This window comes from Mus musculus, chromosome 6 (assembly GCF_000001635.26).
Source record: "Mus musculus strain C57BL/6J chromosome 6, GRCm38.p6 C57BL/6J".
Taxonomy (NCBI): domain Eukaryota; kingdom Metazoa; phylum Chordata; class Mammalia; order Rodentia; family Muridae; genus Mus; species Mus musculus.
In genome coordinates this window covers 88442924-88513012 of record NC_000072.6, presented here as the reverse complement: position 1 = coordinate 88513012, position 70089 = coordinate 88442924, and the positions used below count along the sequence as shown (strand labels likewise).

The 70089-nt window shown below is 48.8% G+C and overlaps 4 protein-coding genes across 11 annotated transcripts in view; 2 read left to right on the top strand and 2 right to left on the bottom strand.

Moving 5' to 3' along the window:
* The window catches only part of Sec61a1 (Sec61 alpha 1 subunit (S. cerevisiae)), a 15194-nt gene extending 5788 nt beyond the window's left edge, over positions 1 to 9406 (top strand). The window contains exons 6-12 of the mRNA NM_016906.4: positions 408 to 517; positions 758 to 911; positions 4291 to 4451; positions 5644 to 5841; positions 6081 to 6272; positions 6792 to 6868; positions 7720 to 9406. Of these exons, the coding sequence (NP_058602.1) occupies positions 408 to 517; positions 758 to 911; positions 4291 to 4451; positions 5644 to 5841; positions 6081 to 6272; positions 6792 to 6868; positions 7720 to 7906 (1079 nt within the window). The 3' untranslated portion in view covers positions 7907 to 9406. The remainder of the gene's footprint in view (positions 1 to 407; positions 518 to 757; positions 912 to 4290; positions 4452 to 5643; positions 5842 to 6080; positions 6273 to 6791; positions 6869 to 7719) is intronic.
* A 6040-nt stretch (positions 9407 to 15446) lies between these two features.
* On the bottom strand, positions 15447 to 47604 carry Ruvbl1 (RuvB-like protein 1). The gene is made up of 11 exons (NM_019685.3): positions 47345 to 47604; positions 45361 to 45447; positions 39804 to 39936; positions 33735 to 33886; positions 30806 to 30895; positions 29901 to 30050; positions 28542 to 28605; positions 27102 to 27300; positions 21395 to 21497; positions 16514 to 16605; positions 15447 to 15785 (listed from the first exon to the last, which is right to left on the bottom strand). Exons 1-11 carry the CDS (start codon positions 47483 to 47485, stop codon positions 15626 to 15628), a joined length of 1371 nt encoding a protein of 456 aa, NP_062659.1. The 5' UTR covers positions 47486 to 47604; the 3' UTR covers positions 15447 to 15625.
* Gm46965 (predicted gene, 46965) lies at positions 16612 to 21388 on the bottom strand. Of its 3 annotated transcripts, none has more exons than XM_017321866.1 (2): positions 17903 to 21388; positions 16612 to 17734 (listed from the first exon to the last, which is right to left on the bottom strand). In XM_017321866.1, exons 1-2 carry the CDS (start codon positions 18654 to 18656, stop codon positions 17388 to 17390), a joined length of 1101 nt encoding a protein of 366 aa, XP_017177355.1. In that variant the 5' UTR covers positions 18657 to 21388; the 3' UTR covers positions 16612 to 17387. The 3 variants fall into 3 exon arrangements, with proteins under 3 accessions (XP_017177355.1, XP_017177353.1, XP_017177354.1); XM_017321864.1 differs by having other exon boundaries at positions 16612 to 17870; positions 17963 to 21388; XM_017321865.1 differs by having other exon boundaries at positions 16612 to 18446; positions 18543 to 21388.
* Positions 47605 to 66460: 18856 nt separating the features above from the next.
* The window catches only part of Eefsec (eukaryotic elongation factor, selenocysteine-tRNA-specific), a 189219-nt gene continuing 185590 nt past the window's right edge, over positions 66461 to 70089 (top strand). For 3 of the 6 annotated variants that reach the window (XM_030255538.1, XM_030255537.1, XM_030255536.1), the window contains exon 1: positions 66486 to 66807. Coding sequence is in view for 2 of the 6 variants with exons in the window: in XM_006506465.4 (XP_006506528.1) it covers positions 66534 to 66807 (274 nt within the window). In the remaining 4 variants the exon portion in view is untranslated. Of the gene's footprint in view, positions 66808 to 70089 lie in introns of all 6 variants that reach the window. The other 3 variants (NR_149744.1, NM_023060.3, XM_006506465.4) reach the window with 2 other exon arrangements.

Here is a 70089-nt window from a genome sequence, read left to right as displayed (position 1 = left end):
TGTACGCTCTGGACTGGACCTGAATGGTGAGCTTTCAAGGTAGTCCACCTACGGCTCAGTGTAGAGGTCTTCATATCCCAGGGTCTTGTGCACCTGGGCTTCAGGGACGCCAGCACTGCATTGCGTCTCTGAATTTGCTTGGCATTCCATGCTTTTCCTAAGACCACATTTGCCACATGTCAACTCCTTCTACATTACCAAGAGACTGGAGAGCAGATGTGCTTTTGTTGAGGGCGCCTGTGTTATCTCAGGCTTTGACAGTGTGACTGTTGGGATTCCTCCAGCTCCTCGGCGGCAGTGTCAGCACTATGTTTTTTCTTCTCAATGTTGGGCATTTGGGTGTTCATTAGCCACTTCCTCTTCTTTGTACTGTCCTGCTTTGAGAACACAGCTCTCTTGATCTCTAGTGTTTGGAATGATCATTACTATCGGTCAGTCCATTGTGTATGTGATGACGGGCATGTACGGGGACCCTTCGGAGATGGGTGCTGGAATCTGCCTGCTGATCACCATTCAGGTAACTGTTGTGCTGTGGCCCCCAACCCCCACCCCCAAATACCAAATCTCAGCTGTGCCTTAAAAGAAGCTGGAGGTTGTAGGTTTGCCCTTGTTAAGAGCAGATGAAGGCTGAGGGCACACCCCACTCGGCTTTCTGTTTTTATACTCAAGAACTCTATTATTGAAGAAGAGAGCCACATCCACTGGGAGCAGTAACATGATCTATTTGGGTTTCTTTACTTTTTTCTTTTTTCCACAGCTCTTTGTTGCTGGCTTAATTGTCCTACTTTTGGATGAACTTCTGCAAAAAGGGTACGGCTTGGGCTCTGGCATTTCTCTCTTCATTGCGACTAACATCTGTGAGACCATTGTGTGGAAGGCATTCAGCCCCACCACTGTCAACACTGGCCGAGGTAAGGCCCCAGAGCTCAGGCCGAGGTAGGGCCCCAGAGCTCAGGCCAGAGTTTGGCAAAGGCACAAGCTCCTGGTTTTGCTGTGCATCCACGGCTTTTAAGTACAGGTCAGCTCATGCTCGTGGCATTTTACTGCCCAGATTTTCATATGCCTCGTCATGGTTGGTGTGCCAGATCTGAGTGGGCCTGGGTTCTCAGCACAGTGAGAGCTGCATCACAGGAGGAAGTGCCTTTTGTTTTAGCCTCTGTCTTGTGTGGACTTCAAGGCACAGCCACTTTGTTGACATTGAGCTTGTCCGCGTCCTCTCCTTTATTTTGGCAGTTTACTCTGGATCATTTTTAAAAAAAACAAAAGGAAGCAAACTAGAAAAAACCTGGAACTACTACACCAAAGCATTTGATCCTGCTTGCCCTAGGGCTCAGATCTATTATCCGTATGTGGTGTGAGCACATTCCTCTACTGCTGATCTGGGTCATCATGTAGTGAGGGGTCATGACATATCTCTTTAGTTTCAGCTCTCCAGACCCTGAGGCAGGAGGGTTTTGAATTTGAGGCCATGCTCTCTGAAAACTAAGAACTGAGAATGTAACTCAGTGGTAGAGGTTTGTGCAAGGTTGACACCTGGCACCACAGAATACCATGTGATCCCGTGATGCCTGGTCAGATATTAGCATGCGGTGGCATAGCCATTAAGGGTGCCCCGAGATGGGAATGTTTGTAATCAAAATGTGTAAATACAACGGACGCTGTAAAATAAGACTAGGGAAAGAGACTTTTGTTGCTAAATGTGTTATTAGAAGAGACTTGTGAAAAATATTTGTGTATGTTTTTATAAAATTGATGCTGAGGCAGTTTCTGCCTTCAGAGGCCATACAGCCCCATATATCTAGTGAACAAAAGCTGTCCTCTAGTGAGATGAATGGCATTGAGAGGGACTGGGGCAGCGGAAGGCACAGCTTCTCAGACCTAGGTGGAGAGGCAGCAGGTGACTGCAGTTGGAGTGTACTGTTTAGAAGATGACATGATCTGGAGTGCCAGCACTGGAAATGACAGCAAAGAAGGGAGCTGGGTAGGATGGTCAGTCAAGGCTCAGAACAGAGAATGGTTGCATTCTGGGGCTGATGGAGTATGGAAGGACTGATGCACTCATACTGCAGAGTACACTGCTGGGCAAGTGCCATGGCTGCCTTGAGCATACAGGATGTGAAGCACAGATTGACTGTTAGGGGAGGTGTGGGAGATGGGGCCAAGGTGTAAACTGAGAAATCCCTGGACATGTCTCATGGCCAGGCCTGGTGGGAATGGAGTCTGCAAGGGTGGTTTGATTTACTTGCTGCTGAGACGGGATGAACCACAGCAGGAGGATAGCACTGATGAGGTACAAGGACCAGAAGTGTATAGAGGACACAGGAGACGTGTAGCCAGAATGGCTGCTACAGCTTGGCTGGCTTACCACTGCTGCCTTCCTGGGCAGTGCTAAAGTCCAGGACTGGGAAAGTGTGGACAGTGTGCTTGGGTGTGCCACGGGGATGGTGCTAAGTATGTGGAGATGGCCTTGTTCCCAGAGATTTGACAGATAATTGTAAAAATTAGAAGAGCCAGGACCTAATTGCACCATTGTTGACACTGCTGTGGGTTCTAAGACATTGTTGTCATACAGCATCTTGAGGTCTTGGGTCACTGTGACAGCAATAAGAAAGAAAGGGCCACACGGAAGGTGTTAGAGAGTTGATCCGGGTATCATCTCAGTTGAGCAGTCTTAAAAGACATGAAGGAAGCAACCAGCAGCTCTGTACCCTGAGCTGAGGTTGTCTCCATGAAGCTGGAACAGGGCAGCAGAAGCAGAGTGTTTGATGGGGAGCTTAGAAAGGCTGCAAGGGAGAAAGCAGGAGCCATTCTTTCTTCCCTGGTCTACCTCGGCACACCTCCTTGTTAGATATAAGGCTTGGCCTGGCTGCCACTCCCTTATCCCTGAATAGAAGATAGGCCACAACTGAAAGGTAGGAAGGCTTGCTCTAACCTCCCCTTACCCTGCAGATATTTGGGACACTCTTCTGCTCCCTTCAGCTTTCAGGAGCCCATCAATTTGCCAGGCCTACTAGTAGGCACGACCTATGGGAGGGTGGAAACCATGATCTCAGCCATACACACACACAGTGGCAGCCACAGTTTTCCTTGTAGCATTGGTATTTGGTGTTTGAAGCTGAGAACTCAAGCATTCCCCACTCTCTCCCACTGGGGGCAGGCAGCCCTCTTCAGGGACTGGGATGAATGTTCATACTGCCCGGAACAAGACTTGGCCTTTTCCAGGCAGATTGTGTCACAAATGTGTTTAAATTGGTAATTGTTCTTCCACACATCTGCTGGCCTAAAAAAATAAGCCCAGCCAGCTCATCTCAGAAGAGAAGAGTCCAGTGCTGTAGTTGCTTCTCTGAACTCCTTCATTTTCCTCTCAGTTTTGATCATTAAGAAGCTGAGGGGTGGGGCTGGTGAGATGGCTCAGTGGGTAAGAGCACCCGACTGCTCTTCCGAAGGCCCGGAGTTCAAATCCCAGCAACCACATGGTGGCTCACAACCATCTGTAACGAAATCTGACTCCCTCTTCTGGAGTGTCTGAAGACAGCTACAGTGTACTTATATATAATAAATAAATCTTTAAAAAAAAAAAAAAAGAAACTGAGGGGCAAAATGAGCACTCTTCATCCTCCACTTCTATAAATGTTGCTCTTATTTCCTCAGATGAAGTGATGAAACGAGAGCCTTGCACTAGCCCAAAATGTTTCTGTTTTCATTCTCCCTAGGCCTAGACCTGGAAGCTTCTAGCCTCTATACAGTCTTAACTTCCAAGCTGACTGACTCAATCTGGCTTTTCTCAGCTTCTGACTGAATTGCTCTGTCTGGCCTCATACTAACTTTGACAATCTGCTCTAACCCTCTGGCTCCTTATTTGCTGGCTCATTCTGTCTTCGCTTGTGTCTAGCTTGTTCTCTCTGTAACCTGTCTCTGTAGACCTGTCCCAGTAAAGCTGCCATACACACCCACCACCCATTACTACCACCTTTTCTCTCTGGCAATTCTTAAGTAGCCTTTCTTCCTCTGCTGTTCTTATGAGAGTTGGGCATATCTTATCTCATTCTCATTCTGTCAGATCTTTCTCTGATTTGTCGCTTTGTCTGCACCTCAGTTACACATCACTTTCAACATGGCTGCTTCCTTCTACAAGCTAACCTTGTCTTTATAGTTAAGGATTAAAGGTGTGAACTAAGGGTGTGTCTGTATTCTGGCTGGATCATATCTTTGGATGTGATCCCTTGCAGGAACAGCCATGCTGCTAAATTACAATTTCTCTACACACCACATGTTTTACTCTGCCCATAGGGATGGAATTCGAAGGCGCCATCATAGCGCTATTCCACCTGCTGGCCACCCGCACAGACAAGGTCCGAGCCCTTCGAGAGGCATTCTACCGCCAGAACCTCCCCAACCTCATGAACCTGATTGCCACCATCTTCGTCTTTGCCGTTGTCATCTATTTCCAGGTGTGTCCAAAGGCAGCTGAGAGCAGGTCTGCCTTGAGCAGCAGCCAGGCTCAGCATCGGTGTTGTCCTGCTTCACAGTTCTCAGGTTGTTTCTGAGTAAGACACCTGAACGGAGAGCTGTCTGAATTATACCCACCCTCAGGCTTAGTAGGGTTTTTGTATTTGAAAGTGGATGAGAGGGTGGGTTGGTTGGTTGGTTGGTTGGTTGGTTGGTTGGTTTGAGGCAGGGTCTGTCTAACCTTGGCTGGCCTGAAACTCAGTATGTAGATTAGGCTATCCTAAACTCATACAGATCTACCTTCCTCGGCCTTTCAGGTGTTGAGATTAAAGGTTTATGCCTCTATGCCCGGCATGGTTTGTAGTATTTTGATATTAACTGGAAGAAATTACAGCAGTTGTTCAGGTGTGGTGGCTTGTTTCATTTAGTAGATGGGACATAAGACCAGGAGTTCAGGGATGGCGTAGTGTATGTAGTGAGATTCTGTTTGAAAACAAACAAGGTCGGTGAGATGGCTCAGTATATACAGGTGATCATTGAACCTGCCTAGTGACAGGTTCGATTCCCAGGACCCACATGGAGAGAACTAACTTTCTATGCTGTCCTTTGATCCCTACTTACACTGTCCCATGCATATACGCACACACACATAGTAAAATTTTTAAAAAAGGGATAGCACATGTTTTGTGACGAGCAATATTTTTTTGAGGCCAAGTATTTCAGTAGTGACTCCTGCTGAGTCTCAGCTAGCTGCCTGCTTGCTTAGTAACGAGTCTGTTTTTCGGAGCAAGGCGATGACTGCGGTTGAATCAGTAAGAAGTTTGAGTCTTCTGTCCTGTTGTAGTGTTCTGGGCACTGAGTTTATAACGATAAAGAAGGAAGCAACTCTGGTGTCCAGCGTTTCAGCTGGGTGGGTGGTATTGGTAGGAAGCTTAGGGATTTTTGTTGATGATCACATCACATGTGATCACTGCCTGAGAACTACCAATAGGATCTGGAGGTGCCCATGCAGGCCTTTCTATATAGGAAAGGCCTTTCTATATATGTGCCCTCAGATGCCATCATGGCTGGGAGTCCAGTGGCAGAACTGACCCAGGACTAGCTCTCCTATGGCCAGCCTGACTGTCCCTGACCACACGGGACACCAGGCAGAACAGGACAGTGAAAGGTCGTGTTGTTGTGTTTGTGTTACAGGGCTTCCGAGTGGACCTTCCAATCAAGTCGGCGCGTTACCGAGGCCAGTACAACACCTATCCCATCAAGCTCTTCTACACCTCCAACATCCCCATCATCTTGCAGTCTGCTCTGGTGTCCAACCTGTATGTCATCTCCCAGATGCTGTCAGCACGCTTCAGTGGCAACCTGCTGGTTAGCCTGCTGGGCACCTGGTCGGTAAGTGTCACTGGGTAAGATAGGATTGTACTGATGCAGTAGCTGTGCTTGTGGCAGGGTATCTTAGCTCAGGACCACACATGTCACCCAGAGGTCTTTCTGAATTGCCTCTTAAAAGCAGTTTGGTGAGCTTGCTGTGGGTGTGCGAATGACACCACAAGCATCTCCTGGGAGTACTTTGGCTCTGTGCTGTGTCGTGTTGAAGCAGCCTCCAGAAGACTTCTATATCTTACTCCTAGGATACATCATCTGGGGGCCCAGCCCGAGCTTACCCCGTTGGTGGCCTGTGTTACTACCTGTCTCCTCCGGAATCGTTCGGCTCAGTGCTGGAGGACCCTGTCCATGCGGTCGTGTACATCGTGTTCATGCTGGGCTCCTGTGCATTCTTCTCCAAAACATGGATCGAAGTCTCAGGTTCTTCTGCCAAAGATGTAAGTCTAAGTCCACATCCTGCGTAGAGATGGGCAGCTGCGGCATCCAGGGAGCTCCACTTGTCACCAGTGTATATGTAGTAGTTTGTGATATGAGCCGTCCATTCTACAGTTGGACCACCCATTTGGGAGCAGTGTGGAAGCCCTGAGCACAACGAATGGGCATTAACAGAGTTGGCTCTGACAACCTGAGGCCAGACTAGAAAGATAGACTAGTGTGTGACTGAGTGTATTGCTGTAAGTTAAAGTTCCTCCATGGAGACTGTCTGAGCTATGGGCGAAAAAAATACCTGCCTGGGAGATGATAGCACACACCTTTAATCCTAGCACTTAGGAGGCAGAGTCAGGCAGATCTCTGTGAGGTGGACACCAGCCTGGTCAGCCAGGGCAGCAAGGCTACACAGAGAGACTCTCAAAAAAAAAAATTAAATAAATTAAATAAAATAAATGTAAAATTGTTTAGTTCCACTATGAAGCCCCCCAGCCTCTGGCTCATGTGCTTCTGCCTGGGTCATGTAGGTTGCAAAGCAGCTGAAGGAGCAGCAGATGGTGATGAGGGGCCACAGGGAGACCTCCATGGTGCATGAGCTCAACCGGTAAGTGTGGGCAATCAAGTCCAAATACTAGAAATGCCAGCAGAGCCCCATATAGCCCCTGACCAAAGAAGACAGCACGCAGCCAGGGTGTTGAAATGGTGTAGGACAGAGATGATTGAGCAGTGCTGGTTTGGGCTGGGTGGGTTCTGGCACAGATGAAGCCAAGGTACCAGCAAGAGCTGGCCTGGAACAGGTGGTTAGTGTTCAGAAATAAGACCAAACCAGAGGCCAGAGATTGCCAGCTTCAGCCACGTGAGATGGAGGAATGTAGTAGTCGTCTCTAGTCTCTGTAGTCACCTTGCAGAGAGGAAGATGAGAGCTTTGGGAGCAGCAGGCAACCCTGCACACACCTCCCTGTCACTGTTCTGAAGATGCTGCTTGGTGGGTGGGAAGTGCCTGAGGCTTTCTGTCCAGTGCATCGTCATGGCTGGTTTTTCTTTGGTCACTCAGGGCAGCCAGGTGCTCTGTAGAATGAGCATGTGGTGATGGGAAGCTTGCTGCCCTCGCTGAGGAGGCCACCACAAGGAATACCAGAAATGTCCGTCTCTGAGCCAGGGGCAGCAGGGCTTTCATTTGAGTCCATAACTCTTAAGGCCCCTGACTCGGACTGCCCAGCAGAAATGCACAGCAGCCTCAGGCAGAGACCCTTGCTGTTCACAGTGCACCGGTCTGGGTATGACTGCAGATGGTTTCAGCTTTCCAGTAGCACAAGAGCCAAGATGGTGTCTCAACGCTCTTGTCTTGAGGCTGTTTAGGATCTAGAGTGGCATCATCCATGCTTGGGTTTGTGCTGGTCACATTACCTGTGTGGCTGGCTTAATGGGCTCACAGAGCTGTCTGTCTGTCTGCAGGTACATCCCCACAGCCGCAGCCTTTGGTGGGCTGTGCATTGGGGCCCTCTCTGTCCTGGCTGACTTCCTGGGTGCTATCGGGTCTGGAACTGGGATCCTGCTTGCGGTCACCATCATCTACCAGTACTTTGAGATCTTCGTCAAGGAACAGAGCGAGGTGGGCAGCATGGGAGCCCTTCTCTTCTGAGCCTTGCGTGCCCGTGGACCAGGGTGAGGGCACAGGCTCCAGAACTGCCCAGGAAGGGTGCTCTTACTGCTGGAGCATGCTACTGTGGCATAGGGACTTTAATTTTTTTTTTTAATTTTTTTTAAAATTTCATATCTTTTCATTCCACTGTGTAAAGTGCTAGGAAATTTCCAATTTGAAATTTTGCTTTTTCTGGCATTGGCAAAAAACCAGTAGAAGTGAATTGTTAGCTGATGGCCAGGGGGTGTGATAACAAATTGTCCTCAAGTATCCCATGTAATTTTTATTTAAACCCTTGCACTTCTCAGTGCCTGGCAGCTGCAAGGGTCCCAGCTGCCCCGAGGCAGTCTGTGGCCCTGGTTGAAGGAAGCACAAACTAGATGTCTGCATCTCATCTGGGCGTGCAGACAGGTGAGGATCAGCAGGGTCCACGTGTCTGCTGTTGCCAGCAAAGGGGGTCACTGGCTTTACCTGGAGCCTGGCCAGCTAGGTAGCTGGACGTATATAAAGGGTCCTCGTGCTTGTTCTTTGCCAGTTCCCACTAGAAAAGGCGCTCCTGTGGTGGCCACCTCTGTCTTCCTACTGAGAACTTCCTGTTCCAGGTTTTAGAATTTTCTTATTGTCGTTAGGACCAAATGTAGACTGGCTCAGGACCTGTAAGGAAATCACAGGTTCAGAGATCTCTTAGGGAAGTTGCTCAAAATCCTGTTTGTAGTTAAGGTGTCTGGGGTAACAGATAACATGGGCCTGAGGGAGCCCTCAGGTCTATAGGAAAGGCCCCTCTTAAGACAGAAACGGTTTAACAGCAAGGGTACAAAGGCTGTAGTTTGAGGCCAGAGCAATTAGCGCTTGTCAGCTTACCTTACAACACAGAGGGTCCAGCTGTTCACACAAGGGGGCAGGAGCTCTGGTGGGTGTGCAGCCATGTGGTCACAGCCTGCCAGCAGCAAGACACCTGGGTCCACCACACCTCAGTGGAAGTAGCAGAATGCCTCCCTGACCCGGGGCTCTTAGGGACTCTTGCTGCTATGCTTGCCAGCAAATGGCAATCAAGGGACAATTAGCCACTTGCCCCGACACAGGTCAGCATCAGGGCCAGATCCCTTGCACACAGCCCAGGGCGCACACCATATCACACGTGGCCTTGTCTAGACCCAGTCCTGAGCAGAGGAGCCTGGTGCCCTCCCAGTCCACAGGGTCTTCCCACTGCCCCTCCTCTGCCACTGCCACAGAGCAGCTTCCCACCTACCCTAGGGACTCCACAGCTTCTGGCAAGCAGGTGCAGAGTCCCCAGCTCTGGGCTGTGCTGGGGAGTGTCAGGCCTGGAGTCCACAGCCTCACCTGCTGCTGTAGCTGTCAGCTGGACCTGGTGGCTTGTGGTTGATGGTCACTATTAGTGGGTGAGTGGGGATGACCTGGCTTCCAAGAGGACTGTCACTGTGGACACCAAAATGGCTTAACTGAGATACAGTGAAAACATGACAAATAAACCAACTTTTTACAAGCTGCCTCGTCATCTTTGTAAACGGAGAGCAGAAAGCTTGTTGTGAGTGTTGGAGGTGAACCAGGGCAGTCAGCACCTGTGACAACTCCTGGGACCTACTATGTCAATCTCTGCCTGCCGGCCTCTTCCTGGGACCAGAGGGTGGAGTCCCTGTACACCAGCAGGGAGCAGTATGCACCTGGGTCCTGAAGGGCACTGGAGGTTGCTGCCCAAGCCAGGTAGGTGACCCAGTTGTTAGGAGCTGCTAGGTTTAACTGTTCAGGCTCAGAGCACAGCTGTTAACCAGAGAGTCTGAGGCTGCTCTGGGGCCAGAGCCTGGTGGGGACAGGTGACCTGGGTGGTACACCTAGGATGCCTGCCAGCAACTTTCTGTTTACACACCTCAGCAAGGGACAGGCGACAGAACAGTTCTTGGGCAAGACTAGGACAGTGAACCCAGCAAGCCCCTACACATGCTGTTCTGTACTGCTTTGGAACGTTCTCTGCTGTGTTGAGCCTGACTGTAGAATCCTGGCCTGAGCAGTGGCACTGCCGTAAGCTGCTCGGGCACAGCTGGGCAGCCACATCTTCCCTGCACTCCACTTGCCTGCCCGCCACCTCAGACCAGGGTTGCAGGAGCCTAGCTGGAGGTGGTAGGGCAACAGGCAACAGGTTACCATTTGAGGGAGGGACTGAGCCTCTTGCTGCCTGGAACTTGAAACCATGTCTGTCAGAGCCAGCCCGTCTGAAGGAATCAACAGAGCCCCCTGAGAGCCCAACAGAGCAACAGTTTGGTCTGAGGCTCCCTTTCTCTTGCTTGGTTGCTGGTGTCCTCCAGGCACCTCTGCTGGCACCCGGTTGGAATGACATGGAGCTGGAGAGGATCTAGGCCTGTGAGCTTGACAGGTGGTAATGCCAGTAAAAAAGTAGATGAGATCCACATCTTCATACCTGTGAAGTTTTCTTCGTTAGGTTGAGATAGGAAAACCCGCTCTAAATATGGGCTTCATTATCTCACTGGCTGGGTCCTGGACTGATAAAAGAGAAAGCTAGAATATCAGGGGCGGCCATATGACGATGCAGCTTGACCGACGGCTTCCAACTCGGCTGCCTTGACTTCCTGCCACCACGGACTGAGCCAGAATAAACTCTTAAGCTGCAATGAGACAAATAGTTGATAAGCCAGGTTCCCATGCTCCCTGTAACCCTGTTCCTATATGCTGCTCTCCTTCCCACTGCCTCCCTGCATCCCAGCCTGCCCTAGCTGGATTGGACGACAGCTTCAGGAAAGTAGGGAAGACCAAGGAGTTTAATCTCTGTTCCATGGGTGGATCAGACCCTGGGGAAGAGTGCTGCAAAAACCCAGCCTGGACTTAGGTGTGCCAGTCCCTGATCTGGACTGCTACAGGCGTGCCTTAGCTGGCAGTACCCGCACCCTTCTTGCTGAAACCTGAGATAAGTTCATCTGGTATTGCATTGTACCAGCAAATAGCTTTGTGGGAATGGAAGCAGAATCCACCTTGGGAGTTTATACCCCCAATAAATTTCCACAGTGTTTACCAAGCCCATCACCTGTATTCCCCTCCTGTACATCCTTCAAAGCCCACCTCAGGGAGATTTAAAAACACCCACAACCCATCAGAGGGGTGACAGTTTTGGGCCAGCCCCGGCTACTGTCACTATAGTGGAGAGTATGGGTGTGGACTACATCAGAAAAGTCCCTAAGATACATTGGAGGGAAATACCAAAAGCAATTGTGTCCATTACTGTTCGTGTTCAGAGTAGGCAAGGAGGAGCCTGGTGTGGTGATGTACACTGTTAATCCCGCTGCTCCAGATGGAGAGGCAGGCTGGTCTTAGTTCCAGGTCAGCCCAGACTACACTACACAGTGAGAACCTGTATTCCCCTCCCCCTTATATGTGCATACACACACACAAACAGATTGAGACAGAGCATGACAGACACCGGATGGGGGGCAGTGGGCAAGGACATGACAATGCATTTGGAAAGCTCTAGCAATCCCTTTGGAACTAAATGTTCATGTCCTCTCCTAGTCTTACATGCATGGGAAATGGGAGAGCCCAAGCAAACATGAGCAGTCATGAATAAGTAGATGGTGGATAGCCATACACTGTTCTGAACGAAGTGGGCCAGAAGCAGCTGTTGTCCGAGACTGCCTCCAAGACAAACTGCCTCCATCTTCAGTTGGGCTGGACCCACTTGCCCAGGATCTTCACGGGTGGGATTGTTGACTGGTGACCTTCCTTCTTTCAAGGGGAGGCCAGAGAATGTCATAGGCCCCCTCCCCTGGGTACTCAGCCAACCGACCCAATAAGTTGAATGTCATCCTGCCCTAATTCTACTGACTTGGCATCGGGGCCTCCAAGAGGGGCTAGAAAACAGGTGGGAAGGTATTAGGGAAGAGGCTCCATCTATACAGCCATGAGGAGTCACCATCCCTGCCAGGTGCACATTTCCATTGTGGCTGCTTTAAGGTCACCCATACTCTACCCTTTGCTCTGTAAGACCAAGGAAGTCCCTGGTCTTTAGTGGACTTTAGTTTGTTGCTAGGGCCCAAGGAGGAAGTGAGTAGACGTTATTCCTTCTGCTCAAGGGGTTAGGAAGATTCTCTTTGTCAGCACTCACAGTGGCCTACTTGTGGCTTAGGGATTTTACTCTGTGAATATAAGCTTTAAAAGAGAATACAAGCAAACCAGAACTCTAAGCAAGGATATGCAGGCATTCCTACATCACTCAGGATGAGGGAACAGGGTCAGCCATTATGAAATGCAGAGGCTGAACCTGAGACTGACAGCACCTTCCTCCCCATCTCTAGTCTCCCCTTCCTCCTAATCTCTGCCATCTCTAGCTAGGAAATACACTGAGTGTAAAGTGGCTTGCACAGAGGGACCACGAAGTGGAACACACTATCATGCATACTCCTTTGATTCAGTCCAAATTCTGCACCCTGCTCAGAATTAACACAAAACTATCCACTCAAAACTTTATCCTGCCAAGGGTACACTATAAGCCCAGCACTAGGAAGGAAGAGGCAGGCAGAGGAACCTGTGTTCGAGGCCACCTGGTCTATATAGAGAGTTCAGGTCTACTTGATGATGATGATGATGACGCCAAGCTCAACAACAACAATAATAATAGTAATAATAATAAAGCCAAACTCCATGTGCCTACCCCAATTGTTTTCCCACAAGCATCCTCCACCCCCAGACTGCGTGTCTAGCCACACGGGGGCGCTGCGAGCCACGCCACTCGGGGGTCCGCGGGTATTTGCAAGGGTCTGGGCCGCACCTCCCGCCCGCGTCCCCATTAATCACGCGTGCTGACGGCGCCGACCCGCGCGCGGGCGGCGTGACGGCGCCGGTGACGGCGGGTGACGGAGCGGGCAATCGGCGGGCGCGCATCGGCCCATCTTATCGCGCCAGCCCAGCCTTCGCCCGTCGCACGCCGCCCATTGATCGCGCGGGCCGGGGCCGGGGGTCAGCGCGGACGCTCGGCCTGACAGCCACATCCATCGCGCTGACGGCCGCACGCGCGCTCGGCCCGGCCATTAATCACCGCATGGTGCCGAGTGACGGGGAGGGCGACAGGACCAGCGGGCGATTGCCAGCCCTGCCAGCCCGCGCCTTCCATTGCCGGGCCCTGCCGCAGGTCACCCGCATCCCCAGGTCACTTGCTTCTTGGGATGGGAGGACGGTGTGTACCTCTCAGGGTCCCATGGGAGAGCTGGCTTGTCTGGCTGATACTAGGTAATACCATTACTCCTTTCCAGGGGATAGCAGGACCTGTTTCTGCATGGAGCACAAACAGAACTGCATTCAAACGTGGAGGGCTAGACCTCAGCTTGCGCCTGTTTCACAAACTCTGACCTCTAGCAACAAGAGCCAGGAACTGGTCATTCTGATCTGAACCCTAGTCACATAGTGCCTGTGGCCTCAGAGAGTTTCACATCCCAGCTTGGCTGCTGCTCCTCACTCAAAGACAGGGCCTTTCAGACATGTGGCCAGCGACCCAATCAGGGCTGGCCCAGGGTCAGGGAGATGGATGGCTACAAGGTGTAAGTCCCGCCCTCTGCCTGCAATTCCATTTCTTAGCTACCATACTTAGGCATGTTGACCTACCACCTTCTGGTGTGAGAAAGCAAGCTGTCCCTTCTTAAACCCCGAGTATTCTCTGAGGCAGTCTAGGGTTGGCCAGGGTAAGGGCTAGGGTTGAAGGGGTAAGGTATCTGCAAAGCAGAGGCCAGGAAGTGCCTTGGCTTTGGGAGAAGGCACCGCACCTGGAATGAGCAGCCACCAAAGAGCTCAAGGAGAGGCTCCCAGGAGCCTGGCCCAGAGCTGGGATAGTGGCCACCTCCTGTGACCAGCCCCCATCCTGCCTGACTTTAATATTACAACAATTTTTCAAGCTGGAGCTGAACTAGTGGGAAAAATGGGGCTGCTGTAATTGTTGTTAGATTGTGTGTCAGCCTGATAAGATGTAACAAATACTTCCTCCCCACCAGGGTCTGCTCCCTGCCTGGCAATGGATGGAGAAACTTCTCATAGTCTACAAGGGATGGGCCATAAAAACTTCGCCTGTAAGATTAATGTAATAATCACAGGCCTTGCTGGGGAAAGGGAGGAAAATTAAAATAACCAAACCTGGCTACCTAGCCAGACCATCTCCCTCCCATCAGAGCACTGCTGTCCCCTCCCCTAGTACTGTCACACCCCAGAAGAGGGAGGAGCGGCAGGAGTGGGGGGCCGTGGTTAGAAAACACAAGGCCACAGTCCTAGTGCTCACTAAAAGCTCTGGAGAGCAGGTGCAAGGGACTGCAGGGATGGCAGGGACTGTCCTCAACCCAGCAGCACCTCCACCGCTTCTGTCCTGCTCGGGTGCTGTGAAGGGTGAGGCTTGACCAGTCGGCCCTCTCAGTTTACACAACAGCCTCACCTGCTCAAGGTCAGATTCACAACTATTGCTAGGCAGGGAAATTTCAGTTTCCAGCCAAGGCTCTAGGGAGTCTGATCTCAAATCTGGCTTCTGTCTCCCGCTAGCTGGGCGGGTGCGTTTGGCCTAAAATGCCATGTCTTCATTTGTCTAGTAGGCTTAATTAAATACCCACAGCAATCTCCTAAGATCTTTTGCTATGAGGACAAAAATGGTGTCACCAAGAATGGTGGTGCTTACAATCCCAGCAACTCAGAAGGCAGAGGCAGGAGGATTGCTAAAACTCTTAAGCCAGCCTGGTTTACACAGTAAGACTGCCTCAAGACATGGTGTCCAGTGTACACACCAACCACCCATGAATCCACACTGATGGTTTACTAAACAGGTCAGCAGTGAGACAATCCTTCATGCAGACTTCCCAACCACAGGTAAAGGGGCAGCCCTGGAAGAGACACAGCTTTTAAACCTTAGTTAAACCTTAGGTGTGGTTAGCACAGAACGACTTCACTCAAAAGAGCCCAGCACAGAACATGGAGTGTGAACAAAGTCTCAGAGAGAGCAGCCTTGGCCAGGTGCCGAGGGTCTCAGAGGTGTCTACTCAAAGTACCTGTCAAGATGGGCTGCAGGACACACGGACGGACGGACACACACACACACCAAGGCTAATCACAAGAAAAATACTTAGCAAAACCTACCAGGGGCATGGGTCAGAATGCTCAACAGTCTGTAACTGGCCAGGTCATCAGAACTCAGGATGTCTGGGCATCTCACAGCCAGGAGCCTGAGAGGAGGAAGAGTTGTAACATTGCTTCTGCTCTGACGCTCACTGATGAACTGGCTGCCGCCTGCAGGATGCTGGGTTACGGCAACTCCCTGCTCCGACCCAGTGCACAGTAATTATAAATCTAAACCGGCTCTGCAATTCTTGTGTATGTGTGTAATGTATAAATCACCATGTTTTGTGCTGGGGATAGAACCAAGAACCTTACATAGTAATTCCAGCTCCAGGGGCTCTGACGCTGTCTTCTGACCTCACAGGCACCTGCACACACTCACACAGACACACACCGCACAGACACAAGTAAAATATAAAAACCTACAGAGAAGTATCATCAAAATAACCTATTCAGTTTTATTAGAAAACAAGCTAGGTGGGGAAGGGATCCTTCCAAACCACCATGGAGGTTTGATAATTTACAAAGAAACTGTAACACTGCAAAGCATGCTTGAGGCGAGCCCCTGTGCACGGTGTGGGGTCCGTCTCTGGGTGCGCCTCCATCCCAACGTTACTTCATGTACTTGTCCTGCTGGTCAGCCAAAATCTTGGCAGAGGACTTGGCGTCATAGAAGAGCTCGCTGATCTCTTCCACGTGCTCCTTCTCAATGCTGTCCTTGCCATTGATCTTTGCCAGCAGGTTGGCTGGGGTCAGCAGCTGCACCGAATACCTACAGCAGACAGCACAGCGGTGAACACGGGGCCACTGAAGGGAGCCCCAAGTCAGCAGGCACATGGACACCGCTGGCATGGCTGAGCCGTCTGCTCCAGTGAGCCCAGGGCAAGGGTGGCAGAGGGCTTCCTGCCATAACAGTGGAGAGCGGCCACCCGGGCAAGGGCAGATGACACAGTGCTCCTCTCACATCCACACTTCAGAGGACACACTAACACTCAGAGCACGTACGCCCTGGCAGTGTGCACAGTGCCAGCTCAGATGGGGACTTTTAACATACAGGGAAACAACACAGGCAACCAAAAGCTTATGCGGGTCCAAGACATGAAAATCCAATCACTGAAAGTTCACACAGCTGACCATTCCCCCTTTACTTCAGGAACAAGAGCCTGAAGTAAAGGGATACAGGGAGGGCTAGGGTCTGAAGAACTATTTTCTCCACTCACTGCCTCTGAGCCCAGGGAGAACAGCTGAGAGAACACTGCGCATGCACTGATCCCCTGGGCTGCAGCCACCAGATCCCTGGAGTACACACCCAGTGTGAGGGTGAGGGGCAGGCCCTCCCTGCTCTGCTGGGAACTGGGAGGACAGTGGTATGAGCTCCCGCATGGGGCCTGCAGACGGAATTCTAAAGTTCATCTCTAGATCCTCAGCGCTAGGGACTAGGTGCAAGGAGAAGGCCCTTGCTACAGCAGAAGGGTTCCAGCTGGGCGCCACTTGGCTCACCTCAGAGTGGTCTTGGTGCCAATCTCCCCGAGGTGGTTCAGCGCCTCCTCGCTGATGTTGATGCCTTCCGTCTGGGCTCGGATCTTAATGATCTTTGGAGAAAAAAAAACCATGGTTACATATCGAACACGGCTGAGGGACCCAGGGTCTGAGCTACTGATGGTCCCCAGCACTGGGGACAACCTGTCCTTCTGAATGATGTCACCACAGCCAGGGCTCCAGGGTACCCCCACATCCAGAGCAGCTCACAGCTGCCTTTCGCCCCCTCTTTCACTGTTACAGAGAACTGGAGTTACTCCCAGCCTTGCCGGGGAACCTCAAGGTTCCAACCTCCCCTGGCAGCTCTGGCACCATCGCCTATGAGCACTCAAGCAAGAGAAGAAATTTTTGTTTGCTTGATAAATACAATGGTTAAATAAATCAAAAAGTTACTTTTAAAGATTTACCAGCCCTCCTAATATCACTGAGATATCTAATCTATGGAGAGCCTAATGCTTGTTGCAGTGAGTATCCTGTGAGGCTGGAGGGGCAGCCAGCAGGCGGTGAGACGTGCAGCGGTGGCACGGGGTCCCACGGGCGCAGCGGCACTGAGTGATAAGGGCCAGCGGGATAATGATGTTGTGTGTTGCGGGGCTGAGATAACTCGAGGACTTCGAGCCTCATATAATACAGGAATTTTTCACTCTGGCAGCTTCGTAAACAAGATATCAAGAAGCCGTCGTTTAAATTAAAGCTGTAAAAACAGCCAGAGTAGAGGCATGGGGGCTGGAAGACACTGAGTCCTAGCACCAGGCTCCAGAGAGAGAGGAGAGTGGAAGCCTGAGGTGCTGAGTCTGACAACTCAGGACTCTGCCAGGGGTCAGGAGTCATCCTGTCACTGTAAGCAGCCTGGAGCTAAGGCCAGCAGGCCAGCATGCACTCCTGAGAGGTGGCCAGCAGGCCAGCATGCACTCCTGAGAGGTGTCCAGGCCACAGGCCAGCATGCACTCCTGAGAGGTATCCAGGCCACAGGCCAGCATGCACTCCTGAGAGGTGGCCAGCATGCACTCCTGAGAGGTGGCCAGCATGCACTCCTGAGAGGTGGCCAGCATGCACTCCTGAGAGGTGGCCAGCAGGCCAGCATGCACTCCTGAGAGGTGGCCAGCAGGCCAGCATGCACTCCTGAGAGGTGGCCAGGCCACAGGCCAGCATGCACTCCTGAGAGGTGGCCAGCATGCACTCCTGAGAGGTGGCCAGCATGCACTCCTGAGAGGTGGCCAGCATGCACTCCTGAGAGGTGGCCAGCATGCACTCCTGAGAGGTGGCCAGCAGGCCAGCATGCACTCCTGAGAGGTGGCCAGCAGGCCAGCATGCACTCCTGAGAGGTGGCCAGCAGGCCAGCATGCACTCCTGAGAGGTGGCCAGGCCACAGGCCAGCATGCACTCCTGAGAGGTGGCCAGCATGCACTCCTGAGAGGTGGCCAGGCCACAGGCCAGCATGCACTCCTGAGAGGTGGCCAGCATGCACTCTTGAGAGGTGGCCAGCATGCACTCCTGAGAGGTGGCCAGCATGCACTCCTGAGAGGTGGCCAGCATGCACTCCTGAGAGGTGGCCAGCATGCACTCCTGAGAGGTGGCCAGCAGGCCAGCATGCACTCCTGAGAGGTGGCCAGCAGGCCAGCATGCACTCCTGAGAGGTGGCCAGCATGCACTCCTGAGAGGTGGCCAGGCCACAGGCCAGCATGCACTCCTGAGAGGTGGCCAGCATGCACTCCTGAGAGGTGGCCAGCATGCACTCCTGAGAGGTGGCCAGCATGCACTCCTGAGAGGTGGCCAGCAGGCCAGCATGCACTCCTGAGAGGTGGCCAGCAGGACAGCATGCACTCCTGAGAGGTGGCCAGCAGGCCAGCATGCACTCCTGAGAGGTGGCCAGGCCACAGGCCAGCATGCACTCCTGAGAGGTGGCCAGGCCACAGGCCAGCATGCACTCCTGAGAGGTGGCCAGCATGCACTCCTGAGAGGTGGCCAGGCCACAGGCCAGCATGCACTCCTGAGAGGTGGCCAGGCCACAGGCCAGCACCGCTGGTGCTGCTTCTATCCAGACAGGCTGCCAGCACAGAACTGGGGAAAACCTCTTGACTGGTTCAAGCATGTCCACAAACATATCTGCTGTCTTCCTCAAGGATCACGACAGAAGTGTCTACATGGGCTCAGCCGTCAATCATGTAAACACAGAGGGGCCTAAGGCAGTCACCAGATAGGTGGGAGGGCTGTGGAAGCAAGCCAGAAAGGATGCCCCGTGCTCCATCCGACAGCTACATGGCTCAAGGATCTGTGACCAACAGTTGGACAAGGAAGACCTCAAAGCAACAGTTGAAAATGGCTGTTTAAGAGTCTTTGGGAACTACAAGAGGGACTGGGGTGTATGCAGACCAGTGGCAGAACATGTTCTCAGCATGCATAGGGTTCTAGTTATATCTGCAGTGCTGCCAGCTCCAGAGAGATACAACACTGAAGGCCAGAGCTCGGCAGAGCAGCCGCTGTGCTAGCAGAGCATCACCCCTCTGCTGTGCTGGAGCTGTGGCCTGGCTTCCTTCCATAATGCCAAGCATCTCTGTCTCAATGTCTCTACAATAGGCCAGAGCAGTCATCAGAGCGCTACCTCAGCTGCTTGGAAACAGGCAGCTCATGAATGAGATCTTTAATCATTTAATAAGCCGCAGGGATGTTTATGAGGTGTTGGCACTGGTGGCACCCTACATACACGTTTTCAGTTGAGCTCGTCTGTGTAAAACCTGCCCCAGCTCCAGCAAAAGGCCGAGGGGATCCCTGAAGCCACCAAGGCCAAACCAAGACCCAGACAGGAAGCCACTGAGAACAGCCTGGGATAGTGGCCCAAGTGGGCCTGTCAGTCACAGCACAGGTATGAGGGGAGACAGCGCTCCAGAGGAGCTTCACCTGGGGCTCCAAGGTGAGCTACTCTGGACAGAACCCTAGCTTAGTTTTGAGCTGCAAACTCTGGTTATCACAAAGCTCTTGAGGATGGAGCCCTGTTACTCTCTAGCTCGCAGAATTCATGTGATAATTCCGAAAAGCAGGGAGTCTCCTGTCACCATCTTAATGGATTCTGAGTGGCAATGGCCAAAGCCCAAGGTAGGTCTCTCCTTTACCAGAGAGGGTATTCTAGACTGCTTCTGTTGTGGTGCAACAATGACCAAGGTGACTTGGGAAGGACAGGTTTATTACATCTCACAGGCCACAGACCACCATGCAGGAAAGCCAGGGCAGGAACTCAGCTGGACCTGGAGGCAGGAACTGCAGCAGACACATGGAGGGGTGCTGCTCACTAAGAGGCACCCAGGCTGACGTCTAGCTCGTTTCTTAAACAGTTCAGGGTGACCTAGGGATAGCACTGCCCACAATGGGCTGGGCCAGCCTACATCATTTGTAATCAAGAAAACGTGCCACAGGCCAATCTGAGGGAGACAATTCCCCAACTGAAGTTCTCTCTTCCTGAGGTGTGTCAAGTTGACAACCAAAATCAGCTCCCACAGGTGCCCAGTTGCTTGAGCCACTAGGCCAGCAAAGGGAAGCCACAGAACGGTGGGTGTCACTTCTTGGCAGGACTAAAGCTTTGAGCTCAACAGCAAGCACTTCCTGATCTGCACGGTGGCTTTGCTCCTGCTCCTGCTCAGCGGCCACCTAGCACTGGCCTGGTAGGCAATGGGCCATTTCAAGACATGGGGCCCAGGGGGAGGAAGCTGGCCCAGTGAGTCCCTCTAAGGAGATAATGGGACCCCCGAGTCTTTCCTATCTTTCTTCACCCCAAGCCCATCAAGAGTAAGCTACCTACTCTGTTCTGTCTCCTTCGTGATACACTATAGAGCTCAAAGTTCAAAGGACAGGGCTAGATGACAAGCCAAAGCCAAGAAACCATGTCCACAATAACCCTCTCCTTACTTAAGTTGATTCCCTCAGGTACTGACCGTCACAGGAATGGAGGAGACGTTAGACAGGCCATGGAGCTGACTTCCTAAATAAGGTTCACAAGTGGCACTATGACCTTTAACAGCTGGTCTGGGAGAAGAGAGATTTGCTGGTATGTCACCATGAATCCCTGAGTGCTATTAATGAGAAATACTGGCAAGGCCACACTGCACGGGCCATAGGAGAGCACACAGTTTCAGAGAAGAGCCACAGCCACCACAATGCTCCAGCCACTGTCCTAGCCACTCGCTGGCATTATATATAACACTGAGACATCTGTGTGCTACGCTTAGTATGCTCATCTATCTGGGTTCCTGTTTGTTCTGTTAAAAGTCTAGCCTAGCTTCCACCTCACTGTGTGGCTGAGGAGGACCCTCCACCTCAATTTCTCAAGTGCTGGCCAAGTACAGGAAAGCTTCACCAAGTTGAGTTTATGTGGCACTGGGGACCAAAACCGAGGCTTAGTGCATGCTGGAAAAAAATCAGTCTAGCAACAAGGTACAGGCCCAGAATGTTTGTGTTTGCTTGTTTGTTTCCTTTTGAGACAGGATCTCACTATGCCTAAAACCTGTGATCCTCCTGCCTCAGCCTCCTGAGTGCTGGAACTGCAGGTGTGCATTACCATACCAAGCAACTACATCATACTTCCTTGCTCCTTTCTTCAGGCTGAGGGCATCTGGTGACCACTAAGCCCATGTTTTCTTTCCTCCCTTTCCTCAAGCTCACCAGAAATAGCTGGGCAAGACCATGGGCTCTAATCTAACCATCTAAGAATGTCCACTCAGAAGAACCCATCTGTCAGAGCCTCAAGGACACTGGGATTTGCTCAGAAGAGTGAGCAGAGCAAGGCCTAGGCTAGCCAAGTGGTCAGAAGCGGGTAGAAAGGGGGGGGAGAGCATGAGATTCCGGGCTTACCTGCTTCATCTCCTGTGGCGTGTATAGCATGGTCCTGATGATCATCACCCTGTCTAGCAGATCCAACGGGATGCCGTGTGGAGAAGTGATGTCCTCAGTGCCCCTGCAAGGGCCAAAATCACTCCCATCACCCAAAAAATGCTTACATCTTGGACAACAGACACATGAGTGGAGGCACTCACAGTACAAGTAGGTAGCTAGCATCCCTGAGTATCAGAGCCAGGTGGCCCTGGGCAACAGCTTTATTATCCCAGTTCGGGAAGGGAACACACCGAAACCAAATCCAAAATCAAACAGACCCATCTATTTGCTAAACCTTCAAAGAGTATTTTATAATTATACCGCTAATGTATACATTTTTCTGTTTTGTCTGTTGCTTTAGTCTTAATAGCCAGACCTAATTTCCACTTGACAGCACACATTCATGAATTGCCTCCTCTGAAATGATCACCAGGCTTGAGCATCCCAGAGATCTACTGCGTGGATGACTGTGCCAACCTGCACAGCTACGTGAGGGGCCTGGTCTCAGCACCACAGGCAGCACCGAACATTTTAATTCCTAAATATTTGCTGCTTTAATAATTTAGAAAAAGAAAAGGGAACACCTTGATTGAGTTGCATTTCCTTGCTTACTAATGAGGCACAAATGTTTCCCCTCACATCCATGCTTTTCTTCCTGAGAATTGTCCAATTACATCCTTTGTTTTTCTTTTCAACCTTTAGCCAAGCCCTAGTCAACAGCCAGGAGAGGAAGCCTGCCAACCTGCCAGCCTGTGCCAGCCGCCTGACGGGACATATGCTGGGCAGACGCTGGTGCCCTACAGCCAGCCCAGCCACAGCACGGGACGCTGAGCAACTGTGGGGCTCTGCATCAAGCCATCCTGACCCAGGCGGCCATCAGTCTCCCTAACAGCCATCACAACTGCAAGAAATAACACAACTGATTAGAATAACAGAGAGCGAGGCATGCCATTTCAATTTAGTTGTTAATATCAAAATATTTGGTTTCAGGGCTGGCGACATGGTCCAGCAGGCAAAGGTGCTTAAAGCCCAATAGTCTGAGTTCAATTCAGAGACCCCCACATGTGTGCAGTGCCGTGGGCGTGAGCGTGTGCACACTGACAAAAAAGGGAGAAGAAAAAAGATTCAAGCAAGCAAAAAATAAATAAATAAATAAATAAATAATCAATTTTTAAATTCTTTCCATACAGGTGAGTATCAGTGTATATTTATTATAAAATTAAGTGAAAGTAAATTGTATGGCAGGATAAACTTGAAACACGGTAGTAAACAACCAGACACAGAGGCCAATGGGTATCAGACTGCATGCCAGGAAAACAAAGTGGCCGTGCACAGAAGGTAGTCAGAGGCGATGCAGCCTGAGCAGGGAGGATGGGACTGGATGCTAATCGGGGCCACAGCAGTCTTGGTTTTGAGGTGAGGAAAAGGTTCTGGAAACAGGCGCTGGAGGACAACTCTGTGTCGAGGGCTCTGTGTAAGCTCTGTGTCACTGCTCCTGAAGAGGCCCTGTGATTTGGTTTTCCTAGCACCCACGTGGTGGCTCACAGCTGACCATAACTCCAACTTCAGGGGGTCTAATGCCTTCTTCTGGCCTCCACAGGCTCATGCATGCATGTGGTGCACAGACATGCACACATGTATCTTTATACACATAAGGTATATATATAAAAAAAAGAATATATCCTTTAAAAAGCTTGGAACTATAGATAGCACTGATGGTTGTGTCGTATGTCAATGAGTTTTACAGTTGGAAACGGGTCAAACGGTAAATGTTAGGACTGGGCTGCTCAGCAGAGTGCTTGCCTAACAAGCATGGCACTCTAGGCCTGATCCTCAGCACAGCACGAGACCGGCCATGAAGAACAAGCCTGTGCTACTACCGCGCCTCAGGAGGAGCAGGAGTTCAAGGTTACCATTAAGCTATACAAGAATAATAAGAGAGAATTGTAACATGACAAGTTTTATCAGGATTCAAATCACAGTACTTAGAATAGCTACCATCTTCTTTAAAAAAAAAAAGTTTAAAAATGATGTTTAAATTTTTGTTACTGAATACCCTTTCAACTCTTCTTAAAGTTTATTGTGGGTAGTGGGGAAGGCCAGAATTCTGAGGACATCTTAATATCTGAAATCTGCCATGTTGAAGTAGCCTAAAACCAAAAATAGTCAAATTTCCACAGTCTTTGATTTAAACATGATAAAAAAACACAAGAAATTCACTGGAAATCTATGTGAGAAATGAAGTCCCCAGCCCCAAAAGAACAGAACTTACACAGATGGGGTAACGAGCTTTCTTATAGATGAGTTCATAAAGCTAAAATGTAAACCAACAGCCCACTCAGTTACTAAGGGCTGCCAAGCACGACTTAGTCATCCAGGCTGAGTCTCAAGCATAAAGATGCTTCTGGAAAACACGGTCATGGGCAACAATTTACAGAATCCCATCCGAGATGAGCAAAGCGCAGAGACCCTGCTCAGTGGCAGCTCCCCCTACCCCAACCCCCGACCAAGGAACGGAGGGGCCACACCTTATCACAGATTTGTTAAGGAATGGATTTTGGATAGTGGGCTTCCAGGCAGACAGTCCGGGGTGTGAGCCCACAGGGCAATGCTCCTTGAGCTTAAGTATGGCGCCTCTGCAGAGATAAGGCAGGGCCTCTGGAAACATAGCTTGTGCTTGAGCAAGTGACGCACCCCCTCTTTAACACTCTTCCATTGGAAACTCTGGGCTCTTGTACTGGGCCACTGTTGACTCCTAGACCCCTCATGTTCTGTCAGAGGCTGTCGTATGCACTGTGAGATGCTGTGTGACACCCACAGCATTGAGTCATGAGAAATAAAACCGTCTACAGATATCACCAAATGTTCACAGGTAACAATGCACTTGATGGAGGATCAGTGCCTGCTACTCTCTGTAATCCATAATGACAGAGACAACTAAGAATGTGGTAAACACCTGGGCAATTTAATGGGCAGTTCCCTGACACGTGCCTGAGCCTGGCTGGCCCAGTAGACACAATGAGACATTTCTAAAGGGCAGCCGTATGCTTGGCTGCAATGCAACTTGGTAAGAAAAATGGTCATTCTGGGCTGAGGAGAGGCTCGCTAAGTAAAAGATCCTACTGCTCTTCCAGAGGACCCAAGTTAGGTTTCCAGCACCACTACCAGGGACTCACAACCTCCTGTAACTGTCCCAGGGGATCCAACATCCTCTGACCTCCATGGCACTTGTACACACATATGTGGTGCATACAAATGCATGCAAGGACAGTCATCTCAACAAATGGCTCTATGACAGCTGGACATCTATATCTATGTCTAGATGTAGAATCGGCCCTTCTTTGACCATGCTCAAAATTAATCCCAATTGACTTACAAACCCAGAGCCGAATTATAAATTCTTGGGAGAAAACAAAGGCATGTGCCTGTGGTCTCAGGTTAGACAGTGCTCCTTATGTAAGAACAAAGCACAAAGCAGGCAGACTGCACTTCAAAGTAGCCTGGAATTTGTTCCTGGGGGCAGGGGCTGAAGACCAAGGACTTATACATGCAAGGTAAGTGCTCCACTGAGCTGAACTCCTACCCTAAAGATTAAGAGTTTTGAATAAAAATTTTAAACTGTGTCAAAAGACTGCCAAAAAAATTGATTAAGACTACCCAAAGAATAGTAGAAAATACTCAAATACATTCATGTAATGTTCAAACATTATTGATGTACATAATAATTTACTACTCAAGAGTAAAGGCAAACAAGCAAAACAGAAACTGGGCACATCTGTAACCCCACAAGTTGAAAAGCAGGAAGATTAGACGTCTAAGGTCAACCTAGGGAGCCTAGTGTCCCCTGAGGCCAGCTCTGCACCATGCCATGCAACACTTTATACCTACTCACTGCCCAGCTGGGTTGAGGGCATCATGTGGGCTTTCCAGCAAGCTAAGTGGCAGCCCTTGCGGCTTGCAGTCTACCACCGGGAGACAGCCTCATCTGTCCTTGGGTGGCAGGGTGTCCTGACACCACTCCATAGGGGCTCATACAGACTTTAGAACCCTGACAAGGAGCAAGCCCTCAACATGTCAGATATAATGCTGATGGTGCAAGAGGTTGGCAGCTCCTCCAGGGAGAAGGCTATGACGACTTGTTACAGATTGTCACACTGTGTAGATATTCCTAAAGTTCTGACTTTTAGCATCCTAACCACACTAGTGTACTCTGGAGCTCAGTCTTCACCCAAATCCAAGCCACATGCCTACGTGGTGAGAGCCCAGGCCCTGCTTGCCCAAGTCAATGGGAGCAGCAGTGTGGTGGGTCTCCTGCGGATGATGTCAGCACGACGGAGCTGGTACTCAGCACCAACCCACTCTGTAGAGTTCATGCAGCTGGCTAGAGCTTGGTTCTCACAAGCAGGCTGGGATCAAGGGCTCCTTCCTCTTGAGAAAGCCCTGGCAACGGGGTCCAAGAGCTGCCAGCCTCTGTTGGCACCCGCTGGTTTCAGTTAGCTCTGTTGGCAGAGCTCCCAGCAGGGGGCACCATGTGTCCATACTGAGCCCAGATGAAGCTGTGCAAGAAAGCAAGTGTCCAGCAGAGCCACAGGTGCCAGGCTTCCGGAGCCAGGCCCACATGGAGTCTATAGACGCTGACTGGGGGCCCTGAGTCTCCCCAGCAGCCGGCCTGGACCTGGCACAGCAGCTTCCCCAAGACTACAGGACACACCTGTGATATGTTCCTATCCAGATGGCATCACGGGGTGCCAGAACACACAATGCCACCATCTACACTTGAACCATAAACATATCCCAACTAGAGTGCATAGGGGACACAACTGAGGGTGGCTGCTGTTGTAATGCACTACGCTCACAGCAAATACCAGACTACTTACTCCCCAGGGCCACCAGCACCCGGTGTGGACAATCTCAGTGTGTAGACTAAGTTTCTCCAGCAAGGGCCAGTGGCATTCTATATGGTCCACCATCATGGACAGGCAAGCCAGCAGTCTGGGTGGCTTCGGCTGTCCTGAATACTCGAGGGCCATAGGACCATAGTGTCTCCAGTGACCACTGTCAAGATCACACAGCCCCAGGGCACTGTCTCTTGGAACAGCTGTGGGCTTGAAAAGAAGCCCTTTACATCCCAGCACTGCAGAGACCAGCCCTGACTGTCCCACAGGACCACAGAAAACCTCTAGGGCACTAAAACCGCACATGAGAACCTGACATGGGCCTCAGACAAAAGCTGGTACATTCTCTGCAGCTCAGGCTCAGAGTACTTAGGAAAAAGTGAGTCTGGAAAACCCCTCCACCCCAGCATTGGGGCTGTATTAACACAGGAGAGACTGTACGAAGACCCACTCTCCAGGGCTCTACTGAACCTCTCAAGAAAGGTCTGGGGTGGGAAGAGTTACACCATTCAGTTCCCTCACCTGAAGTGAAGCTAGCAATACCTATCCCTCTGCAGGAGACAGGAAGTTAGCTAGCTCATGACATCCCACTAAAGACCAGCCCCTATGCGACCATTACTTCGCACACTCCATAGCCCAAAAGACCCCTGGGAAGACCTTCCTCATCAGAACAACCCAAGACACATCCTTGCTTCTTCCCCATCTGCCTCATGGCATGCAGGCATGCGAACCAAGGAGAACACTCGTTCAGAAGGAAGGTGGGAAGCCTTGGAGCAGGCGTGAGGCCCTACCTGATGACACAGTTGCCTCGGTTGGATGCAAAGATGACAATGGGGGCGATGGAGGACTCCAGGGCTCGGTGCAGGTAGGTAAAGCACTCGATATCCAGCATGTGGACCTCATCGACAAAAAGCACTCCAGGGACCAGCTCGGCCACACCCTGGTCAATGTATTTGTTCACCACTTTGTTGATCTCCCCTCGAAGTTTATCTAGATGTGGGATGGCAGGGTCAGCACCAGCAAATAGCTCCCGCTCTGAGCTCGGACTTCCACCCAAACCCACCCTACACCTGTTTCCCCAACTGTGAGGCCCCAGCAGGCCCTGGCCCCATTCCAGCTTCAGTTACATCATCTAAAACAGGAACAAACACACCTAAAGGCCACAGAACTGGCAGCTTTCCCTAAAGTTGTTTGGCTAACCCCAAGTGGGTTGTGCACAGGAAGGCCATGACCTCCTCACACGCCCCACCCTGCCTTATTGCTCATCCTCCCAACCCGATGTCCAGCTCCCACTAGAACTCAAGTCTAGCAGATTTGGGAGCCTGGGACGACAGGAGTTTTCATATGCAAATATTCCTATGTTGTGCTCTGTGAATGACCCTGTCTTATGGCCCTGTGTGACGTTGCCTTCAATCACACGCAGTCTCAGTCCTCTCCAAACAGGAAGATGGTTTCAGGCCTTACAAGATGTTATCCATAGTCAAATAGGCCACCACGAGTCACAGCCCAGTCTTAACCGCAGCAGTAGGGTCTGGTCATAAACAGAACTGTAAGATCTGCTGGAGTTGCTACCTCTTCTACCAAATCTACCAGTAAGAATTGCCTGAGAACAAAGAGCAAATTCAGGGCAAAAGACTACAGTGGTTGCTGCTGCATGCAGCACACACACCTGTGACCCCAGAACTAGGAAGGCTGAGGAGGAAATGCAGCATCTCTTAGTCAAGGTGATCCTAGACTAACCAGTGAAACCCTGTCTCATCAGCCACACAAAGCCAGGCAAAATCCAGACACAGCTGCTCTTGGGATCTGGAAGAACCGTCTCAGCTGCTCGTCCAGCTGAGACCTCCAAGATCACAGAGACTTCATGCTTCACACACAGTCACCAACCTACAGGTTGCTAGGAAACGATAACAGAGGTGGGAAGAGTATAAAGGCCACACCAGAGCAGGGCAGAGGGAAGAAGGTGGTGCTGCCATGGCAGCAGAGTTCGCTCCACTTCTCAACATCCCTAGGACCCCAAAGGGACCAGAAACTCTAGGTGCCCAGGACCAGAGAGCACACTACTGTCTAAACAGAGCACAGATGACAAGGTTTAAGCTGTGATCTCAGAGGAGGGAAGACACCATCACCACGCTTATTTTACTTAGAGGAGCACATACAGCCACTGGGTTTGGCACCCAGGGTCCTGATCTACTGTAGGCTCTGGGGGCAGGCAGATCACCAGCTCTTACCTGTGATCTCTGTCTTTTTTGGCTTCATCAACTGGCCCATCATAGACAGAATATCTTGCCCACCCTGGAAAAGAGAAGACTCAGTCAGCCAGAGAAGACTGAATGACCATGCTGTCTAAGGAGGCTACCAAACCTAATTCCCCTGCTTCCTACTGGTCTCCAATGTCAACTCACTTGGAGATGCCAACACAAGCCCCCTGGAAAGTTTATATTTTCATGTATGTGTTTTCATGTATGTACATTTTTTTAGACAGGGTTTCTCTGTGTAGCCCTGGCTGTCCATGAACTTGCACTGTAGACCAGGCAGCCTTGAACTCAAAGCTCCACCTGCCTCTGCCTCCTGCTGGGATTAAGGCATGTGGGTGGCATCATGCCCAGCTTCCTTGATAAGCTTCTAAACACAGAGGAACTTCACAGGCTCCAGACCTCTAGGAATCAAACAAACTCTTTCCATTGGGAGTAGAGTGAACAGGGTGACCTCTTCTCCCACTTTATCTTTTAAAATTTGTTACTCCTGGATTATGCACAAAGGACCAAAGCTATGACTCAAAGCTCTGGCTGTCTGTGCCATCTTCCTGCGAGGCCCCTCCTGTTAGGAAGCTGCTCTGCTGACACTCTGTCCCCACACTCTGCCTAAAGCAGAGGCTTCTGAGGTCAGTTTGGAGACAGACATCTACCTCCTAAAGGCACTTGCTGGTCTAGGACTGATGTCAACAATCTCTTGAACAAAGCCTCGATGGGCCCATTCTCCACTGCTGCTGCAGAGGTGGCCTAGGGAGGATGAAGATAAATGTAACCTGAAAGGCCACCAGTAAGGAATTTGTGTACTTTGGTTCTTTGAATCATGTCCCTCAGAATTGTGGCTATGGAATGACATCCTTTCCTACAGTTATCAGTCAAGGTCTAAATATTTACTGTCCCTCCAGAGTTGCGGGCTTGGGTCCAGCTCAAAGCTAAAGGTGGCAAGGCTCTGCTAAGTGGAGGGAGGTCACAGTTGTGCGAGGCTTTCAGAAACCCTGTGAGGGTTCACACAGCACTCATGCCCTCCTGTCAGCAATACCTAGAGCATCCAGGCACAAGTCACTGCTGGAGAGAAGCCAGGGAGGAAGTTGGCTAGCTCAGGGCGGGAGGCTTGGCTGCAAGAAGAAATAGCCCAGGAAATCATCTGTGACTGGTGCACTAGAATGGGAACAAAGGAGTGCTGCGTAGCTCATGCCCATGTTAATTGCCGAACATCACAGAGAGAAAAGGAGCGCCTGCCTCCAAAGTGGCAGCAAGACCTTGCCGATTCATCCCCAGAGCTTCCAGGCAGAGACAAAAGGCTGCCCGAGAGCTCCTCCCACAGCAGCACAGCAGTACCTGAGGCCGCGCATTAGCCACATCCAGGTCATGCAAGGTCACATCCTGTATGATTTCCTTCTTCTTGTGCACATCTCCCTTTGGCAAAGGGACGTACTCTTCAGCTTCAAGGTCAAACTCTGTGGCATAGGTGTCACACCTGCCTTGCCTCTGTAGACAGAGAGACAGTGAATGCTGTGTGGGTTTTCACTGCCCAGCCCTCAAATGGCAGAGCTCAGTGAGATAGAGGGTCGGGTCCCAACTGCAGCCTAACAACGACAGCCTCCCTGACAATCCCCCCATGTGCCCAACCCAGTGTGCCCACTACCCTCTGCCAAGAGAAGGAAGCTACCGGCGGGTCACAGATACCCGATACTTTCTCCAGAGTCCCCAACACCCGTAACTGTATGCACTTCCCGATAAAGGGCAAATCCAGCAGATTAACTGGAGACAGAGGGAGCTGCTCAGACTCTTTTGTAGGTGGGTGATTTACTGCTTGATATCAAGTATTATGCTCATCCATTAAACAGTGAGCAACACTGTACAGGACACTGGGAATCAGATACGAAAAGAATGCCAGCTAATGCCGCATTCCTTCCCACATGCATATATCTTGGGAAGAAAATACCAGAGAGATAAAGGAAGATTAAATACACTGCACATTTCAATTTGAAAATGACTAAAGTTGTTTTGGTCTCTCACCCTGTTCTCCCCCTCTAAACAGGTCTTAGTATTTCTAACAGACTGTCTCTTTTCACGATGAGAAGGTTAAAGAATGAAGATAAGGAAAAGAAACTTTATAATTCGCAGAGGGACAACTCTGTCCTTCCCATGGCATGGCCCCAGACAGTGCCCACCTCCTCCAGCACCTGGGTCTTCGTGACTCACAAATCAGGCCTAGTGCTTTGTCCCAGGGAGGACATTACCTTCACAGCTCCACTATTTGCTTCAATGTAAATCACATCTCCAGCCTCTACTCGTTCTTTCTGCAAACTTTCAAAAATACTGGGGTCCAGCTGAAAAGAAAACAAGGGTGACTCAGAGAACTGCAAGGCATGTTTGACTTCCTTTTAACATGCTACAAAGTGCCTCTCTATGGTATATCCAGAGGACTAACAAGTGCATAGAGCATCCCCCAGTGGGGAGCATGTCAGATAGGATAAGGGTGAATAGTCCAGGAGAGGAGGGCAAGTGAGCCCACAAGCCAGCCACAGGGTACCAAGATATCTCTCAACTTCCTTAGCTTCATAGGCCATAAAGGAGTGAAAACAGGGTCCCTAAGGGTGGCTCTGGCTGCCCTTATATGGATGACGCTGACCACAGAACCAACAGCCCTATTGTCCCTTTCTGTTCTACCTTCCTATGCTCCTCACCTGCCCTCTAGAAGCCCAGGCCCTTTCTATCATAGAACTTGCCAGTGCCAGCTTACCAGGCTGGATTTCTGATAGGCTCATGATTCTAGAGCCTTGTTTCCTCATCTCCTAAATAGCCCTGAGACACACATCAGGAATATATAAAATTAAATATGAGACACAAGCTAGGACTCTCCTGGGTTCTGAGTAGAAGGCCAGTGCTCAGGGCCTGCCTGTGGGCACAGGCAGACTGGCAAGCACAGGCCTGCTGCTTCCCTGGGCTCCCCAGACCCTTGCCCTTGGCTACTGGCATTCTAGAACAGTATCTTTTAGATACATCTCTCAAGGCTAAACTTCAGAGCTGTTACATTTGTGGTTGTAGTGGGGGAAACTGGAGCTATATTCTAAATAAAATTAAAGAGTTAAGACCCAGCACCAGGTAGAAGCCAAACAGGAAAGCACACCCTATGGCCCCATTTCTGTCAACTAGTAGACCTATAGAGACAGTATATAGCTTAATGCCTGCCTGGGCTAAGGGTGGGGCTGGGAGACACCATCAATGGCTTGAGGTTCCTTCTGGAGGTAATGGAAATATTCTAAATTTAGACTGTGATGATGGCTGTGTGACTGTATATTAAAATCCCTTCAGATGCATACTTAAAAGCAATGTTTTTAAATAAGCAAATATTTTAAATTTGACCTCAATGGAGCCTTGGAACACTTACCACCTCAGCTGCAAAGCCAGGAATCTACCTTGCTGCTGGGTGGAGAGGGGCTACCAGCCAGGTACTGCTGTAGCAGGACAATGCGTGCCAAGTGTGCAAGGCAGGCCTGGGAGATGACTAAGTGCTTGCTTCTTGAACAAACTGAGACATGCCCTTCACACTAGACCACCCACCATGTTTCTGGTTCTTCTAGACAGTATCTACATTTGCTCCAAGTATCTACAAGTAGACACATTTGCAACTTTTTAACTTTCCCCTTATTTTCCTAAATAAACTTGTCAGGGTGGCCTTATGGATAGGTCAAATTAAGTTGCAGGTCTTTGAATATATGATACACTTAAGAATATACTGTGTGTGTGAGTCTCCTCTCAAGTGTTTTTATGCTGGCTAAGTTCCCAAATGAATTGGCTGAAGCTGATTACTGAGAAGGTCACGCCCCCTCCGCTAGGACACCTCCTGAGTACAGAATGGAGCCTGAGCACTTGGCTCGACAGAGAGCTCTGCCGAGGTAAGCTCCTGGGACGGGATGAAGAGCCCCGCTAGGAAAAAGAGAAATGGCTCTTTGAAGAAGTGACATTTTTATGCTCTCCATAAAACAGTGACCAAGAAACAACCTCACAGAATCACAGAACCAGAAACATCAGAGTGGAGTAAAGACAGAAATCACCCATCTGACCTAGCAGCTTCCATGAAGAGCTGAGAGCCCTGATGACTTGTTGGGTTGTACAGCAAGCTGCAAGGCAGACGGCATAATGGCCGAGAGCAGAGCCGGCCTGCCATTGCCCTGGGTGGGCTAATGCAGGCTTCTCTGGCCTCTAGGAGCAGCTGCTCACTTACCTCTAAGAGAGGGGGCTTTGGTGTGTGCACACACATGGACTCACAGTACGGGACGCATCTGCGGAAGCTGTCAGCATAGGACCGACACACTCTCAAGGAGGGTGTGATGACTTTTACCAGTCATCGTGTTAATAACTAGTGCAGAGCTACGACAGATAGAAGTTTTACCCCCAGGACTCTGTGGGATAATTAATTAGTATTCCCAAACAAACAAAGCTGCTCAGAGACCATGCCACTTCATGTACAATTCCCTTTGACTTTGAAGTTTATGCTCTGATCCCAAGCATCCTGGCCTGTGTCCTAAGGAATGATAGAAAGATTCAAGAGTCAGACGCAAAGTCCTACTCAGTACACTGCAACCTTTGAGCGTCAACCATGGAAGCCTATGAGGAGCTGCAGTAAGAGTCTGTGGCCCAGCTAGCCGGGCGTGGTGGCACATGCCTTTAATCCCAGCACTCGGGAGGCAGAGGCAGGCGGATTTCTGAGTTCAAGGCCAGCCTGGTCTACAGAGTGAGTTCCAGGACAGCCAGGGCTATAGAGAAACCCTGTCTTGAAAAACCAAAAAAAAAAAAAAAAAAGTCTGTGGCCCGGGAGCTGTCTGCAAGTCTGACAGATTCCTCTAGGCGCTGCTCTCTGTGTGCATCAGATGGCTAGACCTTGGTTATGGAGTATCATATGGAATACGGGATGGCAGAGGCAGGCTCCTCACGTACCCACCAGCTCATTCTAATGTACACGTGTGGTTTTCTAGAAGGAAGAGAACAGCTAAAGATGCTGAATCTTCAAGGGCTGGGTCCTGCACCCTCTCCTGTTCTGTGACTTAACACCCTACAATGACCTGTGCAGCTCCACAGCCACAGTGCACAGAACTCAGGACACCTTTCGCAGAGCCACACACCACACAGTGCTGGGCAGTTAAGGTAAGAGCTCCACACACTCACCTTCAGCTGTTTGGTTCCTTTAGCAGTCTTGAGCCCTATGATCACATGGCTGATAGTTTTGCCGTACCCACCCATGGGGTTCTCTGTCTCACAGGGAGTGAGCTCTGTCACCTCCCCTTCATAAACCTCCTTAGTCTCCTTTATCCGCAACCCTGAAAGAGATGGTAAATGGGCCATGAGAGTAGAACCATTTCTCGGACACCACCTTTTTCTCACACACCTACATCCCAAAACTCTTAGTCATAAACATCTATGGCAAACCAACCTTAATAATATAAGCAGAAGGATATCACTGTGGACAGAAAACAGTAGAGCCACAAGTGCAAACTGGAGAGCAGGAGATCTGACTGCTCAACCTTAAGGATTTAATTGTATGTGTGCATGTTTGTTTGTGGAAAGATATGCATGTGACTGCAGGTACCTGCACAGGTCAGAAAAGGGCATTGGGTGCCCTGGAATTGGGTTTACAGGTCACCCTGAATGAAAACAGGGGTCACCCTGCATGAATACAGGGAACTAAACTCAGGTCTTCTGCAACCTACTGAGCCACTCCCATGGTCCCTGATTTCAACCTAAAAAAAAATTTTAAGAACACTTATTTTGTTTGGGCACGAATGTGTGTGGATACAGGAGTGTATGTGTGCAGGTCAGAGGACAAGTTGTCTGTCATTTCTTCCTTTGTACCAAGTGGATTCTGGAAGTTGATTGAAGATAATTAGGCGTGTACCTTTAACCACTGAACTATCCTAACCACCCTTGAGTGTTGGATCTCTGGAACTCAAATGGTGAAAGGAAAATGCTCGTAAATGCTAAACCATCTCTCCAGGCCTGATCTTAAACTCTTAATCCTCCTGCCTCACTTCCCCACTCCTGGGATTATACATATATGCTGTCACATCCAGCCCTGAATTTAACTTGAAATAATGTTAACAGAATGTTGTACTGGGAAGCTTCAGCTGCCTGCTGGAACCTCACTGGGAAGGAATAAGGAGGCACATGTGATGCACACATGCAATCACGCACGCACGCACACACACACCAGAAGCCTTATCTACAATTTGCTCCAAATAATCTTGAAGGGGACAGATGAAGCCTTTATGCCAATCCAACTTTGAGCTGAAGCTGATGACGACATACTTGATGATTTCTGTACATTTTCCCTGGTTAAGTTAAAAAGAAAAACAAATACTACTCCCAACCTCCAGCCAGAACGCTAACAGGAGAAAGGCACGTGATACCAAGAATTCAGTTCTGAAAAGCTACCTTAAGGTCTATGTTCGGCCGGGGGGAATGTAAATAGCATGGGATGATCTGCTGCAGCCTGCCATCTAAGGTACATGGCCAGAAGCATGGGGCTCCCAGCAGTGAGAAGGCTACAGTTACACGTAACAGTAGAGATGAATCTTGAACAGAGAACACACTGGGAAAGGCACCATCAGGGCAGATGAAAATAAATGTGAAGCCCAAAGCAAGCGTGACTTCTCTACAGTGTAAGAAATCAAGACCATCCTCACATGGAAAGGGACAATGGCTGAGAACATGGATGTTCTGTGTGTTTAGAAAGTAAAGTCTAAGTAAGCAGCGCTGTGAGACCTGGTGAGGGAGGCACAGCCACCGCTGAGGAGACTGCTCTGCTCTTCTGCTGGCTCTGTGATCATGGTTCTCACCTCCATACCCATTTAGGGGACACTGCCGTCCTTCAGCCCATCTGTACCCACACCATCCTCTCTGCAGAAGGCTCTAAAGTTAGGCTCAGCAGAGCCCAGTGTAGACAGTAAACAATGCCCATTCTTCTTACAGGAGTGGGCATGATGGCTGCTCCTGATCGAAGGATGCCAATTCTTGGCACTCAGCTACCTGTCTGATATGGAAATCTCACAGGGCCACACTGGCAGGGTGTGAACGCTCTCTATCACCTCCCCATCTCAAATGTGGCCATTACCTTATCATGGGCTCAGTGCCAGCTTTCTCCCAGAAACCTAATCAGGACAGACACTCCAACAGCCCAGTCCACCATCCACCTGATAGCCTACAAATGGAGGCATTGGAACAGCCCCAAGCAAGGCCACACTGCTGCTTTATTTACCCAATTCTCAGTTCCTGAGTCCTGGGAACAGAGTGCAGTGGAGGACTGTGACAACCCAGCAACTGTCCCTTTGAGTGAGCTTACAACAAATCTTACACATCCCCTGAGAGCAGCTCCCTTGACTGCAACCCAAAATTCTTGCAGGAGGGGCAGAGGCTGCCCATCGCTCACTGGTGCCTCTATTTGTTAGCCGCTGCTCTGTGCTGACAAGCAGGCAGGGGTGTGGGTGACAGACAATGAGACCTGCTGTTTGCTAGGAGAAAGGCCGAGCGGTGCTATCTCTGGCAGAAATGACACAAATGACGGGTTTCATCTGCTGGCTCAGGTTTCCGAACCCCTGACAGGGACCTTCATCACATCAAGGAAATAGCACAGACTCCTGCTTTTCATTTCTGGTCAGTATACAGTTTCCCCCCACCCCCTCTGCCATCCTCACCAGAATTCAAAGGCACAGGGCAGGGGGATGAGCAGGCCTCCTTTCTGAAGACAGTTGATGGCCTGCCCTTTCATGATATTCAAGGATGGATAAACTTCTCTTTACCTTGTTCCCATCAACAGATAGGCAACTCCTGCCCCCCCCCACCAAACTCCAAACCATGGCCAGGCGCTAAGGTAAATTAATTCATCTGTATTTTTCATGGTTCATCCAAATGCATGCTCCTACCTGAGGCTCATTTTTTTTTCAAACTTTGTCAATGTCAGCAAAACATTTTAAAATAAATTTTTAAAATTTGAAACTATCCATATATTTAAAGCAAATGTAATAACTTGCTATTTAACTAATTAGCGAGTTAAAAGAAACTACAGGGAGCTGGGTGTGGGAAAGGCCTTCAATCAGCACCAAGAAAGGGGAAGCAGGAAGATTGAAGTAAGGACAGGGAGGCTACAAAGTGAGGTCCTCTCTCAAATGCCAATAGAGTAGGAGGGAGGGAAGGAGGGAGGGAGGGAGGGAGGAAGGGACACTAGCAGCAGCACATCACAGAAAAAGGAAAAGAAAGTCACCGGCCCAGTTTTAGTAACTGAAGTGTGCTGGGTAGGATGTCTGAGGCCCCAGCTGCTTGCCAGGCTGCGGCAAGGAAGGACCCCTTAAGCTCAGCAAGTGTGGCAAAACGGCAACATAGTGAGACCCCCATCTTAAAAATTAAAGGGAGTGAGGAAGGGACATGGGGGAAGGGCACAAAGAAGGGACAGAAAATACAAACAAAACCAACAAAAACTACTTCTCAGCAAGATCTGCAGCCCTGGAGAGCCCAGGAGCCACTTCTGCTGCTGTTCAGACCCTCATGAAGTCCTGGACAAAGAGCAAAGCTCAGATGCAAGAGGTAAACCAACCAGGTCCTGCCCACCAACAAATCATTCAGTCTTAGCTGTCATCCACCTAGCAGGAAGCAGATGGGAGAGCCATGGGTACTGGAACCCGTGTGGGCCAAGGGGCCCCCGTGAGCTCCACTTCACAGCTCAGTTAGGTTCTCACTGTTCTAACCCTAACCCTTATTTCACTTATGCTCTCTGTGTCTCTGGATGTACTTACACAGTGGAGGTGTCCTGAGCCACAAGAGGGCCTTGGATGCCCCAGAACTGGAATGATAGGTGGATGTGGGTAAGTGCAGGGAACCAAATTCAGGTCCTCTACAAGAACAGAGATGTTCCTAACCACTGAGCTGCCTCTCTAACTGTTTTGTAGCTTTTAAAACTATAAACCAGAGCCAGGCAGTGGTGGTGCGCATGCCTTTAATCCCAGCACTTGGGAGGCAGAGGCAGGCAGATTTCTGAGTTCCAGGCCAGCCTGATCTACAGAGTGAGTTCCAGGACAGCCAGGGATATACAGAGAAACCCTGTCTTGGCGAGATGGCTCAGTGGTTAAGAGCGCCGACTGCTCTTCCAAAGGTCCGGAGTTCAAATCCCAGCAACCACATGGTGGCTCACAACCATCCGTAACGAAATCTGATGCCCTCTTCTGGAGTGTCTGAAGACAGCTACAGTGTACTTACATAAAATAAATAAATAAATCTTTAAAAAAAAAAAAAAAAAAGAAATTGTCTTGAAAAACAATCACAAAAAAAAAAAAAAAAAAGGAAGCAGGAATAAAACTGTAAACCAATGTCTCTGACTTAAAGTGGGAGTCACCCAGGTGCTAGATGTGGCCTAGTACCCCTCAGAAGACGTAGAAATGAACTTTCTCATAGTGCGAATAGGAACAGGGCAGGATGAGGCAGCATCACACAGCTTTCCTTAAAGCTTTCATCTTCCTCAAAGCCATCTGCTTCTCTCATGAACCAGGAAACCGAGGGAGCAGCACTACCTGCCAGGTCTGGGGCCACAAAGACTCATACCCCTCTGTCTCCCCAGCAACTATGAACACCCCCTTCCCCCCTCCTCATAGTTCCCCTCATCTCAAACACAAGCACAGCAGAACTCAGAGGCATCATCTGCCCCCGTCTCTGTACCCACAACCAACCCTTCTATAAACCCTAAGAACCAACTGCACCACAGACTTCTCCTGCATCTAGTCACCCACCCCTCCAGCACCACCTCCTGCTCAGACCCCAGTGGGCCTCCCTCTGCCCTGCTCCAGGAAGGGAACTGCAGAGCTGGACTAGAGCCCATGGGCATCTTACACTTAACTGCCTTGGTTTAACTCAGGGTAAAGCCCTGACCCTGGCCTATGGCAGCAGACTATCTCCTTTCCTACCGACCTCTAGTCGTCCAGTACATTTCCTTAATACTTCTTTTACACACACACACACACACACACACACTATAAAATCTTAAAAAGAAAAAAGAAAAGATTACTTTGCGGGGGGGGGGGGTCTGTGCAGATGTGCTGAGGAATCCAGATGTTTTATAGACACCTGAGCATGCTCTGACCAACCCATTTTTGAACAGCAAACCTGAAAATCAACCTAAATGTCCACCTTACCTGCGCTCCCATCAGCTCTGCTACTTACTAGTCGCGACACTAGCCAAGGTAATTAGCTTTCTAAGACTGTTTCTCCAAATGCCAATGCAGACAGAGAAGCTTGGCTAGAAGAATGAACAGCCTGGCACTGTAATGGCAGTGCAGGCCCTAAGTGGCTGGCATCACAAGTCTCAAAGCTTAGCCAGACCCTAGTGTCCTTGCTTTGACAGGCCACAACTCCTTTGGCTACCACTAAGGACCAGATACTATGGCAGTTCAGCACATCATGAGTGGCTTGAGTCAAAACCTATTCAATGGGGTGTGGTAGTGGTACACGCCTTTAATCTCAGGAAGCAATGGCAGGTGGATCTGAGTTCAGGCCAGTCTGCTCCACAGAGTGAGTTCCAAAACAGTAAGGGCTACACACACACAAACACACAAAAACTATTGAATGGACAGCCACTCTCAAAAGCTAGACACAGGCGCTAAAAAAGCCTGATGCACATGTGTACATGCATTTAAAAAGATTTCTTTAGCCAGTGTGGTAGGACATTCCAGCCCTTGGGAGGCGGAGGCGGAGGCAAGTGGCTCTCTGTGGGTTTGGGGCTAGCCTGGTCTAAATAGCAAGTTCCAGGCCAACCAAAACTGGCTCAAAAATCACTGTATAGCCACAGCTTTCCCTGAGGAGGTTGGTGTTAGATTAAACCTGGAGCTCTGCCTGTGAAACCATACCCCACCTCTAAGCTACCCTCTGATACTGAGTTACAGCTACTCTTACCACGTGAAGAAGCCAAGGGCCATAACTAGGGACCACATATGCTCTACTGCTGAAGCACTTTGGTTAGAACACTGAGGTCTTGTCATTAACTTGCAAACATACTGACAATGTTAAAAGAGAAACAGCTACAAGCTGTCACACACCATCTTGACAACCAAGAAGCTGCAAGGCACCTGGAGAAGAAAGCCACTTCCCCACACACCACCCACTAGTGACCATCCTTCCCACACTCACCACCCACCCACCACTTACCGACGGCCACCCTCCCCACCCACCACCCACTGGTGGCTGCCCTCCCACACTCACCAATGGCCCTGCGGAAGTTCTCCATCAGCACCTCTGTCTTTTTGATCTCAGTTGAGTATACCTCGCTACCCACCATCGGGCAGAAAGGGACTTTACTGCCCAGCTCCTGAGCAATAGCAAGGGCCAAGGCTGTCTGTGGACGACAAGGAGAAGACATTTGCTTTAGAGATGTGGGTCATTACGAGAGCATCTGGCAGAAACAGTATTGTCCTATTCTCTACCTTCACAGGCACATTCCATGTCTGAAGGTCTCTGTGCACTCTTTGCATAGCACACCCAGCCTGGGTCACCATCACACTTAGAACTATTCCCTAGTAAAGGCCTGACTGCAAGTGCTTCACATCTAAGTAATTCCACTGCCTTCCCCACTCTACCAAGGAGGGAACGGGGGGGGGGGGTAATACACAGCCCAAGAGCCACAACCTAGGAACAGGCACACTTGGACTGCAGTGGTGTCTCAGAACAGGTTCTCGACAGAAACAGCACCGCCTTCCTGACTGTTTTCTCACAACCTCAGACAGCATCCAGCCCATCTGCTCAGGCTACAGTGAGTCCCGACACTGCTTTCTATGGTCAAGCAGAACTACCACAGACACCAACCTCTAGGCCAGCAGAAATCAGCACTCAGGGAAGGCATCACTTCATGTCCACTTTATGTTAAGTGGCCCATAAAGAACGAAACCTTAGGCAGACTTCTGTGACACATTAGCAAGCTCTGTGAGACACAAATGGTGCTGGTAACACAGCTACAGTGGGCAGAGGCTAAGCAAGGCCTTGCCCAGGCGAGAGCTGTGGAAGATATGCAGGATGAAAGACGAATGCTGAGCGAGAGCAGCTGAAGGTATTCACAGACGCCACAGCCTCTCACGCTGGTGGCCTGACCTGAGAGAACGTGGAAGCAGCACCGTAAGTGACCTGCCAGTGGTGCTCTTCCTCCTTTCAGTCCCTTGGCGATGTTTCAGGACAGCAGACTCTGGCAGCAAGTGAACATACAGTGACGTGCATAAAGTAGCCCGTGAGACAGAGCTGGCCAGTAGTGCTAACTCTGCTGCCGTTCAGAGGAACCTCAGCACGGGAGACCTGGTCAGTCACATGAAAGACTAAAGTACTAGGCTAGAGCTCACGGAGCAAACAAGCCGCCTACAGACTGGCTCTAGGTGCTTCTCATCGGCCGGCGGCAGCAGGTGCCTCCCTACCACAGCCCCCTCAGCCCTCTCAGCCCTAGAGCGTCTGAGAACACATCTAACTACCACTCTACCCCACAAACCCCCAGCAGGCCATCAGCTTCACGCTCTCCTTTGTATCCGCCTGCTCTGGTTTGACATTTTGTTTTGTTGGTGTTTGATTTGATGGGCTAGCCTGGTACTCCTGCCTCGACTGCCTGAGTGCTGAGACTGTAGGCATGCACCTTTGTGCCCAGGTCCTGGTTTGTATTTTAAGATTAAGAAACTGAAACACAGGTTCCTTAGGCCAGACAGCCTGGATGCAAGCACTGCCCAGAGCCCTATTTTCCACTGTGTGAGCACCACGTGACCACCACGAAGCTGCTCCAGAAAGAAGGCTGAGCACGTTTCCTTCCATCTCATCTGAAGGGCGATGTTCTAGGGTCCGAGCACCCGTCCCGCCGTCAATAGCGTGAGGTCTTCAGGAATGGAGCTGCACTGGCTCAGTAAAGGTGCCCAGTCTCCGCAGGAAGGGAAGCAGCCTCAGCAGCCTCATCTTCAGGCGCACTAGCAATCTCCCCTCAGACGACACACGCCTCCATGCTTATCAAGTCACAAATGCTTACAAAGGCCAAGGACTGAGTGCTTCATACTTCCTCGGAGAAAACTGTCCCAGAATCACAAAGAATAAAGGGGTAGAGGAATAAAAGATTTATACAAGAGCCACATGGCACCAACTCCACAAAAACCCCAGGGGTCCACAAAGCACCTAGACATACAAGAACCACGGACAACTTACGCCATGAGAGTCTGCAGAGTGTAGCTACTGACAACATACAACGTTAAAACAGAAACTCCTGAATAGAAACAGGGCCACAGAGGCAAAAAAAGATGAGCCACCAGGGAATCTACCTGAGGTACAAGGCATTAACCCATTGGTTCTGTGCCAGCTCCAAGTGAGTTCAAGTCCCCTGGTGTGTGTGGTGTGTGCTAGACCCCATAGTCCAGAAACCTACAGAGCAGGGCCACTTACTAACCTCTCAGGAAGCCCACAGTCTAAGGAAACGTAAGAAGTCTCTTAGATTAGCCACACCCAACTCCACAAGCAAAAAAAAAAAAAAAAAGAAAAAAAAAATGCAGGGAGCCTTTTTTCCTAAATAAGGTACATAGTGTCTCCCACTCCAAGACTGATTTTGAAGGGGAAAAAACAAAACAAAGAATGACAAGTTTTGGGGGTAGAGGCAAGAGTCAGAGAGGTACCACAGGACAGCCATGAAGACTTCAACAAAGCCAACTGCTCTGGATGTTTCAAAAATGTCAGTGGTGCTGGCACACACTTTTGATCCCAGCACGCAGGAGGCAAAGACAGATGAATATCTGAGTTGTGGGCCAGCCTGTCTACAGAGTGAGTTCTAGGACAGCCAGGGCTACACGGAGAAACTGGGGGACATTGGAGGGAGTAGTGTTGGGCTGGAGAAAACAAAATGGTGGAGGACAGCAACTCTTCTAAATGAAAGGAAGGTAAAGACACAGAGATGTTGCTTTTGTTGTTGTTTTGACTTTCTCTTTCCAGGGTCACTAGACATCTACACAGCAGGTAGTCTGAAGTTTATAATAAAAGGGAAAAGCTGAAAGAACTTGAAGAACCCACTTTTCTACATATCATACATATGGCATGTCTACATGTCACTGCGTGTGTGTGTGTGTGTGTGTGTGTGTGTGTGGCCAGAGGCTGACCCTGGGCATCGTCCTCAGTCACTCTCTACCTTTTGTTTTAATGTGTACACATGTGTGTCTGTGAGTACACTACATGTATTCACATGTCCACAGAGGCCAAAGAGGGCATCCAACCCTGGAGTTGGGGTTTCAGACCCGTGTAAGGTGCTCACTGTGAGTGCTGAAACCAAACTCCATTCTCTGCAAGGTCAGCAGGTGCCCTAAACTGATGAGTCATCTCCACTTCAACGTCAGAGACAGAATCTGAGATGCAAATTCTGACCCTAGCAGACTGGCTGCTCCTCTTGTCCTGGCCTCCTGAGCACCAGCGTCCAAGGTAAGTGCTCCAATAGACCCTCAAGACCCTCAAGCACAGTTTCCTGCTGTGCCGTCTCCAGGCCGGCTGGTTGTCGGTTTTCAAAAGAAAACAAAACAAACATCAATTGTGTTATTTTCAAAGGCATACTCCTACTGAGCAGCAAGGTGCATGCCTGTAATCCCACCTACTTGAGAAGCTGAGACAAGAAAACACAAAAACCTAAGGCCAGCCTGGGCTACAGAAGGAGTTTCTTACCACTGTGGGGCAAGCCAGTGAGACCCTTTCTCCGACTGGTAGCTCGGTGTCCTGGGGTCAACCCCCAGCACTGCAAAACACATCAGTTAAGCTTGAACACGAACCCCCCCATGCAGCGGACAGGGCTCCCCACACCTTCCTTGAAAGGTATGTTCCTGAGACATCCGCTTCCTAGCCCTGCTTCTAATCCTTTTTCTTAATTATTTTTAGTTTATAAAAACTGAAAGAAATGCTAACATAAACTTCTCATTAGTAGGAGGAGTCAGGCCAGAGGTAAGATGAAGATGCTGTGGTAAATAGCAGGGAGCCCCATTTTCAAATGGTTCAGAAATAAAGAAATAGCAAATGTCAAAAAAAAAAAAAGAATCATCTCCCCTGCCATAAGGCACAGACGAGCCAACCACACTAGTCTGTCAGTCCTACTCCTCCCACTTCTCAACTTTAGTCCAACTGACAGTGTGGGAAAAGATGGCTCCTTATTAAAGGCCCTGAAGGACGTTCAGCATCACGTCTGGCCATTAGCACCCAGGATGCCAAATGTAGGCTGAAATTCCACATTCCAACTTCGACTTCAAAGAAAATGGGCAAAGGGAAGAGCTGAGGATGTTCCAGAACAGATCAGAGACAGCATACTGATGTTTAAGAAAGCACAAGTCACATCAAGACAGGAAAAAAATAGGTATGTGTGTGTGTGTGTGTGTGTGTGTGTGTGTGTATTGAGTGGATAATGAATTGCTAAAGGAAACACACCAAACTTCTAAACAAACAACCAAGGAAGAAACACGGACAGAGTACTGTACCCAACACAAGCGTTCTTCATGTCTGAGGCAAGCTTGGGCTACAGGAGACCTTGTCTCAAACAAACCACCACCAAACAAGGAGAACAGGACCTTTGCCACAGACAAGCCTATAAAAGACTTCCAGCCAATGCACTTTAGGAAAACAACTGGGCAGAGAGGGAAGGCAGAGAGCAAGACATAAGCTATGACAAGCAGATGGCCCATGGAGTGGACCAGCAGATGCTGTCATTAGAGGCCTCTGGGTTCAGTCTATTCACTAACACAGCTCTTCCCTTTTCAGTAAGACCCTGAAAGATAGCCCTGCAGGTGGCACGTCTTTAATCCTACCTCAGGAAGCAGGGGGTGGAACTCTGTGTTCAGAACCAGTCTGATCTGCGTATTGAGTTCTAGGACAGCCAGGGCCACACACCATCTATTCAACAGTTATGATTTCAAAGTAAGAATTAGTTATTCTCTCACCACTGACTTAAGAACTGTGGGGGGTGAGGTGTGGAAAGAAGGCAAGAGCCTATTTTTAGCACACACAAGCCTGGTGCCCGGTCTCTGCGGCCCCTGTGAGGAACACTAGGTACTCTGGTGACTCTGGTGAGTGTCCCACCGGGTCAGGCATGGTGACTGACACCTACAATCCTGGCACTTGAGGTAGCAGCAGGATGAGCAGCAGTTCAACGGCAGCCTGGCTACACACCAAGTGTGAGGCCAGGCTGGGATACAAGAGAGAGAGACCCTGCCTCAAAAAAAAAAAGTGGGGTGGGGTGGGGTGAGCAAGATGCCTCAGTAGGTAAAGGCACTTGCCACACAAGCATGGAGTCTGATTTCCAGACACCACAACGGAAGGAGAAAAGCAACTCCTGAAAGATGTCCTCTGACCTCTACACATGCACTGTGGTGCATATGTGCAAGTATGTGCACAAGCATGCACAAACACACACACACACACACACACACACACACACACACACACACACACACACACACACAGTGGGTGTCCACTCAAAATCTCCAACACGGTGTCTCCTGCCTAGAAAGTCCTTTCCTTCCCTGTAAGGCCAATCTTCCTACATCTCTTAAAGTGCCCTCCAAGGACTTTACCTCTGCTCTGGAGGTAGGCCAGGGTAATTTTAATTTTAGACCACAGATTTTATATGCTAAATTGTATTAAAACTGCACATTGGTTTTTAAACCATTCATTTAACTATTCCAGCTAGACAGAGACTAGTTAAGACATGAATTCAATGGAGCTTAAACATCAATATCAATGTCTTGGGTAGCTTAAAAAAGAGAAAGAGAAAATGAATGAACACCTTGCCAGTTCCAGGAGGCCCCGCCAACAAGACAGCTCTTCCAGCCATTTTCTTGCTTTTGATTAATTCTACAATGACGCCACATGCCTGCACAAAACAGAAAGAAACAGTCAGTCTTAAATGCATAATGGTGGAACCAGCTCAGGGCTTGGTCCACACAGCTCGCACACTCTTTTGACACGAGACAGCTGTGATACCAGTGCTGTGCTGTGGAGTGGAGCGGTGGAGGTGAGGTAGCAAAGCCACGTGCTCCAGCTCACACCGTATAGTTGCTGCCACGAAGAGAGAAGGGTAATGAGACGCTGAGTGGCTACCGAGGGCTGGGGGTGGGGTGGGGGTGGAGGGGGACTTTCTCATACATTGTATGTAACATTTGAAGCCCTGGGCAGAAGTCTACATTTCAGCCGGGCAGTAGTGACACATGCCTTTAATCCCAGCACTTGGGAGGCAGCAGCAGGCAGATTTCTGAGTTTGAGGCCAGCCTGGTCTACAGAGTAAGTTCTAGGACAGCCAGGGCTATACAGGGAATCCCTGTCTTGAAAAAAAAAGAAAAAGAAAAAGAAATCTACATTTCAGACAAAAATTGCAAACTCAAAATAACCAAAGCATAAGTTTGGTATGTCTAAGCGACAACATGCTGCAGCAGCCAAAGTATAGTGAACAGAATGGAAAAGGGGAGGTTGAGGCAAGCAGGGACCAGCACAGACCTAGTACTTAACAGAGTCTGCAGGGCTGTGCATTCCAGGCCAGTTTGACTACAGCAACATTATCTAAACAAAAAGGGTATGTATGCTATGAATCCACCCAATAAAAGAATTGGCAAGGGCTGGTGAGATGGTTCAGTGGGTGAAAAGCACTTGTAGTGTAAACCTGAGGACCTGAGTTCAATCCCTGGATCCCACAGTGGAAGGAAAGAACCTCTGACCTCTACCAGAGCACCATGGCAGTCACATGACTGCACTGCATTTGCGCACATTTTGTCAAACAGGAAAAGAAACAAAGAAATATCAGCTAAGGAAGCCAGGTGTAATGGCCCACACCTTTAATCTTAGCACTCAGGAGGCAGAGGCAGTCGGATCCCTGTGAACTCAAGGCCAGTCTGGTCTACAGAGTCCCAGGACAGCCAGAGCTACATAGTGAGACTGTCGTGAAAACAAACAAAAATAAATACCGGCTAACATTCAAAGAATAGGAAGGATAAGATATGGAGTACCAGAGGCTGCTGGTGTGGGTGCAGATGCAGGTCTAGAGCAGCCTCTGAAGTCACATACACAGAAATGTCACATGGACAGAAATGAAATAAGAAACAATAGACTCAAAGCTGCCTGGCCAATAGAAAGCATTAAACTGCTACTACCTGCTTGCAAGAAAAGATGCAAGCATGCTAGGGTCAAACATTTCCCTTTTTGGATAGATGATGCTCTTTGCTGCTGGCACTTTCTGTGTGCAAGAGGCTGAGAAAGCAGTCTTCACCACATGTAAAAAAGCAAGTTTTTGTAGACACTGAACCTCTGCAGAGTTCAGAGTGGAGGAGGCTGAAGAAATGGGAAGAATACTGATTTGATGGGGGTTAGGGGGAGGGAGATACCAGCCTCATTACTGCTAAACTGGCAGGTGGTTAAGCGGCCTAACCCACCTTTAACTTCTTCATGTGCAAAACAGAACCGATAGAAAGACCTGGCATGACTTTAGGAAGACTGACCTGGAAAAGCTGGAGTGCTTGGATGGGGAATAGATCAGACAGTCCTCACCGCTCCACTTAACAGATCAGCTCCCAGGCCCAAAGAACCCATATCAACTCTGAAAACGTAGTCAATTCTATACTTAACCGCACAGCCTTCCACTGCGTTTCCGGTGAGGTCTAATTTGCGTGCCGTGACCCGCAAAGGATGCAGCCTTTGCTCGCTAGTGTGATCCTTACTTCTTAGATCTTAGTGGATCCTGGTCCCGCCGCCCACACCTCGCGCACAAGCCCCACGCCCACCTCTCTCGCGTTCTCCTGGCCCACGAGACCCGAAGCCGCCTGCTTGGCTAGGCCGCTCTCGTCCAGCCCCAGACCCTTCACGTGGCTGTGGGAGGCGATGCGCTGCGTCTTCGTGGTGCTCTTCACCTCCTCAATCTTCATTTTGCCGAGTGTCTAGGAACACAACCTGCGTGGAGTGGTAGGAACTACCGCACGCCAGGCGCCTGGGTTACCACGCGGCCGTTACTAGGCCGCTCTCCTGGACCCGCCCCTATCAATATGTCATTGGGGGAGGCGAGAAGGCTTCGCTTTCTATTGGCTAAAAGCTACGCTGGTCACGGCTGCTGAGTTTCGCCCAGTAACTTCCGTCTGTGTCACAGGATAAGTTCCCCCAGGGCAAACATTTCCTGCCCTGGCCACATTTGACTGAGAACTGCTTAAGTACTTAAGCACTATTAATGTGAATGACAGGTTTTTAATTATAAATGCCTCTTTTAATGCCTATTTTTTTTCTTTAGAATAACATATTTGTGCCAGGGTGAGTTAACTTCTTCACTGACAGATGTTAAATCTTTTCCAGGTGCTTGGATGTCCTGAGAGAATCATCAGCAAAGCAGCTGCCCAAACTTCTCCAGTGCTCACCGAATTATTTAGACACCCAGAGAATGCCCCACTGCTCCCATTTTTTTTTTTCCAGAATACACTAGATCCTGAAGGCACTATTCCAGCCAAAACTTTTCAAACACTTCATGCCATAATTCTGGTCATCATATGCCCAATAAGAACCTTAAAGAAACTCGGCGGTGGTGGCGCACGCCTTTAATCCCAGCACTCGGGAGGCAGAGGCAGGCAGATTTCTGAGTTCGAGGCCAGCCTGGTCTACAGAGTGAGTTCCAGGACAGCCAGGGCTATACAGAGAAACCCTGTCTCGGAAAAAAAAAAAAAAAAACAAACAAACAAACAAACAAAAAAAAAAAAAAACCCTTAAAGGAAAAAAAGGAAGGAAGGAAAAGAGAAGATGTGTTTGTGTAGCCTTGCCTGGCCTAAAACTCCAGGGCCCCCACCTGTCTCTGCCTCCTGAGTTGCTGGCATTAAAGGTGCTACCACCATACTCTGACCAGATATTTTCATCAGTCTGGAGTGGGTGCAAGTCTCCAGGTAGGTGAACAAAAGCTGCCTGTGAATGGTGAAACTATGGTCCTTCATTTGAATAATCAACGGCTCTGATATTGGTGCAAATATGGTAGTTTGTTTTCACAATCCACCTTGCCATAGTCCAAATTTAATGCTTCATTTTCAAGAAGGGCTATACTAAGGACGGCAAACACTCTTGCTTACTCTCTCAACATTCTGGCTCTCTAAGCAGGTGTCCCTCACTTTTTTTTTCTCGAGACAGTGTTTCTCTGTATAGCCCTGGGTGTCCTGGAACTCACTCTGTAGACCAGACTGGCCTCAAACTCAGAAATCCACCTGCCTCTGCCTCCTGTGTCCCTCACTTTCCTCACTTTTAAGTCAGCCAGGAGACACCTTCCTGTGCTGTGCAATGTGTAGCTGTGGTGCAACTTTAGGCCCATTGTTTGATTTCTCAGTCTTTCCACCTATATTAATAGTATTGTGGGCTGAGCCGGTAATATGAAGAAGACAAGCCTAGAGACTGTAGCAGTGAAGACTGTGATGAAAGGCAGCTAGAGAGTTCTAGAGTAAAATAAAGACAGAGTAAAAATAGAGAGTTTCTAGACTGGAAGCAGAAATGGCATGTGACTGGCAGCAGAGAAGCCAGAGGCAGGGATTGCTAGACAAGTTCCAAGGAGTGCCAAGTCTTTTTAAATTTTTTAAATTTATTTTTATTTTTATTTTTGGTTTTTCAAGACAGGATTTCTCTGTGTAGCCCTGGCTGTCCTGGAACTCACGCTGTAGACCAGGCTGGCCTCGAACTCAGAAGTCCTCCTGCCTCTGCCTTCCAAGTGCTGGGATTAAAGGCATGTGCCACCACTGCCTGGCAAGTCTTTTTATTTTATTATTTTATTTATCTGTGTGGGTGTTTTTCCTGCAAGTATAAATATACCAGGCAGTGCCTAAGGACATCAGAAGAGGATGTCAGATCCTCTAGAACTGAAGTTACTCATGGTTGTGAGCCACCATATGCGTGTTGGGATTTGAATTTGAGTCCTCTGTAAGAACACCAGTGCTTCTAACTGCAGAGTCATCTCTCCAGCCCAGGGATCTTTAAGTTCTTTTTTAAGATGGATCTGTCTATCTATCTATCTATCTATCTATCTATCTATCTATCTATCTATCTAATGTATATGAGTACATTGTAGCTGTACTGATGTTTGTGATGGTTGTGAGCCACCATGTGGTTGCTGGGATTTGAACTCAGGACCTTCAGAAGAGCAGTCAGTGCTCTAAACCGCTGAGCCATCTCTCCAGCCTGGAGCTTTAAGTTTTAAGGGTCAACATTTATTACACCAGACACTGTAAGAGTTGAGGGTCCCAACACTTGACCTACTTAGAAACTGTAAAGCTAGCAGGCATCACTTCCTGCTAGAAGCTGTGTATAACAACAGTTGCTATGTACAGGGGCCACAGGTAATTTAAACCAAGAGTGATGAGCTGCCAACCTGAGTACCCAGAGCTGGAAGCCTCTGGCTTCTACAGCCTGGAGCAACAGGCCCCTGGCTCTCAGAACTGAAGGTGTAAGCCTCTTGGTCTGCCAGTCTGGCCCATGGGCTGTGGCTCTCAAGAGTTTGAGACTACCAGCATTGAAGAACTTTGCACCTACCCAGGATTTCTATCTGGGCAGAGTAGAAGGACTCGGCCATCTTATTGGTTGTGGTGAGGTCACCTCCTAACACCATAAAACAAAAATCTACAGGCTAGAGAAATCCAAGGACTGGCCCAAGCAAGAATACACAACACATCATCAGAACTGGAACTTCAGGCTTGAAATCCTGTGTCATATTCATCTAATCCCACACCTCAGGGGAGACAATAAGCCAGAAAGTATGTTCTGATGGGTTCCATAGTGATATATTGTTTACCCGCACAACTGTACCTCCATCCATTCAATAAGCAGTTGTTAGCAACAGTGTGACCAGACACTATAGTGCACTCAGAAACAGGTAGGAAATAGCTTTGATGAGTGTGGTGGTTTGAATAGGAATGCCCCCCATAGACTCTTACATTTGAAAGCTTGATCTATAGGGAGTGGCATTACTAGGAGGCCTTGTTGGAGTCGGTATGGCTTTGCTGGAGGAAGAACACCACTGTGGGGTGAGCTTTTGAAGTCTCAGAAGCTTGTCGGTGCTCTGCCTCCTGCCTGCCCATCAACATGTAGCGCTCTGAGCTACCTCTCCAGCACCATCTCGGCCTGCATGCCACCATGTTGTTTGCCATGATAATAATAGACTAAACCTTTGAACTGTAAGCCAGCCTATGGTGGTTTGAATATGCTTGGACCAGAGAGGGGCACTATTAGGAAATGTGGCCTTGTTGGAGGAAGTGTGTAAATGTGGGTGTGAGCTTTGAGACCCTCTTCCTAGCTGCCTGGAAGCCAGTCTTCTATTTGCCTTTGGAACAAGATATAGAACTCTCAGCTCCTCCCATGCTATGCCTGCCTGGATACTGCATGCTTCCTGCCTTAATAATGGACTGAACCTGTAAGCTAGCTACAATGAAAAGTTCTCCTTTATAAGAGTTGCCTTGGAGCAGGGCATGGTGGTGCACGCCTTTAATCCCAGCACTTGGGAGGCAGAAGCAAGCAGATTTCTGAGTTTGAAGCCAGCCTGGTCTACAGAGTGAGCTCCAGGACAGCCAGGGCTACACAGAGAAACCCTGTCTCAAACAAACAAACAAACAAACAAAAACAAAAAAAAAAAAACAAAAAAAAAAACAAAAGCATTGCCTTGGTCGTGGTGTCTCTTCACGGCAATGGAAACCCTAAGTAAAACACAGCCCCAATTAAACATTTTCCTTCATAAGAGTTGCTGTGGTCATGATGTGTCTTCCCAGCAGTAAAACCCTAACTAAGACAATGAGCTGACAAGGAGTTGGAGAACATTCAACAAATGTGTAAGAACAAATCCCCTGGTGGTATGCAAGCCCAGAGTGGGCACCTGGAGCAGCCTCAGAGCCTGGGAAGGAAGGCATCAGGGAGGAGATGGTGCCTGTGTGCAAACCTGACTGATGGCTGTGACTCTTTCAGAAGCAAACCATCTTACAGCAAGTAAAGTGAGGTTGAGGACGGTAGGCCTTGCCCAGAGTGTGTGGACAGGGAGACCCAGAGATGGCTCAACTGCTAAGATATCTGGCTACTCTTGCAGAGAACTTAAGTTCAGATCCCAGCACCCATGTGAAGCAGCTTGTAGTTGCCTGTAGCTCCAGCTCCAAGGATCCAATACTGTCTTGGCTAGTTTATTGGCAACTTGACACAAGTTAAGAGCTACTTGGGGCCAGGTGTGGTGGTACATGCCTTTAATCTCAGCATTCTGGAGGCAGAGGCAGGCAGATTTCTGAGTTCGAGACCAGCCTGGTCTACAAAGTGAGTTCCAGGACAGCCAGAGCTATACAGAGAAACCCTGTCTTGAAAAAAACCCAAATAATAATAATAATAATAATAATAATAATAATAATAATAATAATAGCTACTTGGGAAGAGAAAAGCCTCTGTAAGATTTATCTGTAGGCAAGTCTGTAGTGTATTTTCTTAGTGATTGGTATGGGAGGGCCCAGCCTACTGTGTTTGGGGGGGACAGGGTGCTGCCTCCTTGGCAGGTGGTCCTGGGATGTGTATGAAAGCAGGCCAGACAAGCCATGGAGAGCAAGAGAGCAAGCAGCTTCATCTATGGTCTGCGTCAGTTCCTGCCTCTAAGTTTCTGTACTACTTGAGTTTCTGCCCTGACTTCCTTCAGTGGTGGACTGTGATGTGCAATCTATAAGCTGAAATAAATCCTTTCCTCCCCTAGTTGTTTTTATCATGGTGGGTTTTGTTTGTTTGTTTGTTTGTTCTTTATGCTTCGGTGTAAAGGTGTCAGATCCCCTGGAACTAGAGTTACAGACGGTTGTAAGCTGCCATGTGGGTGCTGGGAATTGAACCCAGGTCCTTTGGAAGAGCAGCCAGTGCTTTTAACTGCTGAGCCATCTCTCTATCACAGCAATAGAAACCCTAACTAGGCCAATGTACTGGCTAGTTTTGTGTCAACTTGACACAGCTGGATTTATCACAGAGAAAGGAGCTTCAATTGAGGAAATGCCTCCATGAGATACAACTGTAAGGCATTTTCTCAATTAGTGATCAAGGGGGAAAGGCCCCTTGTGGGTGGAACCATCTCTGGGCTGGTAGTCTTGGTTCTATAAGAGAGTAGGCTGAGCAAGCCAGGGGAAGCAAGCCAGTAAAGAACATCCCTCCATGGCCTCTGCATCAGCTCCTGCTTCCTGACCTGCTTGAGTTCCAGTCCTGACTTCCTTGGTGATAAACAGCAGTATGAAATAAACCCTTTCCTCCCCAACTTGCTTCTTGGTCATGATGTTTGTCCAGGAATAGAAACCCTGACTAAGACAGCCAAATACCCTCTACTGACCTCTGCACTTTTCAGGTACCAGGAACAAATGTGGTACACATACATACATGCAGGCAAACCACTCATACACATAAAATTAAATAAATATAAGAGGAAAATTAGTTGTGTGTGTATTTGTGTTTACCTGCTTATCCAAAGGCCCACTACATGTGTGCATGTGCCATTGGAGGCCAGAGAGGGCATTGGAACCCCTGGACTTGCAGTGGGCACCAAACCTAGGTTCTCTGCAAGAACAGCAAGTGCTCTTAGCCACAGAGCCATCTCTCTAGCCTAGATCTTAGTACATTTTCAAATAGTGAAGTCAAACATAAAATGTCCCTAATCACAATGGAATGAAACTTGAAACATAAAACTGGATAAAGTATTTACAAAGATGTAGAAATTTTGAAGCAATTTTTTTCTTTGCATTTTGACATGGGGGGTGTGCTCCAGCTGGCCTTGACTTCTCTGTGCATCAGGGACTCTCCTTAAGCTCCTAGTCCTCCAGACTTGCTTCCCAAGTGCTGGGATCACAGGTATGTGTCACCATACCCAGCAACAACATAGTCCTGGACCATTAACATGGCAAAGAGCAGATTTCAAGGGAGTGAGAAAGCAGCCTTAAGCGCAGGGGTGTGCACCTAAGATTCCAGCACACCTGGGAAATGGAAACAGGAAGACCCCAAACTCAAGGCAAGACTGTACTGCATAGAAGAGGAAGAGGAGAATTCTGGCTTCTGTTACAATACAAATGAACCTTGAAACATGCAAAGTAAAACAAGCTAAGGGCTAGCTAGGGGTGTGGCTCAGTGGTAGAGCACTTGCCTAGCATGCATGAAGCCTTGAGTTTAATCCTCAGTACTACAAAACACACACACACACACACACACACACACACACACACATGCACGCACGCGCACATGCACACACACATGGAGTAAATCACTGTTACCATGTATAGACAATGGACTTTTTTTTTTTTTTTAGACTTTAGTTTTAATTTTAGTTGCATGTGTGTGCCATGTGAATGCAGGTGTTTGTGGAGGCCAGAAGAGGGTGTCAGACCCACTATGAGAGCTGGATGATGTAGTAGACTCAGGTCCACCAGAAAAGCAAGAAGCACTCTTACCAGCTGAACTGTCTCTCCCACCTGACAATGCATTCTTTTTTTTTTTTTTTCGAGACAGGGTTTCTCTGTATAGCCCTGGCTGTCCTGGAACTCACTTTGTAGACCAGGCTGGCCTCGAATTCAGAAATCTGCCTGCCTCTGCCTCCCAAATGCTTGGATTAAAGGCATGCACCACCACATCTTTAATCCCAGAACTGTAGAGGCAGAGGCTGGCAGATCTCTGTGTTCTGACAATGCATTCTTAAATATGGTCAGAGCACAGTCAACAAAGGAGAGGATAAGGAAGTCAGACTTTGTCAAATTAAAGGCATTGAAGAACAATATGAAATCACTGAAGAGACAATGGGGGTTGGGAGGGTGGTGGAAGGTGGCTCGGCAGTTAAAATCAATTGCTGCTCTTGCAGAGGACCCAGGTTCAATTCCCAGTATCTATTTAGCACTTCACAATTGTTCCAGGGGAAACCCACACTCTTCTGGCTTCCTCAAGCACTGGACGCCCTTGTGGTGCACAGACACACATGTAGGCAAAACACTCTTACACATAAAATAACAATTTTTAAAACATGTAAAGGACTTGGTATTTCTCCAAAAAGACATAAGCAGCAGGAAGAGCGGCTCCACACATTCTGCCTGGCTCAGTGAAACTCAGACCCCCACTGAGACACTGCCCTCATTTATACTCAGAGGGCTGTACTTAGCAATAGGAAAATAACCATTGTTGGCAAGGATGTGGAGAGACTTAAACCCTCATTTAACGTGGGTAAGAGTGTATACATACCAGTGCTGTGAAAATCAATTTTTCAAAAAGTTAAACATGGGCTAACCAATAATCTTAACAAGTCCACTCTACTTCTGATATCTTTTTAGTTTTCAAAAGTTTTCATTGCATTGGTTTGTGTGTGTGTGTGTGTGTCACAGGAAAACTTTTAGGAGTCAGGTCTCTCCTACCATGTAGGCTTCAGGGATTAAATTTAGGTTGTCAGACATGGTGGCTGGTACCTTTACCCACTTGCACCATCTTGCCAGCCCAATTTGTGTGTGTGTGTGTGTGTGTGTGTGTGTGTGTGTGTGTTTTGTTTTTGTTCGTGCTGTTTTCTTTGATCCAGAGTCTCACATTATGCAGCCCTGGCTGTCCTGGAACACACAGAGATCTGCCAGCCTCTGCCTCTACAGTTCTGGGATTAAAGATGTAGGCTCTTACACTCAGTTTATCATTGTTTCTTTGATGAGACCGCTTGTACTCCAGCATATCATTACCTAGGATGGTAGGAACATGATAATGGGTTGTATCAGAGTCCAGGCTGGCCCATGGAAGCAGGGCTAAGTACTTCCCAGGGACCCTGAGGAATGGAAGCAAGGAGGCTCCTAGGCCAGCCCCGGCCTAGATGCTGGCTGCTGCAGACTCACTTAGCTCTGGAGACACCGTCTATTCTGCAGGAGGAAGTGAGAGGAGCTGATGGCATGGTCCGAAGTGGTGTGGGACCAGCTTTTGACATGATATCTGATCTGTGACTCACGGTGGCACTGGCAGATTATGTCCAGAACTTGGAATATCAGCTAGCTAAACTGGAGGCTTGGGGGACAACCTCCTCCGGGGTTAGTATGGGACAAACCGAGGCAAGCACACAGTTAATAAAATCAAGGCAGTAGAGGCCCTTAGAGAAAAGGCACATTTCCATCTTGTTCCTGAAAGAATCTTTAAACACCCAAACTCAAATCAAAGAGCACAGTATAATAACTTCCTGTGGGCAAGTTTATAATTAATCCTGGATTAATTGGCCTTAATGAAGTTGAATTAATTACCAGCTGTTTGTAAAGAACTTTGAACTACCTGAGTACAAAAACGGCATTTAAAAAGGCAGAAAGAAGCCGGCATCACATTAACATGAAGAATGAATCAGAGTAATCGCAGCTCTGCAGGCTGGATCCCGCCAGGGATGCTCTCAGGACTGTACTCAGCCTGGGCCACCATCCTGGGTCCAAGGAGGGGGCTGCAGAGAGGAGGCTGCCTTCCCAGTGAGAGGGTCACAGAGCATCCACCCCAGCCACAGCTTCAGTCTAGGTGACCATGCCAGGCCCAGATGTGTTTTCAGGGGATCCTGGGCTGTGTCCCCTAAGTGAGTGGAAGACACATAATGGATGATGGATGCGGCAAAAGAATAAACCCCAAAGTGTGTTAAGTGGCTGGGCATATATATAGCTCACTGGTAGAGCAATAAGGCCCCAGGTTTAATCCTCAACACCTCAAAAAAAATCATGCTAATGCAATAGACTAGAGAAAAGGAGAGGCGAGAGAAGGGACAAGCAGGTCTGTTTGAAGTGTGCTGTCCAGGGCACCGCTCACTGAGGGATTGACAGTTGAACTTGAAGGAAGTGAGAAGGATCATGGGAGATTTTGGGAGAACAATCCAGGATGTTCTCCCAGGCTCTATAAGTCTGGGGAATACTCCTGCTCATAGAAAAGGGGGTGGGGGTAAGGCTGTGGGGGACAGGAGCAGATTCAGAGGTCCTAGAACAGTAACTATAGCAATTAAGACCCTCACCAGATGCCAATACACACCTATCGGAAGAGCTACAATTAAAACAAAGCTATGACCTTCAAGTGTTTGGCTGAAGCCCTGCAACACTGCTGGGGGGTGGGGGTGGGGGAAGGGGGAGCAGAACAGCTTTTTGGGAGACAGCCCAGCAGGTTGTTAAAAGTGAAATAGACTCATCTTGTGTCTTAGGGTCATCATTGCTGTGATGAAACACCAGGACCAAAAGCAAGTTGTGGAGGAAAGGGTTTAATCAGATTTGTAACTTCTACATCCTTATCACCGAAGGAAGTCAGGACAGGAACCTGGAAGCAGAGGCTGATGCAGGGTACATGGAGGGGTGCTGCCTACCAGCTTGCTACTCTTAGATTGTTCAACTTTTCTTATAGAATCCAGGACCACCACCCACAATAAACTGGTCCCTCCCACGTCAACCACCAATTAAGAGTGTTGGTGTGAAGAGACATGGAGACACTGGAAAGATGGTTTTCTCACAAATCATGTGGGGATGGAGGATGCTGGTGGGGTGAGGTGGAGGGTGTCCCAGTTTTGTTTGTTCTGAGACAAGTCACATCTTTGTAACCCTGGCTGTTCTAGAAATCACTATGTAAACCAGGCTGACCTCAGACATGTGATCTTCCTGCCTCTGTTATTACAGGCATGTAACCACAATGCCTGACAGGAATCGGAATTTTAGGTGTTGGATAGTCAGGAGGCAAGGGCTCAGGGAGCTCACCAGCTTATCTTGAACTTGCTTTGTAGCTGAAGCTGGCCTTGAAAGCCTTAACTTCTTGTCTCTATCTGCCAAGTACTGGACTTAGAGGAATGTGCCAAGATGCATGGCTAAGAGTCTCATTCTTTTTTTTTATTTTTTTTTATTTTTTTATTTTTTTTCCATTTTTTATTAGGTATTTAGCTCATTTACATTTCCAATGCTATACCAAAAGTCCCCCATACCCCCCCCCACTCCCCTACCCACCCACTCCCCCTTTTTGGCCCTGGCATTCCCCTGTACTGGGGCATATAAAGTTTGCAAGTCCAATGGGCCTCTCTTTGCAGTGATGGCCGACTAGGCCATCTTTTGATACATATGCAGCTAGAGACAAGAGCTCCGGGGTACTGCTTAGTTCATATTGTTGTTCCACCTATAGGGTTGCAGTTCCCTTTAGTTCCTTGGGTGCTTTCTCTAGTTCCTCCATTGGGGGCCCTGTGATCCATCCAATAGCTGACTGTGAGCATCCACTTCTGTGTTTGCTAGGCCCTGGCATAGTCTCACAAGAGACAGCTATATCTGGGTCCTTTCAGCAAAATCTTGCTAGTGTATACAATGGTGTCAGCGTTTGGAAGCTGATCATGGGATGGATCTCTGGATATGGCAATCACTAGATGGTCCATCCTTTCGTCACACTTCCAGATTTTGTCTCTTTGTGATTGGGTTACCTCACTCAGGATGATGCCCTCCAGGTCCATCCATTTGGCTAGGAATTTCATAAATTCATTCTTTTTAATAGCTGAGTAGTACTCCATTGTGTAAGAGTCTCATTCTTGACACATCTATTTGGCTGGGATGACAACTAGGCTGCAGAGATATTTGGGTGCCACCATGCTTGGTTTAAGTGGTGCTGGGGATAGAACCCAGGGTCCCATGAACGCTAGGCAAACACTCTACCAAATGACCTTGGCTGTAGAGGTTTGGTCTGTTGCTATGCATTGTAATGCTAACCTAATGTCTAACACCCTAATGTCTAGGCCGACTAGTGACTTCTGTTTACAAGCTTTTGTTGTGCAAACCTTGTTCTTTGATTTAAAACTATTGGTTAAATAAAATTGGCTACAGCCAATTACTGGAGGGATTAGAGGTAGGTTAGGAGTGATGTGGTGAGTGGAGAAGAGGGGGAGAAGGAAGAAGGAGAAGGAGGTGAGAGGGGAAACTGCCATGTGGGGGGCGGTAATGTGTGTGGACAATGAATACATGACTAGGAGAAACAGCAAGTGCCTGGGGTAGGCAGGCCAGCAGTTAGAAAAATAGATTAGGAGTTACCACCCAGTAATTATCAAAGCCAAATAAAATAACCATAGTCTAAGTCTCATTTATTTCTAAGCAATCAGGATAAGCTTAAATTTATTGTACTGTACCTCACCTCTAGAATTCTTTTAGGAAAAAAAAATACATATAAGCCTTGAGTGTATACACAATAGTGACTTCTTCAGCTGAATATATGGAGCCAGTTTGTAGTAAGTTTCTTATATTTATCTTCAGATTTGATCCCATTGTTGGCTTACTATTAGTGACTTGGCTTTGTTGACATGAGTGAACATGATCTAGTTCATGGCCTCTTGACCTTTCTTGAGGGAAAAGTGCAGACAATGGCTAAGGATAAATATCATTTTTTATGGAGGAAAATCTAGTATTTTATTCAGGATTTTAAGATGCTATTAGATCCCACTACATTCTCATTTACATTTTTAATTTATTAGTGCATTTGATATAGTCTTAGGCTAATACCATCTTAAACAGTATCTGTGATCAGACTTTTAATGAGCATTCTTTAAGATATAACAATATATGCTTATATACTTAGACAGAGCCATCATCCAACTCAGCAATAATCAACTCACAGCTGCTACTCATTCCTCCTCTCTAACATTTCAGTTCAGGTAGCTTTTAATTCTCATAATTTCAAATCTATCATAGCAGGGGCTGAAGAGATGGCTCGTGGCTAAGAGAGCTGACTACTCTCACAGAGGAGAGCTCACAATGAGGTGGCTAGAAACAGATTCAGTTCCCAGCACCCACATGGTGCTCACAACTTTCTGTGAGTCCAGTTCCAGTAGATATACCCGCTTCTGACCTCTGAAGGCATTACACACGTGCCGTACACTGAATGCACATACCATACCATACACTTAACATGCAGACAAAACACTCAGACACATAAAATAAAAAATAAAAATAATTAATTTGTAAATATCCAAAATATAGCATAATGACTTTTAAGGTACATTTGATGTCTTTACAGTATTTTGCCAGCTTATACAAAGCAGACAGAAATACTCTACTAGAATATGTCTTTTCGTGAAGACTTCTTTCCTTGGGGGCCAGAGAGACAGGCTGAGGCATGCAAAGCTCCTAGAGTCACTGTCTTGAAGCATCATTCAAAGGCTCCTGGTGATGGTTTGCTGGTCTGTGTTCCTGAGCTGGCTGTGTGTCTAGATGCCACACTTTGCTGATGCCACCACACACATCTCAGTGTGCTGAAATCCTCTTTCCTGGGGGTCTCCTGGCTTTCAACACTGAGTAGGTCTCTGAAGTATCCCTACTATGTGTTCTGGAAGGCCACACTGTCATAATTAGGGTTAGCTAGCAAACAGCTTCTCCTTCCTAATATCATAACTGCTGCTTCTGTCCCGAATGATCCTTCTGTCAGTCTTTCTCAGTGTTCCTCAGTCTCATGCATGGCTGGCCTTCTCACTGTCCCTTTGCCCACCCCCCCACTCCACTGTCCCTTTGGCCCTCAACCATACTGCCAGTAGTGGATTGAAATAGTATGGCCCCATAGACTTATAGGTTTGAATGCTTGGTCACCAGGGAGTGGCACTATTTGAAAGGAATAGTGGTATGTCCTTGTTGGAAGAAATATGTCAATGGGGGTGGGCTTTGAGGTTTCAAAATCTCATGCCAAGCCCAGACTTTCTCTTCCAGCTACCTGGATTTGAATGTAGAATTCTCAGTTACTTCTCTACCACCATGTCTGCCCTGTCTGCTGCCATGTTCCCCACCATGATGATAATGAACTAAACCTCTGAAACTGTAAGCCAGCCACAATTAAATGCTTTCTCTTATAAGTCATAGTGTCTCTTCACAGCAAGAGAACACTAAGATATGATTTTTCTCATTTACCTCATTTACATCATGTATTTGTCTCATTTGTTGCTGTATATCCAGCATAACAGCACACAATAGCAGATATTAGTATTTGTTAGAAAACCAAGAAAATACATTGGGGTGTGGTGGTGCATGCTTTTAATCCCAGCACTCGAGATAGGTGGATCTCATAGTTCAAGGTCAGTCTGGTCTACAAAGCAAATTCCAGGACAGCCAGGGCTACACAGAGAAACCCTGTCTCAAAAAACCAAACCAAACCAAACCAAACCAAACCAAACCAAACCAAACCAAACCAAACCAAACCAAACCAACAACAACAACAACAACAACAACAAAAACAACAACCACCACCAAATTTAAAAAAAAAACAGGAAATGAAGTACTAAGACTTAAATATAAATAATGATTTAAATTTGGAATTGCATTATTCACCTCTCTGTTACTCTAACAAAATGCCTTGGATAATCAACTTAGGAAGAAGGAAGTTCTATTTTTGGCTGGCAGTTGTGGAGGTTTCCATCCATAGTCAGTTGGCCACATTACTGTGGGGCTTCAGTGAGATAGCATGTTGTAGCAGGAGCTGGTGGCAAAGAAAGGTGCTTGCCTCCTTCCTGCAGGTGAACTGAGGAGAAGAGGAAGGCACTGGGGTCTCAAGGGCACACCCCAAGGACCTTACCTTCCCCAATAAGGTCCCATACAGCAGAAACTCTATCATCTCCAAAGAATGTTCAGGCTGAGACCAAGCCTTTGGCACATGGGTCTTTGGGGGAAGATGCCCAAACTATAGCAAGGATCATCCAAGGTCCCTTCAGCATCCAAACAGTCCCAGTGTCCTGGCAGTAGGAAATCTTTGAGAGTCCCATCCTCTTACCCCAAACTCCTAGATCAAACACCCCAGAATTCACAATGTTTTAGACACAAGGGAAGATCCAGAGGGTAGCTATCTACTTCCCACATGCCTCCCAGGTGACAGAGGGGCAACGCCTTGTGGTACCTCTGTGTCTTCAGGAAGTATGCTTCCGGATCATCAGGCACAGCAAGAGCCAGCCTCTCTCAGTGCAGGAGGACACGGTAAGTTCCCAATAGCTCTTGAAGACACTTGCTACTTTCAGAGCACTTTGGGTTTTGGAAATCTGGCTACAAGGCTGAAGAACTGACTGTTTTAAGGTTCAGATTACCTTCCATTCTTCCCAATATCTAGTATGAAAGGTTCAAAAGCACGGTAAGTTTAAGAAGCTGACATCGCACACCTGCCTTTGTGCTTTCCCCGTGGCTGCCACAAGGCCCTTGACAAAAGCGACTTAAGGAAGGAAGAGTTCATTGTGGTTTATGGTGTGAGGGTCCAGTTCATCCTGGCAGGGAGAGGCGAATGCTCTGTCACTCACTTTCCATGGTCTATTCAGTCCAAGGACTCTGCCCAAGGAACAGTACAGTTAAACCAACTCCAAACACGTGCAGGTGTGTCTCTTAGGTGATTCTAAACCCCACCCACCCAGCAGGCAGGACTGAGCAAGCTTCACATGGACCCCACCAATCCCATTTTACTTACGTGTATACATCCAGGGAGCCCCTGTCTAGGCAAGCACTTTCCTGTGAGCTCAGCCCCAATCTACGTTGCTTACTTGTGTTTTGCTTTGTTTTGAGATGGAGTTTGACTACCTTGTCCAGGTTGGCTCTGAACTTCTGGATTCAAAGCCATCCTCTTCTTTAGCCTCCAAGGCCCTGGGGCCACCCAATGTGACCTGGACTTCTCTGGTACATTTTTAAAGTAGTGTCAGAAGCAGCATCCTTCCTCTTGAGTACCCTAGCATACACGCCACCCCTGAATTCAACATTGGTTTTTTAGTGGCTTTTTTGAGGTGGGTGTATAGAATTTCCATAAAATGCACAGACCCGAAGTGTATACTGACTGCGTGTTGGTTGTACATACACTGGTAAAATGTAAAGCTTTATCAATGCTCAGAATATTCCAATTACCTCAGAAAAGGCCCTCAAGACTCCTAGTTAACTTCCAGTCTACCATCAAAGGCACCCTTAACACTGTGTATGTTTTTTTCCCACCAAAGATGGTTTTGCCTCTGAGACAATAAGTTGGAAATCCCTCCTTCTCCCCATTCCATCCTTAAACCTGTCTGCCAGCCCTTTCCACTCTCCTCTGTCTCAGGTTGTCACAGATTGTCACAACCATACCTTCGAGTACTATTCCAGTTTAGGGGAGGTGCCACCACCAACAGGAGCCCCCTCACACCCTTGGCTCATTCCCCCTCCATGTCTGTACCCAACCCTTATAAATACCAGGTTCTGCCCCTCTCCCTTCTTCCTGTCCTGCTGCAAGCACAAACTGATTACCCTGAGGCCCAGAGTTGTTCCAAAGATGGGTCATTTCTTCAAAAGTCAACCCAGGAGGGGCTGGAGAGATGGCTCAGTGACTAAGAACCCTTGTTGCTCTTGTGGAGGACCTGGGTTTGGTTCCCACACCCGCATGGTGGCTCACAACCATCCATAACTTCTGCTCCAGGGAAACTGATGCCTTCTGACTTCTGTGGACACCAAGAATGCACATGCTGCAGATATACATGCAGGTAAATCAGTCACAGGTATATAATAAAGTATATCTAAAAACATCTTAACAATCAAAACACGAAGTTCATTATTGAGTCTGAGGTCAATATTACATTAAAGCTTTAAAACCTTAAGCTTGTTGTGCTCTCCGTGTGTAATAGGGGAGCACTCTGCCACTGGTGGCATACAGCCCTAGCTCTTGGTTTTTTGAGACAAGGTGGATAGGATAGGTAACTCAAGTTGACCTCAGACTGTCAACCTGCTCCTGCTTCTTGGGTGCTGGAGTTCCAGGCATGTGCTGCCACCTCTTGGGTGCAGGGGTTGTCACCTCTTGGGTGCTGGGGCTGTCACCTCTTGTGTGCTGGGGTTCTAGGCATGTGCTGTCACCTCTTGGGTGCTGGGGTTCCAGGCATGTGCTGTCATCTCTTGGGTGCAAGGGCTGTCACCTCTTGGGTGCTGGGGCTGTCACCTCTTGGGTGCAGGGGATGTCACCTCTTGGGTGTTGGGAACCCTCTTGGGTTCTGGGGCTGTGGGACTGTCACCTCTTGGGTGTGTGATTGTCACCTCTTGGGTGCTGGGGCTGTGAGGCTGTCATCTCTTGGGTGCTGAGGTTCCAGGCATGTGCTGTCACCTCTTGGGTGCTGGGCCCCAGGCATGTGCTCTCAGGCCCAGCTCCTTTCACTTCAAGTTTAATACACCTCACCTGAAATGCCTGGAACCAGCAGGCAGCATTAGAGATGTCAGGTTTTCCCCCTCGTGTTTTAGAATGTGTGCACACAGGTAATGTGATCACTCAGAGGTGGGACTGAAGTCTGAACACGGAGTGCATTGTTTCCCAAGCCCTTTGTGTGTGGAGCCTCAGGCTCATTTTCCATGCTAGCTTCATGTTCTCATATTTTGACTCTTGCCTGTCACATGAAGTCAGGTGTGGAATTTTCTACTTGTGGTATCATGTCAGAGCTCAGAAAGCTTCAGATTTTGTTGTATTTTGGACTTTTAGGTTAAAGATGCTTGGTTTTTACTGCTTGCCAGGATTTTATGTCGGTCAGAGGTGAGCAGTGAAGTTTACTGAAGCCAGGTCCCATTCAGAACATTTTGTTACTGGAATGTCCTCTAAAACTCTTGTGATCTGTCTGCTAGTTCCCTCCTAACGATGCCCGCTGCTTTATCAGTGGGTTTTAAACAAACAAACAAACAAACAGACAGACAGACAAACAGACAAACAGAGGATAGTGTCTTCTTGTTTCCTGTTTGGAAGATGTAAAATTGAGATACAAATTTTGGGAGCACTAATTCATATGAGGACCCACTCTTGCGACCCATTTGGTTTTAAGGACCCATCTCCAAATGCTATCACATGCATATGGGGTGGGTATCAAAGCCTCAGCACACGAACCTTTGGAGAATGCAATTCAGTCCACAGCAGGGACTCAGAGTGTAGAGTCTTGATCTGTGGAGCCTTTGGGGCTACTTCCTGCCAGCATGCATTCCTGGCTCATCCCAGAGGCAAACTGCCCAGTAGGAGTCAGTGAGCTTTAAGCTTGGAAACTGCCGCCATCTTCATGAGACCATCTGTGCCAAAGTTCCAGAGTTCATCATGGTCAGGCCTGTGGACCGATGACATTCCCTCCTAGGAGGAAGACCTCAGCTGGGTCACTGGATCCTCACCTGAGTGTCTGGCCCCTCCTCCTAGCCATGGTATTCAATCCAGCCCTAATTGTACGTTGGCCTCAGGACGTCAGGGAGGAGGTAGAGTATATAGGTTAGTGTAGATTAGGAGGAAGAAAGAGGGGAAGCCATAGTTTATGCTATGAGAAAACTTTCCAGTGCAGCTGCTCTGTGGTCGTCAACACTCCTTACCTCTCACCCATGTTTATAAGTAAGCCGGATAAACTCAATCCTAAGAAGAATTGTTGTCGTACTGCCTTTTTGGTTTGTCCTTGGAACCTTAGGAAGAGTGGGTAGATGTCATTTGCTACTCCCCTCAGGAGGGAATTTTTTATCAACAAAGGCTAAAATATTTGTCAGCACTCTGAAGTCAGGCTTTATGTTAGGCTGCATCATTGTGATGAAACAGCTACACAGACAAAGAGAGAAAGAGACTTTAGTTTGACTTCATGGTTTTAGAGATTTCAGTGCATGGTCTCTTGGGCTTGATCCCCCTAGCCTGTGGCAGCACAGCAGTATATTGTCCTGGTGACAGCAGAACGGAGCAGCCTGACTGAACTACTCATTTCATGGTGGACAGGAAGCGACTACTGCCTTCTGCTAAGCTTCATCTCATAAGACAGACCACCAGCTGGGGCCCAAGCATTTAGCACACAAGCCCGTGTAAACCAATTCACTTGCAAACCGCAACCCCTCCTGCCCTAGAAAAAGGAAGGCTGGGAATGTTGGGCCAGCAAGCCCCACCCCCTTTACATGAGAGCAGTGCCATTCAGCTCTCCAGTGCCATTCCTCCCCTGTGAGGCCCCAAGTCCCTTCTTTTCCTAGGCTTTTATCCTTTGCCAGAGCAACCACTTAGGCTTGTGACCTCTTTCATGGTTCTAGGCACCTTTCAATGCCTGAAGGGGGTTACAGAGGCTGGTTGGTATAGCACTCACGACACATTCAAGTTCATACACAACAGTTAAGTTGCAGCTCCTCATGGCAGCCTAGACTTCAAAGTGAGGTTTTTGTCCCGTCCCCACCCCCACCTCCCCTCCCCTGAATCAACGAGGACCTCTTCCTCTTTTCACAGTGCTTCCAGGTTTCTGATGGTCAATTCTCAGTCTGCACTGGACGTCTAGTGACAGTCCTTGAGGGTATCTTCCTCACTAGGCTCCCCGCCTTCCCATCTCTGTCCTTTCCAGATAGTCTGGCTTGGCAACTGGTCTTGGGTTTTACTTACTCCTGTTTTCACAGCAAATAATGTCGATCACCACATCCCAGTAAAGTGTATACAGTCTGCACTTAATAAAGGCTGACAGCCGGGCGGTGGTGGCGCACTTGGGAGGCAGAGACAGGCGGATTTCTGAGTTCAAGGCCAGCCTGGTCTACAAAGTGAGTTCCAGGACAGCCAAGACTATACAGAGAAACCCTGTCTTGAAAAAAACAAAAAACAAACAAACAAACAAACAAAAAAATAAAGGCTGACAGAAATGAATGGACGGATGGATGAGTGTGTATGGAGGGATAGAGGAAGGGATGTGTGGATGGACTGGGTGAGTGGAATGATGAAAGGAGGGAGGGAAGGAAGAATGGATGGATAGATGGTGAGATGGATGGATGGATGCATGGATGGATGAATGGATGGAAGGAGGAATCCCTAATCTCAGACTGGCGAGACTTTGTGGCGTGGGGAGCCGGATGACAGCAAACCCAGGTAGCAGGCCGGCTCTTGTCCCGCCCTGTGTGCGCTCTGCCATAGGGCTGTGGGCGCCCGAGGGCGGAAGCTTCCGTGCCGGAACCGGTGCGCTCAGCGCGGGTTGCGGGGGGGTGCGGCTTAGCAGGCGGACCGCGGGGCTGGCGCTCAGGCGACGGCGTGAGAGGCAGCGGCGGGATGGCCGGCCGGCGGGTAAATGTGAATGTGGGCGTGCTGGGTCACATCGACAGTGGCAAAACAGCGCTGGCGCGCGCGCTGAGCACCACGGCCTCCACTGCTGCCTTCGACAAGCAGCCGCAGAGCCGCGAGCGCGGCATAACGCTCGACCTGGGCTTCTCCTGTTTTGTCGTGCCGCTGCCGGGGGCAGAACCCGGTTCTAGCGACACGCTGCTGCAGGTCACACTGGTCGACTGCCCCGGGCACGCCTCCCTCATCCGGACCATCATTGGCGGTGAGCGCGGGCCGGGGCGGGAGCCGGGCTCGGGGTCCGAGCTCGCGGGATGGATGGCGGCCTGACAGCCTAGGCCTGGCCACCAGCCCGGAAGGCTTGTGGTCTCGAACTCACAGCCCGCAGACGCGGACACAGTTCTCACCTTCACTGCCGTGCACCGAGATGCTTTCCTAGAAAAATGATCCAAAGAAACAAACCCTGCAAAAAGGGTGTATACAAGTTTCAAAAAAAAAAAAAAAAAAAGTCACCACGTACCTGTCCTTTGGTCTCCTGGTTCTCTGTCCCAAACACTGCTCTCAGTTTCCTGTGTGTATGGATGGTTTCAGGAAACATACACAGAAACGCAGACAAGGTGCAGAAATGAAAGATCCTGTTTTTTTCCTTCTGTTGTACTACTTGTGGTCGGTTGGGGTAGTGGGTAGAGCCTAGTGCCTTGATAAGAGGCAAGTGCTCTAGGCTCTCTCAGGATCTCATCCCCCAGTCCCCTTTATACACAAACCATCACTGTCTGGAGACTATATCTACACATAAAGTTCCTTTGTACTTTTATACCAACATTTTCTTGACTGACCCTCGTGACTTTCCCAGAGTTGGCTGCTATTCATAATGCAGTGAATAACTCTAGCCCAGAAGGTTTTGGGATGTGCACTAGTGTAACAGGATAAGTTATGTGTGAACTAGCTAAGGCAAAGGGCCTGCGTGTTTTCAGTCATGATGGGCACTGCTAAAATCTGCTTCTAGGATCTGTACCACTTAATTAGTCTTTAATTACAGGCCACTTAGGAATAGGCCATTATAAATAAAAGGTCTTGTAACCTCCCTTCCTTGCTCAGCGTGACCCCTCCCATTCGTCTACAGGAAACTGTTGCTATGTCTTTTTAAATTCCTTTTGCAAACCCATTTAACTACACTTAAATCTAAGAACAGAACCCCATAACCTGTTTGTAAGCACCCAGCACAAAAGGAGGTGTGGCTGAGTCTACCTGCTGTAGCTCCAGTGACCCATTTCCTGCTTCTCCGCTTGCCCTGGGTTTCTTTCCAGCAGTGTGCTGTAAGCCTGGAAGCATGTATATGGGGCAGGTGGGTCATTCCAGCTGTGTGGCCTCCCTTTCTCTGTGCTGCAGGCAGCCTAAGACTGTTTCCTTGTTTCACTGAAGTGGAAATGGAGGCTTACCTGCCAGAGTTACTCTCCTGCACAGTATCTATTGAGTTCAGGATTCACTCATTAAAGACTATCAAGGGCCACACAGTAAACTAAACTGAAAACTCCCACTAAATTCTGACTGGTTGTGTTCAAATACATTTTAGGAAATGTACTCTAAGCTAGTGTAAATTGGAGATGGAACACTACAGGGTAGAAACTAGAAAGTGGGGTTGGCATGTCCCTCAGTGGTGGAGTACCTGCTTAGTGTGCAGGATGCACTAGATTCCACCCGCCTCCCCCCCCCCCCCCCAGTATTGCAAAGAAAAAGAAAGAAAGAAAGAAAGATGAAGTTTTTTTCTGGAAAATATAGAATCTGACTTGTAATAACTATAATTTTCATCTTTATGATGGTGTGTAAGTGTTACAAGTTCAGTGGAGTTTTGACCTTTCCTGGTTCGTCACATGGTTGGTTCTCATGACACTGAGCAGTGCAGCAATCTGCAGCTCCTAGTCGGCCCTGAGGTCGAGAGTGCAAATCTCTGTGTACCCAACTCTGGTTGCTGAGCTGGCAGGCCCAGAGCTTCTGTGTATTCAGTGCATTTCTTAGCTTACTATATTTTGAACCTATAATAACAGTGTTGGATGTAGCTCAACTGTAAGAGGAGAATCTAAAATCTAGGCCAGGGCAGAAGGACAGACATTGTTTTAGAGATGTACAGAATTGGGTTCGCAGCTTTTTTCCTTACTAGCTCCGTGCCCTTTGAACCTTGCTCTCAATCTTACGTCACTAGTGAATAATGGTGACTGTGCAGTTACTTTCTGGCATGGCTCTTCTCAAACATTTCACTTCTTGGACAAACTTTGCTGGAAGCGTGTTTATTGTGTAGCCACTAAGGAAGGCAGCTAGTCAGCTGGATTGTCAAGGCCTGCCTGCCTCCCAAGCTGAGACCTTTCAATGTGCCCCAGTTTCCTGAATTTCTGCCCACTGCTTCTAATATGTACATTTACACAGAACCTTTATGAGGCAAAAGCTTTAGCCAGGTGTATATGATCAAATGGCTTAAGCCCAAGCAGTGGTGTTTTGATTGAGACTATACACCTGTACTAGGGGATCTGTGCTCTCGTATCCCGTTGTTGCTCTTCTTGCTTCATAGCTTGAGAAAACTTTCCTTCCTGGTCTTACAATGTGGCCAGACCTCACTGGAGTGATAAGACCATCCTTCCTTAAGGAGATCGGATCCCTACCTTCTTTCTTAAGGAAGAGGGAAGATGGAGCTTTTCCTTTTGAAGGGAAGCATGCAGCTGCTTGAGTGCCTGCTCTGGCCCAGGCCTGTGCCCAGGACCTTGTGACTGGGCAGTGTCCTGTGGAGAAGCATCACTCTGGTTTTCGGATGAGGCCTTCCTGAACTGGCTACAGGCCAAATCTTGACAGTGCCTTTGGAATCCTGCCATTCACCCTCTGCTGCCTGAACAGTGGGTGGGGTCATTTTCAGGGGCTCATCAGATCATGTTAGCCCTTGCTTCTAGATTCTCAGTATGTTTTTGTTTGATTTGGTTTTTGAGGCACGGTCTCTACCTCTAACTGTTCTGGGTCTCACCAAGTAGACCAGGCAAGCCTAGAACTCATAGAGATCCTCCTGTCTGCCTCCCAGGTGCTGGGATTAAAGGCATGCACTATTGCTCTTGACTCCCCTGTACATTCTTGTATTTGGATTAATCCAGCCTCTTTGTTCCAGGCTCAGTACCCAGGCTCTCCTTCCCTGGAGCCTCCTCAGCAACTACTTTCCCATGTTTCTGACCTTCAGTCATGCTGTCGACTTTTCCACTCTTTAAATATGTCAACAGTTACTTTGCTCCTGCTGTTGCTTCTTGGTCACAGAAGCTGCTGTCACAGTTCAGATGTGACATCCTATTTCCTCATGCTCCTTGGGTGTTGTGTCAGTTGTCCCTTGCTAGGACTGGGACGGTATGAGAGCAGAATAGGATTTGACTCACCAGTGTTCTTTGGTGCCTGTGCTGACAGCAGGCATCTGGCAGGTTCTTAGTAGGTTCTAAGGAAGGAAGAGCTATGTTCTTCTAATGGCCTAGCTGGCTGCTCTTTCCTCATCCAGGAGATGACAAGAGAACACTGGTAAAGG

Coding starts and splice junctions, on each gene's coding strand:
- Gm46965 (XM_017321864.1), bottom strand. CDS start 18,656: ATGTTTGTGGACATGCTTGAACCAGTCAAGAGGTTTTCCCCAGTTCTG. Junction 17,871..17,962: donor GTGGCCTGGCCACCTCTCAG/GAGTGCATGCTG, acceptor GCCACCTCTCAG/GAGTGCATGCTGGCCTGCTG.
- Ruvbl1 (NM_019685.3), bottom strand. CDS start 47,485: ATGAAGATTGAGGAGGTGAAGAGCACCACGAAGACGCAGCGCATCGCC. Junction 27,301..28,541: donor AAAAAAGACAGAGATCACAG/GTAAGAGCTGGT, acceptor TCCCACATCTAG/ATAAACTTCGAGGGGAGATC. Junction 16,606..21,394: donor CGCCACAGGAGATGAAGCAG/GTAAGCCCGGAA, acceptor TTTTCTCCAAAG/ATCATTAAGATCCGAGCCCA.